Genomic DNA, 71,234 nt, shown 5'->3' with positions numbered 1-71,234 from the left:
AAATAGGAGTGTTCACTGATCATTTATCACACTGTAAACTTGTGATTTGTCCATTTTCCATGAATACATTCTATTACAATATATCTATTTTTTAGATTATTAATAAACATGCTTGGGGGTATTTTGGTGGCTGTGTGATGTAGGGGACATTGACTTGGCGTTACAAAGGCCAGGTTCTAACCTTAATCTGCCTGAGTTAAGATGCTTTGTGACCCTGGACAAGCTCTCAACCCACTCTGGGTTCTAGTTTCCTCCATCCCAAACATGGGAGGGTATGGATTGGATTATATGATTTTTGAAGAAACTCAGCAGAATGCTACAACTGTAGCCAACTTGACTTCTTATGAGAGAGAGGGAGAAAGAGAAAGAGAAGAAAAGAGCATGCCCAGGATTTTATTGGAACTGGAGGTATTTTCCTGTCCTTTTGTTAGAGTGATCATGCGATGATTTGGCTGTACTACTAAACACCCAGTTATTTGACCTTGGTTATAGAGACAGGTGTGTGGTGGACTGGAAAGAACGTGGTGGGCTTTGGGATCATTCAGTCTGGGTTAAAGTTCTGGCAGGGTCCCATCTTAGTTGTGTGTGAGCTTGGGCAAGTTTCTTAACCTCTCCAAGTCTATGTTCTCACAGCAGCTGACTATCACCCGGGTGATGTGAAAATGAAGGATGATGTACCTGGCAAAGCCCTTGATTTGAATCCCTTGCTGGGACCAGACCAAAAAAGGTATTTGATCATCTTGATATTTTGTTGATCCAAATTAAACAAAGCAGGGGTGTCTGGGAGAATCTCAGAGAGTAGACCCCTTCTTTACCTCATCGTGGTAGAGGAGGCTCACCTTACTGAGGGATCTCAGTCCTGACCCTGCCCTTGGGACCCTGGAAGGTATGGACTTTGGAGGGATCACAGAGTTAAAGGGCTGCTCTCTGGCCTGGGAGGGCACAAGTTAGTGCCCTTAGGGCCTGTCTTCACTCTCTGTAGCCCTCCTGGTGCCTTGAAGACCTGCTAACAGCAGGTGCCAGGGAAATCATATTGAGCTGAAGGAGATCCAAACTTTCATGCTGTATTCAGCTCTGGGCCCCGTGATGTTAGAGTCTGGACTCCAAGGTGGGGTTCAGGATGGAAATATAGAAGAATCTTGTCATATGAGGGACAGCTAGAAAAACTGCTGAAGGCAGGGCAGGTAGTTCAGAGAAGATTCCAGAGGTCTGCAGGTCATTGCTTTTTTTTTTTTTTTTGGTACCAAGGATTGAACTCATGGGTCTTGACCACTGAGCCACATCCCCAGCCCTATTTTGTATTTTATTTAGAGACAGGGTCTCACTGAGTTGCTTAGTGCCTCGTCATTGCTGAGGCTGGCTTTGAACTCACGATCCTGCTGTCTTAACCTCCCAAGTTGCTGGGATTACAGGTGTGCATCACAGCGCCCGGCGGGTCACTGCTTTTGTAAATCTGATAGATTCTGGATTTTCTGACCGATTATGTGGATGCTATGGTGCCTCTAACCTTGACTTTCAGAGAATCCAAATGTGTTCACTATAATGATGTTTTCATTACATATATATGTAATGTATATATGTTTATGTGGAAAAAAAATGAAACACATAGGCAAAAGAAGAACACAAAACTCATCATTTCAGCATCTGGAGATTGCTTTTGTTAACATTTGTGTGTGTATCCTTCAGATTCATATTCATGATCACGAGGTATATTTGATCACTTGGGGATTTTTGTTGCAAGCAACTATACTACTTAAGGCATACTTAGTTACTCTATTAGGAAAATCCCAAAATAACAACAACTTTACATAACACAAATTTATTTCTTGCTCACCTAAGTCCCAAACAAGGCTGGGTAGAATGATGTAGAAGTGCTAGGATATGAATGTGTCCCCCAAAATTTCATGTGTTGGAAAATTAATACCCAAATTCATGTGTTTGGCATCTAGAGGTGGGACCTTTGGGAAGTAAACAGAATTAGATGAGGTCATAAAGTTAGCCCCTCCTCACACCAAATGGCAATAGTGGCTTTATAAGAAGAGGAAGAGAGACCTGAGCTGGCACACTGCCATGCAAAACTCTCCACCACACTGTGTGATGCAGCAAGAAGGCTCTTACCAGATACTGGCATCATGTTCTTGGGTTTCCCAATTTCTAGAATTGTGAGCTTAATAAATCTCAGTTCTTCATAAATGAGCCAATTTGTGGTATTCAGTTATAGCAACAAAAAATGGATCAGCAGGCTGCTCTCGTTTACACAATCTTACAGAGAACCAAGCCACAGGTGGCTCTGCCCATTTAATACATAGTTTCCTAAGTTACCAACCAATAGGAAACCAGCAGATAGGGCAAGAGAGAGAGAGAGAGAGAGAGTGGAAGACCACGCAGAAGGACACTGTGGGCCTGAAGTGGGATCCATACTATTATTTCCATTTGCCAGAATTCAGTTACATGGCCATACTTAACAAAAAGACTGTTAGAGGACTCACAAAATTGACAGGAGGCTGGGGTGCCAGGAATAAACGTAGCAACCGCCCCATAGCAACTGGGCCCATCACTGTCACCCCCCGACCCCCATTCCACCTGCCAAAAATTGTCTGAAATTCTTTCTTGGATTCTGGTGTCACTCTTTTGGGATCCAACATTGTAGAAGAGAGCATCTATCTGATTGAGGAAGCCCAATCATGCCCTCAAACAGGAGAGGCTGGGTTTGGCACCTTTACCTCAGCATCCGGAGACAGACTCTTCCTCCTGCTGGGGTCTTCCACCCGCTTCACAGAGAAACAATTTTTCTCCCCCCAGCTTTATTGTAATATAGTTGACAAATCAAACTTGTATTTATTTAAAATGTTCAGCATGATTTGATATAAATTGTAAAGTGGTTATCATAATCAAGCTCATTTACACATCTATCACATCACATTTTTTGTAGTGAGAACACTTAAGATCTGCTCTGTTAGCAAGTTTCAAGTACACAATGCACTATTATTCAATAGTCACCATGCTATGCATTAGATCCAAGAACTTATTCATCTTATAACTGAAACTTTGTACCCTTGACCAACTTCTTTCTGTTCCTGCCCATCCTCCCCAGTCCCAGCAACCACACCGATTTATTCTCTGCTTTTGAGTTCAATGTTTTTAGATTCACATATGAGCAAGATAATGCAGTATTTGTCAATACTGATTAAAAAAAAAAGAGACCATTAGAAGATTGGTGCTAGGTAGTCAAAATAACAAATTTTTATATTATATCACTCTGTTATTGGGCTCAGGACCCTGCCCTTTCTGGCAGTCTTACCCACTCCCAGGCCCCACAATTGAGTGGCCATAGCCATTACAGGATTTGTACAGCAATGGAGAAAAGCCAGAATATCAGATAAGTGGAACTGCCCAAAAGCCTCATGGAAAAGAGCCATGAGGAGTTCAAGCACTTGATGTAGCAAAGTATCACCAAGGTTAAGGCCTCAAATACACAAGGACAACTTGTCCAACTCTCCCCATCGTCAACCTACAACTGATAAAAGCAGCCAGAGGGACAGGAAATATAAGGTCTGCAAATGTAAATTTTACTTTCAGTTCCTCAATTTGGAGATGTTTTGTCTTTAGGGAACCCTAGTCCACAACTGCTAGTCCTTGAGACGCTCCAACTGGCATTTGAAATAAGAAGTACACGAAAAGATGCTCAATGTTGTTGGTTCTCAAGGAAATGCAAATTAAAACCAGGAGACGTGACTATACACTTACCAGAAATGGCTAAAATGAAAAAGACTAATATCACCAGTATTACTAAGGGTACAGAGCAACTGGAACTCATGTACATTGTTGGTAGGAGCATGCAATGATAGAACCATTTTGGAAAATTGTCTAGCAGGTATGAAATAATAAATATACATATTGCTCTCTGCCCAATATGTCCCTTTTGAAAACCCCTGTAATTTCCTGAGCAATAGAGATGCTAAGAGGACCTTTTATTGTAATATTTGGTTTTTGACTCCAGTCCCTGGCACAGAGCTTCTAAATCCCTTGGGATTCCTTGGACAACAGGAGCATCTTTTGTTCTAATAAGGTGACTTTTGGTGGGTTCCTGGATAGCCTCAGAATGGGAATTGGTTGCCAGGGGACAAACTATGTGATTAAAGGGTTAGAACTTTTAGCCCTATCCTCCTGACCTATGGGGAGGGAAGAATCCCCCAATCCCATTGGGTTGAGTTAATCATCATTGGCCAATGATGTAATCAGTCATGCCTACACAATGAAACCTCCATGAGATCCACCCCAAACACAGGGCTCCAATGGGCTCCAGGGTAACCGAAACTGTGAAGGTTCCAGAGAAGGGGGCAGAAGATCTATGCCCCTCCACACATGCCTTACCCTATGCATTTCTTCCATCCAGATGTTCATCTGTTTTCTTTGTAATTTCCCTTATAATAAACCAATAAATTATTTCCCTGCATTCTGTGAGCCACTCTGATAATTAATCAAACACAAGGAAGAGTTATTGCAACCCCAATTTATATCCAGTGGGCTATAAATCTCTTTCTTCCAGGTTACAAACCTGAACTTGCAAAGAACATCTAAGTAAGAGGTAGTCTTGTACTGAGCCCTCAACCAGGCGGCAGATCTGATGCTACCTTTGGGTAGGCAGTGTCAGAACTTCGTTAAATTAGAGAACAAACAGCTGGTGTCTACTGCAGAATTGCTTGCTTGACTCTTGGTGAGAAGAAACTCACACCCAGCAGTTAAACAGACTAATTTATTCTATGACTTATTCTATGACACATTGTGTCCACTCCCAGGTATTTACAGATGAGAAACGAAGCTACATGTTCACACATGAATTATACAAGGAGCTTTATTCATGACAGACTAAAACAGGAAACAATTCAAATCTCCATCATTAGGCTAATGGATAAACAAAATTGTGGTATTCATTTGACATCATACTTATCAAAACGATGAACTACATACAGACACCAGCACAGATAAAGCTCAAAAATATGATGAGCAAAAGCAGCCACACTAAAAGATTAGTACTGTATGTTTCCATTTATTTGGAGTTCAAGAACAAACTCAGTCTGTGTTGGTAAAACTCAGAATATTAAGCAAACTTTCTAGGGTGATATATTTTATATTTTGATCAGGTAATAATCAAATGAGTATACATGTGCATAAAAAGTCATTGAGAAGTTCACTTAAGTTTTGTGTACTTTACTTTTATACTTTAAGTAAATACTATTAAATTTAAAAATTAAAAAAATTCCTATTGGATTATGGTAGTCCCTTTCAAGTAAAAGCACACTTTCCCCAGTTAGTTCCCTGCTTTTGGATGTGCAGGGAGATTTACTCCTTCTTCCTTGATAACAGGGGGCTGGACTTGGACCCAGGGTCCCTGCTGGCCTCCTCTATGGTGGTACAACACACACAAATGCATGCACGCATGAGCACACACCTGTGTACACATTTGTGAGTTGAGGAGTCTGAAGATGAAGTGGGGTGGAAATAAGGAGACAGCTCCACCTAATTCAAGCTTCTGCTCATCCCACAAGCTCTTTTCTTCTTGTTTCTTATTTTTCTCTTCCCTCATGGAATAACAGATTCCTCTTTGGCATCATGCCAGGTAATTTACCATCATCTTCCAAGGCCTTGCCCTTAGAATCTCAAACTCCTCTCTGAACTGTTTATCAACATATTTTCCCAAAGATAGTTTCCATTCTAAGAGCAACTCAAAGCCAGCAATTTAGATACACAGTTTTAGATGCTAATTCACCATCATTATAACAGGACCACTGCGACTCTATTTCTGAACAGATTCCACACTTGCTCTCCCTATCTCCTGGGCTGGCAAATGGCACTGCACTATTCTGACAGGGCAAACAGGCTTCTGAGTGGGACTTGGAGCCAAGAAGGGTGAGCTGGGTTCAGATGATGGGGGAAACTTGCATGCTGAGGGAAGGATTTGGATTTGATTATTCTACTTGGGAATCCATCAAAGATTCTAGAGCAGGTCTGTGACTTAGCAGAATGTAACTTCTGGAGATTCCATAATCTGGAATGCAACTCAATGATTGGAGGGGGATAGGCAGCTCAATGATTGGAGGGGGATAGGCAGAGGATGCTGAGGGATCACTTAAAGCAGAGAACAGGTCTGGGAGACTCCGAGGAATAGCCACAGGCTTTAGTAATAGGGAAGGAGAGAAAGAGGAAAATAAGAGATGCTTTGAAGGATGAGCCCCAGGGTCTGAGGGGGAGGCCAATTCTCCTCTCCTAACCTAGACCAGTCTGTAACTTTCCAGGTGCCATCCTTAACACAGACCATTACTGTTGAGATAGGACTGACCAAGGCTGAAGAAAATTCTGAAGAAACCTTTAAGTGTAGCTTTAATACACACATGCAGAGTGCATCCTTGAACAGTGGCACCATTGAGACAAATGTCTCAGCCAATTTTCCAGCCTTCCATCTTATCTAGCTTTTTTTATTTCTAAATATAATACTTCTAGGCAGATGCATGTACAGAGCTCTTTGTATCAAATAACAGTAGTCATCATTTACTGAATGCTGTGCCAAATGCCGTCTAAAGGCTTTTATTGTTAATATTCAGTATTCCCCACAACCTCATGAGGTTGTAAGAGGGTAGGCACCCTCTTATAGACAAGAAACTGAAGTGGAAAAGTTAGATAACTTATTGAAGCAATCACAGCTAGGAAGTGACAGAGTTAATATCATGTACTCAAGATACTGATGGGCTTATTTTCTGGGAAACAAACAAACACAGTAGGAGACAACCTAACAATGTGATCCCAGCTCAGCTTCTGACCAGTACAAGCCTCAGTGGGTCATCTTTAAAATGTAAGTTCCCTCATGAGTACACTTTTGGGAGCAATGGCTAGTTTACTATCTCAATTATGGGGATGGTTTCATGGGTATTTTTGAATATCAAAACTTTTCAAATGGTATACTTGATGTGCAATTCATTGTGTGTTGATTATACTTTAATAGAGCTGTTTTTAAAATAGCAATTATGTGATGCAATTAAAATATTTGTAATATTATCTACAGCGACTCTATAGTGACTTTGTCTTATGTGATTCCATTACATTGTTCAAGTATGATATTCAAAATTCATGGTCATTTTTGAGTGTATTTCTTTGAAAATTTTGCTTTGCCTCAGAACAAAAAAAAAGTCTCTAAATTAAAACTAAAAGTTACAATGACTCAAGAAATGTTTTATAATCTGGCATTGCTGAAAATATAACACAAAATTTGCAAAGATGCTGTTTATAACAATGTAGTGATTTTTGTTAAAATAAGCCTCCAGTATTCTACATGAATATTCCCAACTCCAAAATACCTCCCTAACCACCCAGAACTCAACAGAATACTATTCCTTTATGGAAACATGGAGTTAGAGCTTTATTTCCACTCATTCTTGCCTTCTGGGTGGGCATCAATGGGCCCCATCTCGACACAGTGCCTCTTGCAGAGTTGGGACTCTAAAGGCATTTGTTTGTGAAACACTGGGAGGGCCTGGATATCCTCCCTCTGGACTCTGGAACCTCAGGAGAGGGGTACCTGACCAGAAAACCTCAGAATTCTATCCATGAAGACCAAATACATGGCACTCTCTCACTTTCATAGTTTTTCCTTCCCAAATAGAAGTCCCTCCAACCTCTGGTGGCAGCAGCTCTGGGTAAAGGTCAACTTTTAGGAGGAATGGGCCTCTCAAAGAATAGGCCCAAACCCACAGAAGCATCACAGGTCACTTGGGTTTCGGCTGTTCGAGCAAGGTTAGTTACAATTGGGCAACTATTTCAATGTTTATTCTTAGAAATTCCCAGGGCTTGAAGTGCTGACAAAATTGGCCCACACCAGGGATCACCCAGGGTGCTCAGACATGGCTAGTCTGCAAGCTCCTCAAGGACAAGTGTGACCTTAATCTAGCACTGTACTGTCAGTGCCCAGCACAGAGCAGGTGCCCAAAAACCACACTGTGGGGAAATCGGTGAATTCTATTGTGTGAGAATTTGCTCTGTGTACCTGGTAAAGATACGTTGTCTTCATTTGTTTTTACAATTACCCTTTGAAACAGGTGTTCATCATTTTACAAAGCAGGGAATGGTGGCTCAGACAGGTGAAGTAATTTGCCTGAGTCATTAAGAGGTTGGTTTTCTCCAAGAAGTCATCTTTCAAGATTTTGAAATAATAGCCTGGATGACCACTGCTGTTTTGGAGGCCAATAAATTATATTCTCTTATTGGAGGAGCCCTGTGTTCTCCCCTCAGAGCATGATCCCCACTGTCCCTGGTCTCTCTGCTGTCCAGGTACTGTCCTCTCTGCTCTTTCTTGCCACTCTGGCACTGCATGGTCTCAGTCCCTCTCCATTCTCCAGGCTCTCCTCTTGCCTCTCTGTTAGCTGTTCTTCCTCTGCCCACTTGCTCTAAGGGCAGGTGTTCCCCAAGGCTTCTCCCTGACACTCTTTCTCCTTCTACCCCCTCTCTCTGGGACATTCTCTCATACTTGTTATGACCAGCTCAGACCTCTCCAGGAGACAACCACCTAGGCCCTGATGATTGTTGCTAGTTAGTCCCTCCCTGAGAATGTAGCTTCTGCTCTCAGACCTTCACTAGCTCCCCAAGGTCAACAAAAGGGGAACAAACTTCTCCCCAAGGTATTCAGGGCTCTGGTATACCTGCCCTCATTTTCCTCCCAATTCAGAATCTTCCTCCATCTGAGCCCTGTGCTCTTTGCCTTTATTCTGCTGTCCCTTCAATATGGCTTCCCTCCCTGCGACCTCTGCTCAAGGTACTTCTACCTTACTGGTCTATAACGTACATGCTCCTCCTCCAAGAAGTCCTTCCTGACACCCTTGCCTACCTAGTGTGCCTTCTCTTTCTTTGGGAGACTCCATGGAAAACCATGCCAGCATTCCTTGGGTGACACCTACTTCTGTGCTTGCTTTGATTCTATCACCCTGAGTCAGAAAGGAAGCCTAGCACTGGGAGTCAGGCAACAAGGCTCATTCTATGCTGTTTAGTGTTACCTATTCATCTAAGAGTTCCCCAGTGTAAAAATGAAGTGATAGGACCGCATCAGCATTTCTCAAATTTCATTTGAGTACCACCATGCTTGCTTTTATTCTTGAACCACAAGTATCATATGCTTATTTATCTTTTTAAAATCTAAATTAAAAGTATACTTTATATTGTTTACTGTGACTGCAAAACAAAGGTCATATGTAATAAAGGTTACAGTAAAAAAAAAACTAAGGTAACCACGAAAATAAACACATAACGGATAAATTTTTGTATAATGTCTCAAATCCTATGTAGAATTCTGGGAAACAATCTAGATCACCAAAGTCTTTGTCAGAGATAAACAAAAGTGGACACTAGTCGAAATGGTAAGGACCAATTTTCATCAGTAATTAGGGAAGAGAGTTCAGCTTGAACTGAGCTCAACTTCTATTTGCACAAAAGCCACTGGGTCTTTTACAGGGAGGATGAGAGAGCTGGGAGAGAGACAAGCAGGGGTTCAGCAGAGTCAGGAAAACGAAAAATTACAAGCCTAGGTTAGTGTAATTAATATTAAGCCAGCTGGATGTGCTAGCTAGCAATGATCAAAGTTAGGATTCTACTGTCCCATGAGACTGGGAGACAGAGGCCTATCCTCAGGTGTTGGCTGGAACAAACAGTAAATTCTTTTGCCAGCCTTGAGTTTTCTCAGGCAGGAACTTTAAGGGGGCAGGGTACTAGGGTCATCTAGAGATGTAGTCTTGAGCTATTAGAAACTATTTTAGTGTTCATAGATGTAGGTTGAGGTCTAGACCAAGAAGGAGGCTTAAAAGAGCCTAACTGGAGTTTGGTCAAGGAGAGAATGTCAGCTTTTAGCTTAGACAAAAGCAAAAAGTAAAAATAAAAAGTACATCAACATGTGTTGAGACTACTTACAAGGTGCTTGATACGGTTGAAGTAGGTACGCTAATATCATCCCCTTTCAACAGGCTGAAGAAACTGACACCCAAAAAGGTTAAGACACCTGCCCAAGGTTACATAGCTAGAAAGAAGAGTAGTGCTGGAAATTCACAATAGCCAAACTATGAAACCAGCCCTGGTGCCTATCAACAGATGAATGGATAAAGAAAATGTGGTCTATATACACCATGGAATTTTATTCAGCCATAAAGACAAATGAAATTTTGTCATTTTCAGGAAAGTAGATGGAACCATTATGTTAAGTGAAATAATCCAAAATTCCGGATGAACAGCTTTGAGTCTTTGTCCAAAAGCAACTGCTCTACAGGGGCATATTTCAGAGGAAAACAATACCATCAACAAGTGAAACAAGTAGTTTAATTTCTTCTGGACATTAAGTCATTTGTCACTCCCATTGTACATATGGAAGAGGGGGGTCAGACCCGCTTCAGCTATAAGACCCCACATGAGGCCAGGGGATTCCAGGGAGGGAAGCAGGGGCCTTCCACTCCCTGATAGTGTTGCACCTGCAGAATTAAGCCAAACTAAGAGGTCAAGGGTCGTATGTTTTCTCTCATGTGTGGAAGCTAGAGAAAGAAAAGATAGGTGTGTGTGTGTGTGTGGGGGGGCTTCTCATGTAAATCAAAGGGAGATCAGAAGAATAGAGGAAAGAGACTAGGAGGTAGAAGGAGGAAAGGGAGGGGGAAATGCAGGGGAGTGACATTGGCCAAAATTATATTTTTATATTATGTGCATGTACAAATATATAAGAACAAATCCCATCATTATAAAAAACTATAATGCACCAATAAAAATTGTGGGGGGGACTGTAATGCTGGGATTTGAACTCTGTCTTGCTGCTCCCAGAGTTCATAGCCCCATTCTCTGCTTCTAGGCTCTGACCACCCTTAAGCCATCCCTTTCTCCCACATGTCCATCCTACTCTGTTTCACAGTACTGAACCTGGACAAGTACATGGGGCTGCACAGTGGTTCTCAGCTCTGGCTACACACTGGAACCACCTGGGGGAGCTTTAAAAATAGGATGCCTGCATCCTGCCCCTACATGCCCTTAAGTAATTAGTCTGGGGTGCAGATTAACATAGACATTTTTAAAGAAGTTTCCAGGTGATCCCTTTGAGCAGCCAGTTTCCCTAGCCTCCACAGCTATCATTCTATACCATCTTTACAAGAGCCTTGTGAGAAAGACAAGAAGTTGACAATAACTATGTCCTGCTCCTGAAGAAACAAACTCAAGAGGCTGAGGCTCCTGAAGGTAATAAGATCAGTATGGAATCCAAAATTCCGGATGAACAGCTTTGAGTCTTTGTCCAAAGGGCAACTGCTCTACAGGGGCATATTTCAAAGGAAAACAACAGAGTCAACAAGTGAAACTAATAGCTTAATTTCTTCTGGACATTAAGTCATTTGTCACTCCCATTGTACACGTGTAAGAGGGGGTAATACCGGGTTCAGCTATAAGACCCCACACGAGGTCAGGGGATTTCAGGGAGGGAAGCAGGGGCCTTCCACTCCCGGATAGTGTTGCACCTGCAGAAACCAAGGCTAGCCAGAGAAGAGAGGGCCTTATTTCTCTCTCTACCCATGATTCCACAGCAGCTCTTCATCATGGCCCCTGGGGCACAGGCTAAGAGCGGCCTAGAGAAGTCGAGGACCTAATACCGCACCCTTCCAGGTCATGTCTCGGGTGGTACAGCACACTGTCAGGGTCCAGCTGCGAGTCTTCCTTGTATACCCAACACTGAGCCCAGTACAAACCACTAACTGCCTTAGTGGTTTGTACACTAACAAGTGAGGAGGGGAGGGGTGGTCTCCCACCGCTGGAAGAAGAGAGGTCACTGCCCACCCTTGGGAGGCTTGGGGGACGTTGCTGCTCACATCTGATGGGCGTCACTGCTCACAGCTGTGGGACGTCACTGGCCAACGTTGGTACTTACGGGACTGATTCCCAGTTGTGGACCGTACAGAGGCCACCTTTCACACCTGGGACCACCTGAGGACCACTGCATATATTTGGAAAGGCTATTTATTCTATCCTTGAAGATGCCACAGGGGGACCCAGCAGCTGCAGGCCCTTGGCAAAGGGGGCGCTACCATGGCAGAGGACCCCTTCCCGCTCCAGCCCCCCGTAAAATGCAACAATCCGAGGCAGTACTCAGGGCGCATCCCAGTCATGACCGAACAGAGGGCGGCCACACCCCTGGGGAGAAGTCGGGTGGGGACCGCAGGGCGAAGCTCTCGCAGTCCAACAGCTCGGCCCAAGGTTTCCGCAGCCGCGGCCCTCCAGACCACGCGATCCTACAGTCCGCCAGCCCCACGGACCCACGAAAGAGCAAGGGGGCGGCCTCGGGCGGCGGGAAGGTCGTCGGAGGGCCGCCTCCACGCCGAAGCCACTTTCAAAGTCCCCCAACATGGCCCGCGGCGGCAGTCAAAACTGGAGTTCCGGGGAGTCCGACAGTGGACCGCCTGAGGAGCAGGCGCCGGAGGAGAGCGAGTGAGCGCGCGGGGCCGGGCGCCGGGGGGGCCGGGCCGCGAACCCGCCGTGTCGCGCAGCTGAGGAGCCCCAGGCGCCGCCGGAACCTCCGCGAAGGTTCTGGGCCTTTGTGGCGTCACTGTCTCTTTGCGGAACCTTCCGCCGGCGCCGAATAAAACCCGCCGCGGAGGAGCCGGCGGCTCGAGTGCGGCGGTACCCGGCGGGGAAGTCGGCCCGGCGCGGGCGCGCGGGAGGGAGCCCCCGGGCGACGGCCGTGACCGTGACCGTGACGCGCAGGCGGGCGGCGGGGGCGCGGGCCAGGGGCCCGGGGGGCGTCCGGGACGCGCTAACCGGCCTCGCCCGCCCCGCCCCGCAGAGACAAGATGGTGAAGGAGACCCAGTATTATGACATCCTGGGGGTGAAGCCCAGCGCCTCCCCAGAGGAGATCAAAAAGGCCTATCGGAAGCTGGCGCTCAAGTACCACCCGGACAAGAACCCGGATGAGGGCGAGAAGGTGCGGGGCGGCGCGAGGGGGCGGCGCGGGGCGCTGGGGTCTTCTGGAATTATTCAACCCTGCAAGACTCTGGGCTGTGAATTATTGAAGGCGGCGGGGAACCCGAGCCGCGTTGGGGAGGCTGTTGCCAGGCGCCGCTCCACCCGCAGCGGGGCCAGGCCGGGGCCAGGCGGGAGGTGGCCCGAGGCCGAGGCGGTGCAGTCAGTGGAGGGCACTTGGCGGAGCCCCTGCTTGCTAGGTTGAGGATGCGGGAGGTCCAGGGGCCGGAGGGATTAGTATCACTCTTGAACCACTGCACAGCTCATTCATTCCTCCATTCCTCCACAAGTGTTTGTGGAGCCCCTATCCACCGTGTTTGCCAGACCTGGGGGAGCCGCTGGGATTGACCCGTGGGGGCCCTGCTCACATGGGATTTGCGCACATTTCTGTAGGAGAGGCAGCCGCAAACCCAGAAAACAGGCACGCATCCCTAGAAGTTGTGTGCTTGCTGGGCACCACCGGCTTTGAAGTATTGCTGTGCTTATATTCCCCACGGATACATAAACCCCAAGGATGAGGTTCTTGATAATGATTGGGTTTGGCCAGTGAGCCTACCTCCTGCCTGTTAGCTGTCAGTCACCTTTTCTGTATTAAGGATGAGAGATCTGTAATTTGTCACATCCACCTAAATGCATATTTCAGGTTTCCTGTGGCACATGACCCACAGTTGACCATAAATACCAACAATATGCTGAAAATGGTGTGCATATTAGAGATCTAAATTAAACTTTTTCATCCTGTTTGCAGAAACGGACATTCTGCTTGTTTTCCTAAAGGAGGATATGATCCACCTGTGTAGATAACTTGAAGGATCAGGCATTGCAAGTAAAGCTTGTTGGCCTTCCCATCTCTCCCTTCACTTCTTGTAATTTTCTTACAAAACTTTGTATGCCCCTGGTGGGTCTTGGGAGTGGGTGTGTTGTAGTAGCTGATAGCAGTGACAGCTGGGCCACTTTTGAAACCACCAATCACCCAACTAGCATTTAGACCTGTGGAAATGACCAAAATACCTGCCTGCATTCCTAATTCCAAGCTGGAGCAAGCTTCTTAAAGAAGGTTGGCTGGGTGGCAACAGTGATAGAATATTTATATTTAGCCACATGTGCCGAATGTGGCTGTCACAAGTTGAAAATGCTTCCCTGTAAGACCATTTGTCTGTTACCCACTTGCGTTCTTGTCTATATTTAGGTGGCTTACTGTAGCTTTTAAAGTCATTGACTTTCTACATGCTGTCGGTGATTCACAGACTTGCTCTCTAATTTCACTGTAGTCTGTTGCTGACAGTCTCCTTTAAGGAGGGCTTCTCGGCTTCTAATTTCATGTTTCAGCCATCTCACTAATAGCAATGTGAGGGAAAGCCTTCTGACCCTGGTTTCAGGTCAAATCTCACAGTGCTCCCAAGAGTAGGTTTATGGTGGTGTGTATGCTGTTTGATATGAGTGTGTTTTTGGTGTTCTGAAGCTTCTTTTTAAAAACTAAAATTAGACTTGCCCTTTACCTGTGTGTAGCTTTCACCCTGAATATACCTGCCCAGGATGATTATTTGCTTTGTTTGAAACTAATATTTATTTATAGCCATGCCCTGAATTAGTGTCACATAAATGAGGCTCTTAGCAGTGAGGTCTAGCAAGGTCCCTCTGGGTTTGGTTTTTTTTTTTTTGGTAGGGGGAGTGTTTTTGATGTGCCCACTGCCAAGAATACTGTCCCTTCCCTACCTTTCATGAAGGGAACAAAACCTTTTCTTTTAGTTCTAAGCTAAGACATCTTCCAGAGGGCTGTCTCTGACTCACAGATTGATGCAGTGGCCCAGTCCTCCTCCTCATATAATGATGATTACTTGTTTGATAACTACCCACTACCTCTAGATGTGCCATGGAGGTGCTATAGTGTTTGTCACCTGGCTGAATGAATAAACAATGTCATGAGAAGAAATGTATTTTAAAATATTCTAAGTTGGAGGAGAGAGATACCTATAAAGGCATAGGTTGGAAAGGAAATTGCAGTGAAGGGAGATTGGGAGGCCAATGGACTTTTGATTAGAACTCAAAAGGGATGGGGAGACTGTGGACACAGTTAATAGAAATTCTGCTGTCAGGTTCCCCAGAAAGGGCTCATTCATTCATTCATTCACCAGCTACCTCTTGTTTTGGTACTACTGTGTGCTGGGTACACTGTGCAGATCTTCTGTTTTTTGGTGCAGTCTATATGTAGCCCTTGTCCACTTTATCGACCACAGGTGAAACCTTTTTATTTTTTTCACCTGTTCTCACTGTATTATTAATGTCTCTTCAAAAATAGATTAAGCCAGTCCTTTTCCACCTTGCTGTGGGCCAACTGAGAAGGCCATTGGGGTGTTGGTCTTTGTTTTTTGCCCTGTTGTCCTGTGTTGCTAAGCATTGGGCAGCCTGTGTTTGTTGTCAGATGCTTTGCTCTGCATGGAGTCTGTACTTGCTTCTCTGTGGCTGATTTTCTGCAAGACAGGGTCGAGAATGGCAAGTCAGCAAAATAGTCCCTTTTAGAGGAGGTGTATTTTTGGCTGTTACCCTGTTGAGATGAGTCTGGTCTTTTAATCAATTTCATTGTAACACTGAGTTTGAGTAATAGATTTTCAAGGTAAAAACTCTAACAGTGCAGAAAGTTTCACAATACAGAGGAAAAGCCACTGAGAAAACACATCCTGATTACCCTTTGAGGGTTTCCAAGAAGATTTTCACAGAGTGATCATACATAGTCATCCTGGTACATGAACTTTTTTCACTCTCTTTCCTCACTTAAAATTTTATCATACGTACTTTTCCAAGTTGCTGTGTCATCTTCAAGGCCATTTTTCCCAAGTTTGTATAGTCATTCCTTTAAGGTTCTGTGGCCAAAGACCATAGTCTGAAAAGTGAGCTGGTCAAAACCCCTAATCTCCCACTGGGAGGAGAGGTCCAGACAGGAGCCAAACTAGACCCTGGAGTGCTAGTGCCCTAAGGGTAGGTGGGAGGGCTCACTGCTGTCAGCTGGAGGCCCCTTCCCATGTGACATCTTGCCTTTGATTCAGTGTCCTAAGCGACAGGGCATTCCTTTCCCATTCTTAGATTCATCTATTAAATCCAAGTATCCAGGTATTTGATGAGAGTTTCTAGTTCCTGTGGAGCATACTTCCATAATCCCTGACCTATACATACAGGCCCAGAAACTCATTAGGGGCAGCCTGGCCTACTTGCTTTCTGATCTTCTGAACCAGGCACCTTATCCCTATGCCTCAGTTGTTTCTTTTCTTTTCTTTTTTTTTCTTTTTAACTAAAGAAAGGGATGATTGTGTATGATACCTATTTCTTTGCAGAAATACCATGAGAATTAACATATCTGTCATGTGTATGATGCTGATGTCTTTTTAATTTTTTCTTTTTAGTTATACATGGACACAGTATCTTTACTTTGTTTATTTTTATGTGGGGCTGATGATTGAACCCAGTGCCCCACATGTGCAAGTGCCTTGCCACTGAGCCACAACCCCAGCCTGATGCTTAATTGTCCATCAGACTTAATTGTCCAGTTTTTGTTTTTTTTTTGTTAGCTATTACTTATTGGCTTTTACGTATTATTTATTAGATCTTGGCCAGGAATCTGTATAATAAGGGATGACCTAGTATTTCTGTCCATTTCTGTACTCTTTTCTTCATGGCACATTCTTCCCCCGGTATGTTTTGTAGGAATTATGTGCTCTCAGACTAAATTGTAGTTTCCAGAGGCCAAGTCTTAACCTCATTTATTAATTTCTGAATTTCCAGAATTGAGCCATTCATTTAATGAATATTTATCAACTGTTGTTCACATAGCAGACATAGTTGCAAGTTGCAGGCTCAGGGATGCAGCTGTGGGCAAAGCTAACAAAAATCCTGGTCCTCATAGCTTGCATTGCAGTGGGGGGTACAGCATAAACAATACATGGTAGAAATGTAATATCATGTAGAAAAATGAAGCAGGGAAGGGGTTGGGAGGACCTAGGGTGGACTTGCAGTTTTAAAGCTGGGTTGTTGGGGAGGTCTCCCTGGGAAAGTAGACTTTGGGTGAAGACTTGAACAAGGTGAATGGGGGAGGTTGTGCTCAGCCAAGGGACCATGGGGGCACATGCTGTGAGTAGTGATAAAGAACAAGGAGGCTGGCAAAGCTGAAGCAGAGTTGAGGGTTGGGGGGTGGGCAGGAGGAGAGAAAGGCAAAGTGTCAGTTTGGGTTTCTAGGTGATAGTAAGGACTGGCTTTAATCCCAGTGACCTGGACCACCTTGGGGAGGTTTGGGAGCCAGATCTCTGATCTTCCAGAGGTGATCTGTTTTTTCCTGGCTCTTGGTACCCAACCTGTGATTGACATAGTTCACTAGCTTGGATAGAAAACAGACTGAAAACTGGGTGCAGTAGCACACACCTGTAATCCCAGTGGCTCGGGAAATGAAGGCAAAGGACTGTGAGTTTCGAGTTAGCTTCAGCAAATTAGGGAGACCATATCTCAAAAGAAAGAAAAAAAAAAAAAAAAAGGAAAGAAAACAGACTGAAAGCTGGGATGAAGAGGTTGCTGTCCAGGCATGAGAAGACAGGCTCAGCCATGGTGGATGATGGTGTTGGGGAGAAGGGATAGAATGTGCATGTTTAAGTATTCTGATTTTATTTTAAAGATGCACAGTGAACACTTGCATATTCTTCGCCTGGCTCAACCAGTTATAAATAAGCTGCCGTGTTTGTTTAATCTCTTTTATTGTTATTACTGTTGGCTAAAACTTTTGCATATGTCATAACCATTCAGCACTAAATACTTCAACATGTTTTTCCTAGGGTCCTTTTCAGTATCTATAGTTTACAATTATCAAATGCAAGAATTACCCCCACTTGTTCCAATAATGTCCTATTTAGTCATTTTTTCCCTTGTGTAAAATCCACTCCAGGAGCACCCACTTTTAATTTTCCTGTCTTAGTTTTGGAGAATTCCCTGGTTCTTACCTTACCAATTGAATTCCAGTGACAAATTTTGGGCAAGAATGCTACACATAGGGTGTCGTGTCTGTCATGGGGTACTAGAGAGACAAATGTGAAGTAGTGTCAATGGGACTTGTGGGGAAGAGCAAGAATCTGGCCTGTGGTTAAGTGCTCACAGATGTCTGTGGTTGAATATCATGTTTGTAAACTAGTTAAGTGATTCCCATGAGCTGAAGGCCATCATAGCACTTGGAGTCCTGGGCTGTGCCTAGTTACAAATGAAGCCCTAGCCAGTCTTGGGTCACCCAGCCAGGTTCCATTTTCTCCTGTCAGGTGCAACCAGAGTGGGAAAGAGACTTTTCCTCCCTCCTGCGTTCTGTCCATATTCCTACAGTGTCCCTGCCACCAGTCCCTTCATAATGTTTGTCCTGTGTGTCCCACTTTACAAAGGCAGTGAATGAAACCAGAGTCCCAACAGAGAATGTTCGGACTTGAACTGAGTTGAGGGGCCCCTGGGGTTGTTTTACATTTTCTGTGGTGCATTTGCTTAATAAAACAACTCAAACCTCTGCTCTCTCTGCCTCTCTTTTAAAATATCTCTCTCTTCTTTTTTTCTTTTAAAGTTTAAACTCATATCCCAGGCCTATGAAGTGCTTTCAGATCCAAAGAAAAGGGATATTTATGACCAGGGCGGAGAACAGGCAATTAAAGAAGGAGGCTCTGGTAGCCCCAGTTTCTCTTCACCCATGGACATCTTTGACATGTTCTTTGGTGGTGGAGGACGGATGGCTAGAGAGAGAAGAGGTAAATGCTTTTAAAGAAATGTAAGCAAAATTTTTAGTTTCCAAACTTGTACATGTTGCTATAATCTGAATGGCTCATGCTTTAAAATAGTGCAATTGTTGTGTTTGGGGATCGTTAACTTTAGTTTATCACTTGTCTAATATGTAGGCTACTTGGATCCCTTATTATATTTAGTACTTATCTGACACTCTTCAAACAACATATGAAGGAGCGAATGGGGTTGTGGATAGAAAAGAAGAGATCAACTAGGCCTGTAATATCAGCTACTGGGGAGACTGAGGCAGGAGGATTACAAATTTGAGGTTGAGGTCAGCCTCAGCAAGATCCTGACTCAAAGTTAAAGGACTTGGGATATAACTTAACAAAGGTGTAGAGTGCCCCTGAGCTCAGTCTCCACTATGAGGTGGTAGGGAGTGTCAAATTCATTTTGCTGTCTCTGCCTCTCTTGTGGGGTCAGACACCAAAGTGCCTGAGAGACATAAATGACCCCTCCTGAGGTTGCTGGTGAAGCCTCTACCAAGAGTGTCTTGTCAATTCCCGCCCACCCACCATCCCTGTCTCTTGGTCCCGCCACCTGAGCCAGACCTGTGGGCCCTCTCATTCTGGTTGTTGGGCTCAATGGTGCTTAGTGTGGACTCATTTTCCCAGTCTGCTCAGGGGGTTTTCTGGGTGCTACTTCACATTTTATGTTTTAAAATCCTTATTAAACAGACTGTCAGCCTTTCTTTTCAGGAAAAAAAAAAAAAAGCAATATAATAATCAGTTAGATCCCCAGGCAGTGAATGAGGGACTTTAAACTGAGTGGACGCAGGCCACAGTTTTGGAGTTCCAAGGTTTGCTCTTGTTTCTCTACATCTCACTTCTTGCCGCCTGTGTGGGCTGTCACCCCAATATCTATAGTCTATGACATCTAGCCCCCTCCCCTTGTCTAGTTCACTGCTGACAGTCTGTTTGGATCTTGGAACCAGATAACTAAGCTTTTGCAATAAGGAATAAAATCAGAAGAAATGAGCTCTGCATTGGCTCCAACAAGTGTGGTTCTGGTCAGTGAGAGGCTCCTGGAAAAATGAAGCTTTATTTGTTCTCACGTTATAATTGACTTTGAGCTTTAAAAAGCTTGGGCGTAAATTCTGTGAACACAGTGTACTGAAAATCACAAAGTGTTTATTAGGAAAAAATCCCTCCCCTGTCCTCTGGGTATGTTGCCTGCTCATATAATCGACAGTGTAGACGTGATTAAAACCTTGGGTTTTTCTTGTCCAGCTCTTTCACGTCTTGAGATGAAAACTTCACGCCCTTAATTAAGTCATCTCTCAAAGTTGACAGCCAATAAACCCGGACACCTTGTCCCAGTGACTGCAAGAACTTTGGCAGCAGGGAGAGTCTGTCTACTGTCTGGCCTCATGAACTAGAAGAACATGAGAGCAGACAGACTCCCACCTGAGGACCAGATGCCCACGGTCCTGAACGAAGAAACAGGATTTAGGCAGAGGAAAGAATTCCAACTTGGCCCCAGTTGACAGAAGGGCTTGGAAAGTAAAGAGCTTGGTGCCCAAGAGAGCAAAAGGTCCAGAGCCTCTGGTTGTCACACATTCATCTATGAGGATAAGGCTTCTTTCGTGGGGAGGACTCAGTCAGCCAGTTTCATGGGTTAACATCGCCTTCTGTTTCTCAATTAGTGATCTCTCCCTATCCTCATATTAGAAAGTCTTTTTGTTGATCTCTATAAATGTTTGAGTAATTAGCTCATAGCCAGACAGGGCGTTATTTCTTATAATTGGCAGAGGGCCAGAAGGGTGGATGCCATGATGGAAGCCTTGAATGGCCCAGACTCAGCTATTAGTGCTAGAGACTTCTTATAATCAGGGGTCATGTGGGTAGATGTTAATACGGTGGTATACTTCATATAATATTACTAACTGTTTTTTTTTCTCCCTTGGTAAGGCAAGAATGTGGTACATCAATTGTCTGTAACTCTTGAAGATTTATATAATGGTGTCACAAAGAAATTGGCCCTCCAGAAAAATGTAATTTGTGAGAAATGTGAAGGTAAAAATTAATTTTTGAATGATTCTCATAGTTCTTATCCCTTGCATCTAGAAATAAGTCAGCTTGTATCATAGTTAAGAGAAAAACTAATTTATCTTCTAAAATGTGAGGGTCAAGCAGAGTTTACAAACAGGTTACCTGAATGTTTTATTGGAGCTGCACATTTATTTAATATGTTGACAATTATTTCAAACATTTTGAAATGAAGACAGCTCACCTAAACTGGGGGTTGGCAGAGTTTCTGTAATGAGTGAGATATCAAATATTTTAGGCTTTGTGGGTCACACAGTCTGTTGTAAATACTCCACTCAATTGCTAGAATACATAAATGAATGGACATGTCTGGGTTCCAGTAAAATTTATTTTATAAAATCCAATAGTCTGGGCATCTTATCTTAGTTAAATGTAAATTAAATTGGGCACCTTAGTTAAATGTAAATGAAATTGACATAAATTTTAAAAATCAGAATTTCCAAGTCAAGTCAAATTTGGTGTCCCCAGACCCATGTTATCACACAAAATATTGGCTGAGCTGGGTAGTCGCTCCCATTGGCAGAGCTTGCATCCTTCGGTCTCTGTAGCCCCGACCTCCTCATCCACTGGTGGGCATGAGTGTTTTTGTACCTAAGAAAACACACATGATGAAGCTAAGGTAATAAATGTGGATCGACACAGCCAAAACCACAGTTGTTTGAGATTAGATATCGTCATCTAGATATTATTACTTGATGCTTGCTAGACTCTTACAGACTCTTCCACATTGCTTTTCATGGTTGTGAAGAGTCAGAATCCCAACCCAGTGTTTATGGGTCACTGCCCTTCTGCTGTGTTGCTGGGAGGGACTGCCGTAAGGGAAGAGCACAGCTCTCACTCTAGTCATTCCTCCACTCCTAGGTATTGGTGGGAAGAAGGGATCAGTGGAGAAATGCCCACTGTGCAAGGGGCGTGGGATGCAAATCCACATCCAGCAGATTGGGCCAGGCATGGTGCAGCAGATCCAGACTGTGTGCATCGAGTGCAAGGGCCAGGGTGAGCGCATCAACCCCAAGGATCGCTGTGAAAGCTGCAGTGGTGCCAAGGTGGTCCGCGAGAAGAAGATTATCGAGGTACACGTGGAGAAAGGTGAGACTGTACAGAACTAGCACTCCATACTGGCTGGAAGTGCTACCTAATGCCAATTATGGGGCACATGGGTTAGGTGTCAGGGATGTGGGATACGCCATGTCACATATTTAAGAGAGATTAAGGTGTGTCAGAATTCCTCCTATTTCCAGGTCATCTTCTCTTGACCCTGCTTGTCATTATTTTATCCCATGAAACTCGCTAAAGTTTTCTTGCTGAAGACAACCTCTTTTTAAGGTTTTTCTGATGTTGTGAAAGTCTTTCTTTCCCAGATGTGTTTAGTTGTCTCTGCATTCCTTTGCAATTTTTTGGAATGTTTCTCCTAATGATTTCTATTGCCCATTAGCCACCAGAGCTTGTGAAGTCTTTGTAGCTGCGTGTTCCTTCTCCCCACACTTTCCTTCTGATGTATCAGATCCACCCAGTACTATGCTATCCCTTGATATTCATTTTACCTCCTGCCATCATTTGAAGGCCAGTTACAGTCCCAACTGTTTTCCAAGTATTCTCTGGTTGTTCTGTGGCTTTCCAATCCAACAAACATATCAGAGATGAGACCCAAAGCCAAAGAATCCAACCCCAGACTCTCAGAGGTGTTGTTAAAGCCTTTTCATTTAAACATGCCTGAACTCTGTGCCTGTGTACCCAAGCATTAGAAAGGGGCAGGCTAGCTCCCTTGTCCCGGTAAGTCCCCAGAGCCATATACTATGTGTAGCATCAGAAAGTTGGGTGATTAACTTATGCTCCAAGTGCAGTCTCATCACAGGGCCTGGGGCTGGGGAGTAGGGAGTGAACCAGACGGAGAGCCTCATTTTTCCCTCTCCCTGCTGCATGTTTGGTCCAGGGCCCTCTTTTCTGGGTAATCCCAGTATCCCATCTTGCCCCATGCCCATGCAAAGTTGGGAGATTTAATGAATAAAGAACCCCCAGAGGACTCTGCACCCCTTCTTCAAAAGCTTTGAGAAAGCATGGTTTTTATGAGAAATGGCTAATCAGAAAGGGGTGATGTTTCATAGGTATGAAAGATGGGCAAAAGATACTATTTCATGGAGAAGGAGATCAGGAGCCTGAGCTGGAGCCTGGTGATGTCATAATTGTGCTTGATCAGAAGGATCATAGTGTCTTTCAGAGACGAGGCCATGACTTGATCATGAAAATGAAAATTCAGCTTTCTGAAGCTCTTTGTGGCTTCAAGAAGACGATAAAAACACTGGATGAGCGAACCCTTGTTATTACATCCAAATCAGGTAATGTTGCCAATGTGTTTCCATTGTGTGTGGGTGGTGTAATAACCCAGCACATGAGCCGAGTTTCACATCTAAGGCTGACTTTTGTTATGAAAGTTGTTGTGACTTTGTTTTCTCTAACTTGAAAGTCATCACTAATTACTAAAAATTTTATGATGAGGGGAAGCCCTCAGAGCTGGAAGAAATCTCAAATAGGAATCTTGGGGGTCTAAAATCTTAGTTGGAATTTGCTACATTTCAAACATTTTTTGTGTAATAAAAAACAAAACTGATGATAGGAGCTCTTTTTCTATCTAGTGGGATTGATGCTGATTGACCCACATGTTCCTCTAGCTTTTATATTGTCAATTACATATGAAGACATTTTAAAGTAGAACTTTCCTGGAAAAAAAAAAAGAAAAAAAAAACAAACCTGCTAATCAGCTTATCCCCAGAGGCTTCCACAGGATCTGCCTGTCCACACACACCCATGGGGAGCTAAAGGAAGCTGCTTGAAGAAGGCACCTGTGGGTGGGAAGTGGTCCTGAGGGCCTGGGCTTGGCCTTCTGGCACCTAAATAGATAGCAGGGTGCTCTGCTTCTGGGAGGGTTGATGTTCACTAAAGATCAGGATGTTCACATGTGCTCCATAGCACCTGCCTACAGGGGCTGAGAGCTAGGGAGAAGCCAGTGCTGCTCTAGTCTGCTCCTGGCCATCATGGCTCTGCCAGTGTCCATCTAAAGGGTAGTGGGGTGGGTTCAGGACTGGATGGGAGGTTCCCAGTTGATAAGCCTGTCCATGGCAGTGGTGGCTGGTGATAAGACTCTGCAGTCCATTGGAGGGGGCACAGTGCACCTTCCTGGCCAACTTTCTGCACCTTTTGTGCCTCTCCCCATTTTTCATTTCTCCTCTCTGAATGCTCTCCTCTTTATGGCCCTGTGCTCTTTTTCTATCCCTTTCCCCTCGTTCATTTTTCTAGTTCCTCCTTTTCTGGGGATAATATGAAATTGAATTATATTTCTAAGCCTTATCAGAGTTTGTGTTTTTTTAAAAAAAAATTTATTTCAAAAACAATTTCAAACTTAGAAAAATCTGTATAAAAATAGTACAAGGCCCACCCGTATATAACTTGCCTGTTAACAGATAAGTTTGATTTGATTTTTCATTTGCTCTCTGTGAGTATATATACATGCATACACTTACTTCATCTGAAAATGGCAGAATGTGCTGCAGCATAATACAAAGTTTGTGTGGAGTTTAAAAATTAAATACTTTCCTTTATAATAGCTCTATTCCATAGCCCTCCCAAGGTGACCCCCCAACTTGAGGAGAAAAATTGAGGATCACAGTTCACACCTGGCCCTAGGCCATTGCTTGTAAACAAAGCCCTGCCTAGCCCCTAATGTTGTCACAGCCCTGATTCCAGGCCTCCTGAGAGCCCAGGCTGGCAGGCAGCATCCCAGTGCAACTTTGGAAGAGCCCATCTTTGGCCAACACTGGACGATGTGAGGTTGCGTCAGCCCACCAGAGCTCCCTGGCACTGGGCCCTGCTGCCTCTCAGCTGACCCCAGCCCAGGGAGTTTGGAGCCAAGCACAGAAGTGAGGCTACTGAGTACAGAACCCTAAAGGGAGGGGAGTGATAAATCCCAAGAAAGCAGTTCCCCTGCTTAGGCATAAGGAGGGGCAGGATATCCAGAAAACTTTCTGCTGGAGATATTGGGGGGTTTTGTTTTTTCTTTGTTCTCATCCTTTGTGCGTGTCCTTTCTTCTTTCCTTTTCTTACTTTGGCTTATTTCTTGTTCCTTCATATCCTCCTCTTAATCTCCCTCCTTTCCTCTGGGATTGAACTGCAGAGGTGCTCGAGTTGGCTTGAGCTTTGCTGAGAATCAGGAGATTGGGCGGGGGTGTGGCTGGTGGGGGGTGCTGGCCTGTGTTCTGTCCCCAGCACCACCAAAAATCTGTAGTGATGGAAAAACTTAGGAGCTACACAAGGGTGTTAGTATTGGAAGGGCCTGACTGTGGTGTCTTCCTTCTCTAACTCTGGTTTCCCTGCTTTCCAGAAAGTGTGGGAATTGGGGCTTGAGACTAGTAAGGAGTGGGACCTGATAGGAACTAAGAGACAAAGCAAGTGTTTCAAAAACACAATCACCAAGAATGCAAAACACCCAGCAGCCTTTCAAAGCTTAAGAGGTCACTGTGCTGCACAGGTAGTGACTGTGGGGGACATGTCTGAGTCAGAGCCCTACCATGAGTGACCTCTAGGATAGAGTCATGGGCACAGTGTATTTTTAAAAACTTGTATGATGTACTGTAAAGATTTCCTCTGGAAGAGATTTTGCTTTTTGAGTAGTCCCCTTCTGTGACCTATTGTTTTCCAAGGGAGGAGGCTGCTTGAATAAATTAGAGTTTGGCTTCCTCTCCACCTCGTCCCTGTTTTTTTCAAACATTTCTTTGTTTTCACTACTGAGATCAAGAGCCCACTTTCAGAGGCCCTTTTGTCCCTCTCCTTTTCCTTGCTTGGGGAGAAATAGCATTTTTAGACCTGTGGGAAAGGCTTAGTGCTGGGTGTGGGATGCTGAGCTTTCGGGATGCCTCTTGAAATCTTGTCTGGAAGAACCAGCAGGTGCATTTGAGACCTTTCCAGCTCACCAGTGAAGAGCAAGTGTTTTGGAACCAGGAGGGGGACAGCAGTGACTAAAGCCACCTTGGGAGTTCCCTCCCCAGGAACCTGGTTGTCACCTGCAGGTGGTGGGGGCTGGTTGGACTTCCTGCTGCAAGCTTTGTTTAAGTCTTGGGAGCACTCATCTGCTCATGGTAGGGATGTCCAGACCACCTGAAGAGGCAGGCGGGCAGGTATCAGCCCCACCTGAGGCACACTGGGGTGTTTTGACTTCTAGTTCCCTTTTTTAACCTCTACCTTAAGATGGAGGCGTCAGGATGTTGCTACCTTGACATACTGCTGGAGCCCAGAATGGCAAGAGTGGGCCAGTCCCATTCCCAAGCCCTTACCCAGTGCCTGACTTGAATGAGGCCTCTTCTTTCACCACCGCTGCACGGCCTCTAGGGCCTGCCCAGCTTTCCCAACAAGAGGCCAATCAATCTAGGCCTCCTCTGTCTCCCTGTTTGATAATTAAACCTTCTCTGTGGCAGGTGAGGTGATAAAGCATGGGGACCTGAAATGTGTGCGCAACGAGGGAATGCCGATCTACAAAGCTCCCCTGGAAAAGGGAACTTTGATCATACAGTTTTTAGTAAGTGCACTTATTTTACCTCATAGTACATAATATTAAATGCCTTACCTGAAAGGGTAAGAAAGCACCACCTGTGTCGCCCCTTACCCTTTACAGGTAGTCTTCCCTGAAAAACAGTGGCTGTCTCAGGAGAAGCTTCCTCAACTGGAAGCTCTGCTCCCTCCCCGGCAGAAGGTGAGGATCACAGAGGACATGGATCAGGTGGAGCTGAAGGAGTTCAATCCCAGTGAGCAGAACTGGCGCCAGCACAGGGAGGCCTATGAGGAGGATGACGATGGGCCCCGGGCCGGAGTACAGTGCCAGACGGCATGATGTGGCGTAACTTGGCACTATGCAGCGTGGCCTGGCCAGAGTAGCACGTGATGAATGTAAAGTTGGCACAATGAAAAATGGCATCGCTTTAATGGCCTCGTGTTTGGGGTGTCCTGTGTATGTGTTCAGCATTCTCCATTGCTGAGTGTCTTTTTGGTTTTTTCTTCTGTTTTTCTTTTTGGTTGTAATTTAAGTTATAGCTTGATTTATATTTAAATGTTTTAAGTGTAAATCACCTCTAGTCTGCATATGGAATCTCTTTATTTACACTTCCAGGACATTGGAGATGCCAGTGACCACAATGACACTTTGTGCTTCTAGTGGCTTTAATATAGTGTGGTTCCACAGTAAAGCACAGCCCAGAGAGCAGCATTCAGCCCCTAGCAAACTCCCAAGGCACGAAGTGGGTGTCCTGGCCTATCTCTATTCTGATTTTTCTCTTTTCCCTCCCTTGTCAGAGTTAGAGGGCATGATCTCAGGGCTGCTAATATGACATTTCTGAATCTAGATTCCAGGTGAACCTCTTAAAGAATAAAAGCACACATGTGGATTGGACTTGGCTCCCATTCCTGGTTCACATGGAGTGGGCTGCACTCCAAAGTTGCAGGGCCCACCTAGTTCCTACTGCTGTGTGCTCTTAAGTGTCTGATCATCTAGGAAATTTTCTGAGCTTTCCAGGCCCTAGTGAGGACGAACCAGTGTTTTAAGTGATGTGCCGATGTAGCTGTTTGCCTGTGACCCCTGCACCTTGTTCTTTGTGGTTTTAATGATTTTCTGTTGACAACTTTTGCAATGTTCTCCCACCAAAGTGCTTACTTGTAAACTAACCCTTCCATGTGCCCAGCAGCCTCAGTGCAGCAGAAGCCAAGGGAGAATGCTGGTCATTTGGCCCTGTGGCACAACACATTCTCCTGTCTGGTGACCCTAGATGACCTGAGGGTCTGGAAAGGCATAGAATGCCTCAGTATTTTCCACCTCATTTCCCAGATTCAGCTCCTTTCCAAAGGATCATTCCTTTCATTGCACAGCCATACTACAAAGGGCTTCCTGCTCAAGTGACATTTGCTGAGAACTGCACTAAGTTCTATTAAGAACTAGTCTGAATGGACTACCACTGTAAATGATAGCCTGTTTAGAGGAACAGTAGTCATTACTTTATTCCTGGCAGGTAAACTACACTTTGAATTGGAGTTACCTCAACTTTTAGCCATTACTATTCATTTCTTTTCTACAAGTCATGAATAAAAATTGCTACCTTCTAAGCTGCTGGGCTCAGATCCACCCTTATTTGGTTATATGGTACTTGAGAGTTTGTCTCAGAGCAGGGACCTCCCCTACGAGGGTCAAAGGCCTGATCAGACCCAAGGCAGGCAGGGCAAGCCAGCTTGGATGGACCAGGCTCCCAAAGAACATTGCTGGCTAATGAGGCATAATTTGTTCAAAGTACAAAAAGAGCCCCCCTATGCCCACTTTGACCATTGGCCAGGACAGACTTAAAATCATTCTTTCAACTAAGCCTGTGTGAAAATCAGTTTATAAATGGACCACGACTCCAGGGTGTTGTTTCTGCGCTGTGACTTCCTAATAAATTATTGCTAGAAAACTACTGTTTAGTTGGTGATGGAGCAAAATTACAATCAGCTCCTCCTTGTTATATAAGTGGAATCTGGAGGGTGTTGCTTAAAATTTTATTCCACCTGTACATTTGTCACTTTAAAATTAAAATTGAGCTGGTATGAGACAAGTGGTTTTTCTTTTTCTTTTTTCTTGAGCACCCAAATGAATGGTGGATTAAGTGCCAGCTTACGTCGTGTTGCTGATTCAAGGAACAAGGTTTTCTACTTCATGGGGCGTATATTTCGGGGGTAAGGGTGAGTACAGATGTAGGGTAGTGATAGCTTTGGTGAAGAGCTAGAGTAATGGAAAAAAGGGAAGAGACCTTTCTGGGGAGCCGACATCTGAGCAGCCCCCAACCAGTGAGGGAGCAGACCTCTGAAGGCCCTGGGGAGGACATGTAGGCAGAGGAAATGGCAAAGACAATATGATTATGGGAGGGTGAGCATGGTAGAGGCAGGAGATCGAGCAGGGGCCCATGAATAAAGAGCACAGGTTTCATTCCGAAAATAGGGAGCAGGGAGGAGTGGAGGAAAAGTGCATGGCTTCACAGGCACATGAAGATATGATCAATAAAAAGTAACAGGCATCAGCATGTTAGCTACTTAAACTTTCCCCATTAACATGCAGAGCAAGTCTCAAGCAGACTGCTGAAGAGAAAAGCCTGGTACTCGGAGGCGAGCCCTGAGGCAGCAACAGAGTTCAGGTATATGGGCACAGTCTGGAGCCTAGGCACTGCAAACACAACAAGAACACAGCCTGTCTTCTGACACCTACTGGCAAGCTATAGACTTCTCTGAAATTAATAGGAAGAAGGGGGGGCGGGGCAAGGGGCATTTTGAATATACCAAACAGAAGGATCCCCAGGTAGGTAAAACCATAGACTGTTCCCATCCAGTCAGACAACCTGTGTCTTTCAGACCCCACTTAACATAGAGCAGCTTCTTTAGGACATCATGTGGGAGCGCACTGCTATGTACCTCTCCACATCAGTGGATCCCCCTGGAAGACAGGCCTGCACTTCTAGGCTGTTAATGCAGTAAGTGCCCGTACCTCTCCAGACACAGGTATTCACTTGCATTTAACAATGCTAGTTCTGCTCACTGTTCTCTGGTGACAAGGTAAATGAAAAAAGAGGTTCACAAACATGGGTGTTTTGCATTAAGAATGCTTTATTTATGTTAAAGTATGAACAATATTTCCAATAAAACAGGAAAATTTTATACTGTATCTACAAAATTTAAGTCTTTGCTATAATATATGCTATATTTCTTTCAAATGTGCCTAAAAAGGAATGTCATGATCAATCTATACATTCTCTTTGCAGCATTAGTCCTGTAGACATTGGGGTTTAAATTGGACAATCATAGATGTGAATTTCCTGGTCATCTCCAACAGACACAATTTTTGAGCCATTTCCATTGTATTTCACTCCCCAGACCTGTAAGTTACAAAAAAAGAAAAAAGAAAGTTCTAATGCTTTTATTCTTTCTGAAGAATGTTAAGGAATGCACATCTTTACTTACTTTCCACTATTCTGAGTCCAGAGAATGAAGCCTTTTCTTTATCTAGGCACCATCATCTGGCTGCAATTTAATTATCATTCCTCTCCCCTCTCCTACATCAGAAAATTTTATTTATAAATACTAACCAAAATAACTTACAGTCCTTTCAATGATTCAGAATCCAGGGATAATCTAATGCCACAAAAATGGAACCCATAGCAACAGACATTTATGTTCTAGAAGTAAAAGGCCCCACAACCTCCCCAAAATTATTGCCTACAGGGAAAACTGTAAACTGCTTCTCACCTACCTCCTGTGCTCCAAACCGCCCTGGGACACTAATTCTCACTTGTTATTAGAGACCCAGGAACTGGACAACATGACCTTGTACACCATTGATTTTATTTACTATGTGTTGAATTAACGGCTTCACACCTCCTCCCCAGACAGAATTGATGTGGCTAGAGTTTCTCTCATCAGGAATAACTTTCTAATGGCAATTCTGGATAGTCAGGCTGTCACCCTAGCCTTGAGTTGGGTGTCTAGCCCTGATTTTAGTGTGGAGACTGGCCACATGATTGCCTCACTCCCACTCCAAACACTTTTCCTCTGCAACAGTACCACACCAACCCACACACACAAGGGAACACAAGGTAGATTTAATCTTTAAGTAAAATGTTCAAATCCAGGACTGGACTATCAAGATTCAATCTACTCAACTTTGGAAACAATTTTAAGTATAAAATTACATGTACAATTATGTTAAGTTGTATTCTAAAAGGAGAAATCTAGAAGGATCATCTAAAACATTCAAAAACATTCAAAGTATATTAAATAAATATATTAAAAACCATCTTTATATTCCTATGAACACATTTTTTTATGCTAACTGGTTCCCCTAGACCCTTCTACTAAGTGGTTGGGACAGCAGCTTTGGCCTCACCTAGGATCTTGTTAGAAATGCAGAGTCTCAGGCCCATGCCAGACCTGCTGAATTAAATCTGTATTTTAAGCAGATGCCTAGAGTATTCATGTGCACAATTAAGATAGAGCAGTGGTTGGGCCCAGTGGTGCATGCTTATAATCCTAGTTACTTGGGTGATTAAGGCAGGAGGATCCAAAGTTTAAGACCAGGCTAGGCAACATAGTGAGACCCTGTCTCTAAAAAAAAAAAAAGTATTGCACTAGAATACCTTTATATATATATTTAGTTTTAGGTGGACACAATATCTTTATTTTATTTTTATGTGGTGCTGAGGATTGAACCCAGTGCCCTACACATGCCAGATGAGAGCACGCTATCACTTGAACCACATTTCCAGCCCCTACCTTTAGCATTTTATATTCACCTTGGCAAAAATAAAGATGGACACTCTTTTTAAAGATTGAAACAAAAAGCACTTTGACTAAAGGAAAACAACTAAGAATTTCCAGTTTCTACTACATAAAAATGAACAAATAAAATCACACCTAGAACAGTTGCAGAAACAACAGATGATGACTATGTTTAAGTAATGGAAGCTCCTGAAGAAGGTCTTTCGTGAGCTAGTTGGTCATGGCCAGGAGATACCCAAAAGAAAACTCCATGCTCGCCACAGGCACTTGCCACTACAATTTCAAAGAAGGTCATGTAGCCAGACTCCTGTATTCTGGTTATGCCGAGGATGCCTCCGCCCCAAACTGACATGACAGGGACATGGCTAGATGGGTGCTAGAACCTAACATTCGCAACTCAGTAAGGTTAGAAAAGAAAACTTTGGCCCAGGGGTCAAACAATACCAGTCATCTAAAGACAAAGGAATTGAGATGCTAATTATACATACCTGATCCTGGTGATCGAAGAAGGTATGAACACAAGTCCTCGTTCCAACATCCCAAACTTTTACGCTTTTGTCAGATGAACTATTTTTAAAAAATGAACATCAGTATTAGCAGTTTCAGACAGGTTTGAAGTTAAAAGGAACTTGACCCAAAATCCCACATTCCTTCACTGACTCATACTCTTCTATTTTCAGAAGCCACCCCCCCTCAATGCAGGACATGGACAGGGTCTCAGCATCACTGGGTGGGTGGCTCTCCTCACAGGGCAGTCCATTCTCTCAAAATTCTGATCTGCCTGGCCTTCCTATCAAGTGCTGTCATCAGGAATCTCAGGCATATCCACCTATTTCTGGATGTGAGGGAGGCCTGTTAAAGCTTCAAAACAAGGGTGTTCTGGATACCTCTGCAAATGCCTTGAAGCTGTACAATCCCTTTAAGCTGCCCACCTCACACTTTTCAACCATCCTGGTCACCCTCAGTGTGAACACCACTGGAGTCTATAAGCACAATATTTTACAAACAATTTTACATATTTTAAGTTACCGTTTGAACACAGATACACCTCAGAGTAGGTGAGACCCTAGATTTACAAGAAAAATCTAAGTTTAATTATTCAATTATTTGTTCCGGCTAAGGACAACTACCTTCATTACTTAAATAAAAACTTTAAAAACTGCAGAAAATAAAGGCAACTTGAAAAACAAGAGGATCATACAGTCTTCAAATTTTATGGCAACCTGTGAAGAAAGACGGTCTTCACCTTCCTACCATTTTAGAAACTGCTAAGAATCATAAATACCTGGAAACAAAGTGAGTGTCATCAGGACAAAATGCGACGTTCAACACCCAGGAAGCATGGCCACTCAGTGTGCCAGCCAAGTTGGCATGTTGTCTGAAATGGGAAAAATTTTTTAAAAAGTGCAGATGTTAATTTTTAGGATATAATCACTGAAGTGGAAAATATATTAATTCTGCTCATTGAATTGGAATGACCACATTACTACATCAAAATTTCCTTTTTTAAGCTGAATGAGGTGGTTCGTGCCTATAATCTCAGTGACTAGGGAGGGTGAAGCAGGAGGAAGGCAAGTGCAAGGTCTGGGATGGTAAAGTACCTCCAGGTTCAGTCCCCAAAACCACACACACACTCAAAATCCCTTTTCAATGAAGTGGCATCATGCACCACTGAGTTAAAAACCACCCTACAGAGGCTCTGCAAGCCAACTCCAAGCTGAGGAAAGAGGTGAGTAAGCTACCATAGGACAGTGGCAGGGCTGGTCCCTTCCTGCCTATACCAAGACCCTTTCCACAAGAGGCCACCCAGGTATCAAGATGTACTCTTTATAACAAATGTGGCTGAGCAGACCATTTTTAACCTAACCAAGAACAAGACAGGTCTAATACTACAGCCATTTTTACTTTTAAAAATGAAACCAAGGGTTGGGGGTATAACTCTGGTAGAATGCTTGCCCGCCATGTGCAAGGCCCTGGGTTCAATCCCAGGACAGGAAAAAAAAAAAACAAAAACAAAAAACAAGTACCAGGCATGCTAGTACATGCCTGTAATTTCAGCAATTTGGGAGGCCAAGGCAGGAAGATCACAAATTTGAAGACAGTCCAGCCAAATTCGCAAGACCCTGTTTTGAAAAAAAGGCCGAGTCGGGGTGGGCTGGGAATGTAGCTCAGTGGTAGACCACTTAACCTAGTGCATGCAAAGCCCAGGTTTCAATCCCCAGTATCAACAAAAAGATGAAAAACATGAAACCAAATCACCTATGTCAGGAGAACAACTCTAAGGCCTGAGGTCAGCAGTTTCACCCTTGGAAAGAGACCTTAGTTGGCTATCAGCAAAAGCAACCTCAGGGCATGCAATGGGACCATAGAGGGTAAAAACTTCTGGGTCAGGCTGTGGTTGTGGCTCAGCGGCAGTGGCAAAGCGCCTGCCTCACATGTGAGGCACTGGGTTCGATCCTCAGCACCACATAAAAATAAAGATATTTAAAAAAAAAAAAAAAAAATCCTACATGATCTGGGCTTCTTTAAAAAAAAAAAAAAAAGAAACCAAAAAAACTTCTGGGTCTTCATTCAGTATCACTGTCTTGGCAAATCACCACCTCAGCCTGGATTCCTCAACAAAATAGGGACATGAGGCTGAGCTACTACCACACCAGTTGTTGGGAGGATCAATACAACAGCAGCACTAAAAGTCATATAGTCAGAAGCTAAAGGAATTGCTATTTATGCTGGCTCTGCTAAGAACCAAGCATAACTTTAGAGAGACCTCTTCTCTGGACACTAGTACCCTCAGTAAGTTCTAATGCTAAAAGCTGTATTCCTATTCAACAACTTTCTTTTTTCTTTTTTTTGCCAGATGTAGGCTAGAAGGAACAGTGTCACTACCCTCAAGTTAAACTCTTGAAAACCTCTCACAGGCCCAATACAGTACATGCCCACAGATAATCAGGGATATGGTGCCTGCAGGTACGATAGATGCTTGCAGTAGATTGCAAAGTCACATTTGGGGAGCAAGGAACCAGAAGCACAGAGGGAGAGCTGATCATAATACCAAGTCACAGTAACAAGGACACACAGTGAACACATTGCAGTATAGGATATATGTCAGTGGGGACTGAGGATGATGGAAGAAAACATCAGTCTCACAGTGTCAGAGCCATGAACTGAAGAGAAAGATTAACTCACTTCTATACTGGCAGTCAAGACGAAAAGTCTCCCACTTAGACCATCAGTGTGATGGTTTATAAACTGCCAGCTCCTTAACTAGGACACCAAAATGTCTGCAGCTGGAGAACTGATGTGCTATAATTTTTGAACTGTCACACTAGACCAGCTAAAGCCCAGGGCTCCTTTGTCTTAACTGCATACTAATCTACTCAAAAGAATTTAAATCTGTGAGCCAAGGGGCTGAAGTTGTAGCTCATTGGTAGAGCACTTGCCTAACACGCACGCATAAGGCACCAGGGTTTGATCCTCAGCACCACATTAAAACAAACAAATAAAACAAAGGTATTGTGTCCATCCACAATAAAAAACTATACTAAAACAAACACACAAACAAACAAACACCTGTGAGCCAAAAAACAAACAAACAAAAACCCTCCTCAAAAAACAAAAAAATCCTGGCTACATGAGAAAAAGTAGCAATCTAATCTTACCAGGTATCCTATGCACATTTTCCTCCATGTAGCCCTTGAGGACATATGTATGCTAAGCTCAAAGACTGGGAAGACCAGGAATCTAATATGACCTGAGCACGTCCCTACTAGGACCAGGAGAGGGAGCAGCACACTCCCAGGAGGCTCCCCCTTAAGCAGACACTGGTGTTAAGTGAGACACCTTTAGTCTTGACATGATAACTTACACATCGTATATCTTGATGTAGCCATCATCTGAAGCAGTGACAAGGAGCTGAGAGTCCGGGGAAAAGGTCAAGGAGCGGATGGGCATAGCGTGGCCTGAAATTCACAAAGGCCCTTGTCAATCTGGTGAAGCAGTGCCGCCTCATACAGCTTCCCACTGACTATGCCCCTTTCATTGACCACTAGTAACCGAACTGGAATTGCCCTGGTGCTTTGATTAGAGAAAGAAAGGTACTGACTGGGCCCTTCCTCCCCAAGTTCTTGAAACATCCACATCTCTAGCCTCTCCCCTGGAGACATTTCTCCTTAGTTTCCTTCTCTGACCAATTGGGCCTCAACATTACACTGCTTTAAAAAACTCCTCGGCCTAAAAATATGGCCAAACATGGAAATATGCATTGCTTCTGATTTTTAAGGTTGAACAAATAACATGTTATTTTCCTACCAAATCTTTTGTTGTAGGGCAAAGGATAAATTGAGGAGATAATATACCCACTTGCTTAAAATTCAAAATAATACAAAAGAACATTTCATAAAATCTCCCTCCTACCCCACCCCATTCTTTGGCTACCCAGTCGTATTCCCCAGAGTCTACCAATGTGAAGAGTGGGCATAATACTTTTATCTACTATCAAATTATCAACAAAAAGAAGTTATCTTCCAATGACAAAGTTCTTTAGAACCCAAAATGTCAGAAACAAGACATTCATATGGCTGGGGTATATCAACACATAAATTAAAAGTAAGCTAATTCATCAAAACAAGCACTTATCACTGTCACAAGAACTAAAATGTCTAGGTTAAAACTATAATGACAAGTCTAAAACTTTGAGTTTTCCAACTGAGTTTTAAATATTTTGTAAATCTAATGCCCATTTGCCATTTAACAGCATCTTTAAAAAATATTTATTTACTTATTTAGTTAGTTAATTAGTTGTAGATGGACACAATACCTTTACTTTATTTATTTATTTTTATGTGGTGCTGAGGATTGAACCCAGAGCCTCGCAGGTGCTAGGAGAGCACTCCACTACTGAGCCATAACCCCAGCCCCATTTAACAGCATTTTAATGAAAGAATAATATTTCCTTTGTGATCTGATAATCCAGTCTGCACAAAATAAGATGATAAGCCATACCTTCCAGCGTATGCAGAAGTTTTCCAGTTGCAATATCAAAAATATTGATGATTCCGTCGATAGCTCCACTAGCCAGATATTTTCCATCAGGACTCTGTTCAGAGTACATACAGAGAAAGGAGCACTGTAAGATTCCATGTTGTTAATCTACCCTTCTGAACACAAGCAAATCTCTTGCTGGCTACATGTCTAACTGGCTGGCAAACCACACCAGCAAGATATAGCTGCCTGACAAGACCAGTGCAGAATCTGTGCCAAGGACGACAAGCTGGAAGAGTGTAAACTTAAAGAACCAGAAAGAGAAAAAAGAGCAATGTTTCCTTACATATGCAATACTAAGAATGAATTTTCCTCTCGTGTCCAAAGAATATTCTTTTTTCCCACTTTCCACACCAAAAATGTTCACTTTTCCCACATGAGTTCCTGTGGCCAGATACTGGGAATCAGGAGAAAAGGCCAAAGTCCAGGCATCCACTGAAGAGAAAAAGGAAGACAAAAAAAAAAAAAAAAAAAAATGAGAAAAGATTTGACTTTAACTTGAAAAACTAAGGGGTGATCAAATGTTTTTAAATTAGAGAAACAGTGTCCTGATTCAGAAAACCATGTGTTTTTTGTTTTTTTTTAGAGGGGGACTTCACCACCAAGTTACATGCCCAGCCCTTTTTATTTTTTACTTTGAGATAGGGTCTAAGATGCTAGGGTTTTTGCTGTGTTGCTAAGGCTGGCCTTGAACTTGTGATCCTCCTGAGTGCTAGGCATGTGCTACTGTGTCCAGCATAAAACTATGTTGTAAAGATGCTAATTCTTGGGGCTGGGATTGTGGCTCAGCGGTAGAGCGCTCGCCTAGCACAGGCGGGACCCGGGTTCAATTCTCAGCACTATGTAAAAATAAAGGCATTGTGTTGTGTCCATCTACACCTAAAAAATAAATATTAAAAAAAAAAAAAAGATGCTAATTCTTTACCAAGTTTAAATTTAGTTTAAGGCTTCTTAAATTTTTAATAAAAATCAATAGGGCAATATCAACAGATGTGGAGAAACCAGAATTCTTATACAATGGTGGGAAGGTAAAATGACAGCCACTTTGAAATCCAGTTTGACAGTTTCGTAACTGAAAACAAACACTTAACATAATACTCAGCATTTCTACTTGTAGGCAGCTACTCAAGAGAAATGAAAGCACATGTCCACACCAAGACTTGTACACTCATGTTCATAGCAGCATTATTCTTAATAGCACAAACTGGAAACAATCCAAATGTCTATCAACTGGTGAATGGATAAACAAAATGTGGTACATCTTTATAATGGAACATGTCTTGGCAATAAAAAGGAACACATCCATGCTACACCATGGATGAACTTCAAAAACTTTATGCTAAAGAAACAGTGAAGATATATAAGAATAACATTCTACTTAAATGAAATTTTTCAAAAAGGTAAAACCATGGAAACAGAAAGCAAATTGGTAGTTACCTAAAGCTGAGGGTAGAGGCATGGACTGACTATAAGTGGACATAAAGGAACTTTTTTGGGCACCAAGGTTCTAAAACTGCACAACTACAGAAATCCACTCTCTGAACTACACATTTAAAGTGGTAAATTTCGTGGTGCAATTACACAGGTGAAATTTTACCTAAATTAAGCTGTGAAAAAATGAAGACATACCAGAATGCAATATGATGAAATATTTACCACAAATTAACAGAGACTGAAGAACCACTAGAGAAATCAATTAGTTTTGAAGTTACACTACACATCTCAGTTAAACCTTAAGAATTCAATCCAAATAATAAATGCTGAAGAGGTGTAGGGAAAAGATACACTTGTACACATTTGGTGGGACTGCAGATTAGTACAACCACTCTGGAAAGCAGTGAGGAGATTCCTCAAAAAACTAGAAATGGCACGGTCATATGACCCAGTTATCCCATTTAATCCAAGAAAAAATCAGTGTGCTATACAGCCACCTGAATGTTTATAGCAGCATAATTCACAATAGCCAAATTATGAAACCAGTCCAGATGCCCATCAACAGAAGAATGGATTAAGAAAATGTGGGATATTACCCAATGGAATTTTACTTAGCCATAAAGAAGAATGAAATTATAGCATTTGCTGATAAATGAATGGAGAACAACACAAGACAGTCTCAGAAAAATCAATTGAATATTTTCTCTGATATGTGGAAGTTACAGCAACAAAGGGAAAGGAGGAGGGGAAGACTGGATATCACAAAGATATAGGGAAGACTGATGGAGAGAGAAAGGGAGATGGAAAGGGAGGAAAGAGTTGAGAAAGGGGAGGAAAAAATGAATGAATTTAACAAAATCATATTATGTGCACATATAAACGTACCACAGGTAATTTCATCTTTATGTATAAGTAGAATGAACCAAACAAAAATAAAAATAAATAAATGAGCAAAAGGAAGATCAGTAGATAGAGGAAGGAGAATGGGGAGGGCAGGGATTAAAATCAAATTCCATACATGTATGATTTTGTCAAAATGAACCCAACCACTATGTAGAACTAAATGCTCTAATTTAAAAAAATAATAATTTGGTTCAAGCATTACTGAGCCACAGCAATGTGGGAGGTCTCCAGACTCATGTGGAGCCTGGATAAGCACAAGTGCTATGTGTTTCCATCTGGACCACTGCTGGCATTTTAGCATTTATTTTTCCAACTACACGGGCATCTCTGCCCTTCAAAGGCAATCCTAAAGAGCTTTGGGAACTGGGTCAAGGCCTACAGGCCAAGAAACAGTCTGGTTTCCACTGCCTGCCTGGGTCACTTTTCCCATCCCAGTCTTACATGGGAACACCCACCCGTGAAGTTGGGTCCCTTCCCAGGAAGAATGCTTATAAAGGAAATGGTTCCTTCTCAAGCCACCTTCCTTACATGTCGGGTGAGGTAAGCTCCCTTACCCTTTACTTAGCTCATAGGCCAGCAAAGGAGGAAAGGCCTCTGTGAGCTTGTCTCTTGGTGGACAAAGGCTTTTAGACCAGATGTGTCGCCACATTCTAGAGTGTTTTTTAAATAAAATTCCTTGAAATTTTCCATATATACATCCAAAGTAATAAAAAATCATTCATTTGACTTGATTACTTATGTTTCATTCAAAAACAAAATTTACTTCAAAAGTACTCAATTAGCCAAGACCTGAAAAAACTTTTATAATCAACCTCTCAAAGAGCTTCCTTCCTGCACCAACTCCCCCCCAACCCCTACCCTTTTGTAGTGTGGTGTTTGGTGTGTGTGTGTGTGTGGTGCTGGGAATCAGACGCAGGGCCTTGCTAGGTGAGTGCTCTGCCACTGTGCCTCATCCCCAACCTAAATAGGCTGCTTTTTACTATGTATTTTTATTCCTAAGTGATAGTGGCATTTAGTCTAAAAAGACTATACTTTCTTTTTCTTTCCACATGTGGAGGCAATCTGATGCAAAAAAAAAAGGCTTGAGAGACCTCTGTGTCATCAAGTCTTTGCCAGCTCCTGTATAACATTAATAGAGTCGAGCTCATTTCAGACTGTTTTCTTATTCCTATTATAATTAGCTGCTTATAGGAAAGACGGCTAATAGAAAATCTAATTTTTGTCTCTCAAAGCTTAATAAAATGATTCTTCTAAACTATTTTTACATTTCCCTATTCACTATTTTGCAATACACAAATCTTACTACCAAATGTCTTCAAAATAGAAGGAACAATTTTTATTCCTCAATCAAACCTTGTATTGAACTTTAATTGATTTATTTGATTTTATTGAACTTTTAATTGATAAAAGATTGAACTTTAATATGTTTAGAATCAATGTTTATTTCAATCAATGTTTATTTCTACCTCCTCACTCAAAGAGTTGCTTTTCTTCACCAGTAGTGGGAATTGTGAATGTCTGATGTTGAGGGGCCTCTGTTCTTCCTCAAGGTCAGTGGCTAGAAAGCTATGGCTTGGTGGAGTACCAAATGCAGGGTCTACCCCTTCAGCTTTGCTTTTTCTACTTCCTCATTATGTTCTTCAGGATAATGAATTTTATCTCTTCTCTTTTTTTGTTCTTTTTGTGGGGGCTCACATTTTTCATGCACATTTTCAAAATAGATATATCCTAAGTGTCCCTTTTCCCTATATTCATTGGACCTAGACTTATCAAAGGAGTTGGTCCTTCAAATGAATTCAGCTGCTTTTTAGTCAACAGCAATACCAGCTTTTGTTACTTGGCCAGATAAATATTTGTTGTTAAATGCCTTGGTATAGTTTTATTCAGATTCCTATTTAAAAAGAAAGCAAACCAAACCCTTTATTCTTTTCAGCATCTTCATAACAGTAACCTTTATTTTTTATTATTATTATTTATTTGGTACTGGGGATTTAACCCAGGGGCACTTTACCATTGAGCTATATCCCCAGACCTTTTGCTTTTTGAGACAGAGTCTCATTAAGTTGTTTAGGGCCTCACTGAGTTGCTGAAGCTGGCCTTGAACTCACAAGCCTGTCTTAGCCTCCCAAGCCACTGAGATTACAGGTGTGTGCCACTGCAATCAGGCTTACAACAGCAATATTTAGAACCTTGCAGCCCTTGGAAAATATTTGTACTGTTTGTCAGGGAGGGCAAGCTGGATACATATGCCATCCTTTTACTTGGAAGCAAGGTAGCACTCATTTCTTCAGCTGCAATATGAACATGGTCACAACCACCATGCAGTGACCGGTGTCATGTCTTGTGGGAAGCACAGGTGCTCACAATGAAAAGGCATCATCTTCTCTTAAGATGCTTCTTATATTCAGTCCAAATAGACTCTGCAGGATGATCTGGGAATCCAAGGTCTCTAAGTAACATTAAGTAGGGTAAGGGCCCACACAAAGACAAGACAACCATCTGGGAAGTCAGAGACTTTGGGTTGCTTTTTCCAAATATATATTCCAGTCCACACACTCTGAAAACTAATTCAGTGGACCCAAAACAGGCACTGGGCATGCAAAGCACCAACAGCAAGAATCAGAGACAAGAAATATTGCTTCTGAAGGAAAACACACTCAGTTTTCAAATCATCTAGTCTTCTTACAAACTCTGGGATCTTCATTCTTTCCGATATAGAAGCAGCCTACAGTGGCTACTTAGCAAACCCACTGGGGAATCATGCCATTGAAACCTAAGCAGTTCTTCTATAAACAACCCACAAAGGGGAGTGCCAGAGACATGGCAAGCTATCTGCACCTCCAGCAGTCACCAGCCACTGAAAGCAGAACAAGCTATGCTGGTGAATGCCAGGCAGACATTTATGAGTTAATAGGAGGCGGAAGCTAAAGGGAATCCTGAAATGTCATAATGCTTATTCCACAGTGATCCAGCCCGCTGAAACCATCTATTATCATCAACTTTGATAATGTTTATCAAGGTTGTTATGCTGTCCCACAGTATTTAAAAATATATATATATATATCGACAAATTTGCTTCTTAAAAAGTTTCATTTCTATCACATACTGGAAACCAGGTACACCATTATATAAACTAATGAGAACACAGCGCTGTGTTTCTAGGCTTCTACAAGGCAGAATATGGCAAATAGAGAAACACCAGACCATCCAAATATGAGTCTAGAATCATAAACCAGCAATTCTGAAACCCAAAACATTCTGAAAACTATGACTTTCTTTCCTTAGTACCAAAATTCATTTGGCAGTAAAGCCTGTTTTTCTCAGTATAAATACTCACATTTAGTTGCAGTGATATTCATGTTTGAGGGCCCTTTCCACCCCACTGAGGGCATTACATAATGTACAGTTCATAACCCATAGCCCTCTCAAATGTGAAAAATTCTGAATTTTAAGTACATCTATCCCTAAAGGATAGGAATAATGAAAAGGGACTGTGGACCTCTGTTATTTCCCCTAAATGTAAAATTCTTACCAGGTCCTGCATCTATGGACTTTATCTGTTTGCCATTTTCCAAGTCCCAGAGACGAATATGAGCATCAAGAGAGCTGGATGCAGCAATGGGCAGGGTGTGGCTGATGTCCACAGACACCACCCCCAGCTGATGTCCCTCCAGGCTCCACTGTAGGTCCAGCCTCTCATCACGCCTTCAGTGGGGACAGAGAAATGGATTTCTTCACACACAAGACACGGTACCTGGCATCTGAAATTCTGGATCCCTGTGACTATGCATTATCAATGGTCAATGAAATACAGAACCACAGAATACCAAATGCAGTCAGGTTTTTAGTTTGGGGTTTTTGTTTGTTTGTTTGTTTGTTTAATAGGGCTTTAGTACCAAATAGGAAAATAAGTAGGAAAAAATAAGCTTATTTTTTCTGTTTTATGGTAGCTGTTTTATGCTACCATGTTGCTATTGCTTTCTTGCCTAGAAAAAAGCTAACACTTCCCTAATTGCAAATTGGGAGCCTAGAAGCAAAAGCTTTACCCCTATGGTTTTTTTCACATTTAATCAGTGCATTTTAATTGTACATAATGGTGGGATTTGCATATTCATACATGCAAGCAATATAACAATATAATTTGTTTTGCCTCTAATTTTCTAAGGCTATATGTTAGGGGAAGAGTACTTACCATTTCCAGACCTTTACCAGGTCATCCAGAGATCCTGTGACCACTGTTTCAGAGTTTTCCTTTTTATTTGTCCCCCAAGCAACTGACCAAATGGCATCATCATGGGCTAGAATAGAAAGTGCTTTGTTTAAAAAGTTTCCATGCATGCAACTTCTAAATTTAATGTGATAAAAGGAGCTATAATACTGTAGTTCTGAGATTATATCCACTTCTATCTGCTTTACTGTTTCATAAGGCACTTTCCCATAAAACTTTTTTTGGAGTTGTAGGGACACATATGAAAACTGGAGGTTCTGAAGGATCACTTGCCCTGAACTACAAGTTTACCAGGTGTGAAGGCAGAACCAGAACAATCCAGGTCTTCAGACTCCAAATTAAACATCCTTTTCATTAGCATGCTGTCCTACATACAGCAACTGGAATGGCTTACAGTTATTTAAATAAGTAAAGACAGTGAGGAACATCCCCACTCCTTAAAAAAGGCCTAAACTTGATATGAGGTACTCCCCCAACTTTCAGTACTGGAGGATTTAACTCGGGGGTGCTTACCGCTAAGCTACATCCCCAGCCATTTTTATTTTTTTTGAGAAAAGGCTCTTGCTAAATTCCTGAGGCTGGCCTGAAACTTGCAATCCTCCTGCTTCAGTCACCCAAATTACTGGGATCACAGGTGTGTGCCACTGTGCCTGGCTTCTGAGATACATATTAATGATCTTCAGAAACTAGTGAGCAGTTCAACTGTAGACATTATAGGTCTAAAAACAAATGAGCTGTCTTTTACCATGAATGTCTCTGTCATGCTTAATAACCCAGTTATTACATTAATCCTTTTATAAATGTTGTCTCACTCACAACAGCCCTATGAAATAAGTACTTTTAAAACCATCCTCACTATAGACACAAGCAATTAGAGGCTTAGAGAAGCCTAGGAGCTCATCCAAAGTTATAAAGCTAAAAAGGGGCACAGCTAAGACTCAAACCCAATCTATTAACCGAAGTTCACCTTAAATCTAAGTCTGTAAGCTGCACACCTAATGGGCCACATTGTTGGGCTTGCAGACAGGGTATGGGTACATAAATGTGACAAGTGCAGATGGAGGCTTTATCCATGTCTGGTAGCAATTCCCCAGGGTCATCTTCCCAAAACATGACTACAAGGGCATTAAACTGAAACAGGTATTTGAGTTACAGAGTCAGGACTTTATAATCCCCCACTTGACCCTCACCAGTTAGCTTGCCACCTGGATGGCATTAGCTCCATACAAAGTGGCTGACTGGCATGCCCAACAAACAACTAATTACCTAAACTAGCTAGGAAGAAAGCTTTTGGCTCAAACTTCAAAATAATTAATATCACCTTCTTTAAGAGAGAGGAGCTTTTATTTGGCATCCCACAAATCCCTGAGCCTTTCCCTAACTCATCTAAGCTATGAGAAAAGAGACATGTGACTAGTTCATGAATAAACATTGTTCCCTTTTCAGGAATAAGACCTGTATGGGAGCTAGGGTCCCAGAATGTACTTATGACCTGCCTCCCACTCCCATTCCCATCGCTGCCACAGCCGCATAGCCCCAACCTTCCCCATACACTCCAGGGACCTTGACAGAAATTCATCTCACTGCTTGAGTCTGCACTTCTAAGTGGAGGACCCTGTATAGAGACCCCAAGGCAAATTCTGAGTTCAGGGTCAGGTTTCAAATCCACCTCTGAAGCTGAGTGGGCACTAACAGAGTTCTGAGTCTCCCGGTAATTCTTTCTCCCACACTGGCAGCTGGGAAGTTCAGAGTTCCATTCTCCTCAAGTGGGAGCGCTTTCCTCAGCCTAGAGTTCTCCAGTCTATCACTAGACTCCTGCTGCTTTTTTAAAAATGTAATTATTCAGCTTTGTTTGTTTCTAAGTATATTTGTTCTTGGCTGCCTCTGTCAATTCCTTTGCATGTGAATATACCTGGAAACTGCATGCCTGGTTGGCATGACAGAATCTTAAACCAGGGAGAAACCATTTTTCACAAATGAATTTGCTTAAACAGGCAGGCTCTCACTGAATTGCTTACCTTGTTCTTGTTTGAAGAGAATACTGTACTAAAAAAGAACAGAGGCCACATTAAATGGATGGTCAGATTTCAGATATCCCGCATTCCCTCCCTATTCCCCCCCACCTCCCGAAAGCAGATGCAGTGACTAGTGCCAGCTACTCCTTCTCCTGTGGCCCTGACCACTTGCAATCTTCCTGATTCTTGCTCATGCAATATTTGTATAGTCATATGAGAAAAAAAATGAGCCCAAAGGAACTGATATTCTTCCCTCCCTTACTGCCACCCCCCAATAACAGGTGACCAATAAATTATGTTTTCATTTTCTGCTCTGATCACCAGGAAGCTCAGTCTGATTTGTAGCTTAATTTTGCAGTTGAATAAGACCATAAAACCTGCGTAACCTGTTACCTTTGTCCATAATCTTAGTTTCTTCTGTTTCATCTTCTGTTTTGATCTGTTTCTATGTATGAAATCGTTTAAGTTTCTTCAATGCCTCTTTAAACTACAGTAAATGCTTAAATAAACCAATTCTGCTCTTACTAGTGCATTTTACTAGTGCTGCCTAATTCTATGGTGACTAGGTGCTCAGGGTCACCCAGCTCTTTAGGAACAGGTCAAGAATTAGATGCTAGTTTCCTGACTACCAACCTATTGGGCTTGAACTTGCTGAGTAGACTAACTGATATTCTTTCCCTCAACATAGGCCTTACCTGGTTGGTCATTTCCTTAACCAGGGATGAAGGGCCAAAGGCCAGACAGCTCTGTGGAAACAACACCAGGGTTTTAGTAAGGTGAAGTAGGGGATCATCAGGACAAAAAGGGTTACAGGAGGTTCCTCTTCACCAAGGCAATAAAGTAACCCTTTGCTATGGAGTTCCTCTGACACCTTTCTTTGGATCCCTGGAGATCCCTTCCTTCTCCCAGGGACTCAACTAACACCTACCCCCATCCTATAGATTCTTTTCCCTAAGTTTAACTGTAGAGGGTGACCAGTCTGTGTCCTTTGCTAACCTTTTGAGAAACAAAACCAAAATAAATTTTAAACTTTATCCAACTCAGCAAGCAAACATGAAGGAGTCCAAAGATAGCAAAGTTCTTACAGTCCAGGCAGGTCTCAATAAAAAATGCCTATAAGAGTCTATAGGCAACTAGCAGCTCGGGAAGCTAAGGCAGGAGGATCACAAGTTCAAAGCCAGCCTCAGCAACTTAATAAGGTCCTAAACCTCAGTGAGACCATGTCTCTAAATCAAATACAAAAAAGGGGGGGAGGGGAGCTGGGGATGTGCCTCAATGATTAAGTGTCCCTGAGTTCAATCCCCTCTGCCAAAAAAAAAAAAAAAAGCCTATAGGCATTTAAGTATGAACAGAGATGAAGGGAAATATGTGTCTCCTCAAACTCATCCAACTCTTCAAGGACTTAGCTTAGCTAAACACAGACCTAACTTACTTTAAGTAAATTTAATTTCACAGGGTACTTTAAGGGTTCTTAATATCTTTGTGCACTAAAGATCCCCTAGCAGTCTTGTAAAGCCTATATACTGCTTCTCTGGATGTTTTTAAATACATGAAAAAACAAAGAACTAGAATTAATGTGGGGGTAAGCTCAGTAGAGCACTTGCATAGCATGCTTAAGGCCCTGAGTCTAAATGGCACTTCAGAAAATGAAAAATGAAAGGAAAACAAATATGGTGCATATTCAATATTCACAGCAGTTATGTTCTAAAAAGTCACTGCAAACAATAAATTAGCTAACAGTAAACTACTGCTCCTTAAGAAACACAAGGGTTACCTTTCTGGAAGCCTCTGGACACATCTTTGTTAACTGATCAACATGTAACTATGTTTTTAATGTGTAGTTCTGTTTAAAGGCACCTTATTGAATATATATTAGAATTCATTAATCTTGACCTCATGCCCAAACAAAGCTTATTTAACAAACATTATTTTTACATTAAACACATCACAACCTTTTTGCACTTAGGAACTTGGTCATTTCAGTACAATGCTCCAGGCTACTTTAGATATGGGATCACCACCACCAACAACAACAAAAACCACAAAAATGTGAAAAGTATGGCACCAAAGACTGCAAAAAGGACACTTGTTTACAGCATGAAGCTGAAACAAAAAGGCAAAGTGTCAGTTGAGACCTGTCCATCAGATGACTCAAATTTTTTACCACCTTGCACAATGTCCTCCGAAGACTACGAAAGCCTTGCAAGGATTTCCTTTAGGGTTACAAATAAATTTTAGCAAGCAGACAAATTCACAAGTACAGAACCCAGGCATGACAGCATGTTGAAATATAATTTAATAAAAATAAAAAACTAAATATAAGATAGCATAACATATATGCTTTTTTATTAACACATTACATAACGAGATCTAGCAGCAAGTCTAATAACTACCATAATTTCAAAGTGTGATGAACTTTAGCAATAGCTTGATAAGAAAGTATATGTAATTTCTATTCACAAAAAAGGTCACACTGAGAATACTATGGTTTGTTGCCTACATCTGTAATGGAAGAAAATGCCAAATTTCAGTCAGAGGTTAAGGAATGAAGTGCGCAATTTTTCTTCTCAAATTCATGGCCCCCTCAATTTTATCCACAGACAGCTTAAGAGACCACACAGCTAAAATATAAAGTTCAGTTTACTTGCTTTAAATTTGAAAACCCAAAAAAGGCTACCAAAGGCTTTCCAAGAATAACCACCAAAAAAAAAAAAAAAAAAGTGATTTAAAAATAATCCCTGCCAACAGAGATCTTAATCAGGTGGGCAGCGTTTTATTCAATTGTGACCCAAGGAAAGGCTCTTGCTGGGTAGAAAGAAAGAACCCAAATAAATCTTGCTAAAACAAAAAGCATGCAACCTCTGCTTGAGCACCAGCCCTAGGCCCAGTGAAACACAAGCTTGTTGTCTTCCCTGCTGTCCAAGCCTCACATGAAACAAAAGAGAAACATTAACAAGAGAGGTAGGAAGTCTTGCAGAAAGCCAACTTCCAAAAAGCCAGCCTGGCCAAGATAAGGTGTGATTCTGTCAATGAATGTACATTTGAGGATATAATATGAATCAGGTCCCTGTTTTAAGTTCTACACAAGGGATCATCTCACTGAACCCTCATAAACCCATTTAGTGGGCATTCTTATTATCAGCTCTATTTTCCTGATAAGAAAAGTGAGGTTTACAGAGGTTAAGGAAGTTTTCCTACACCAAAAGGCAGAATCAAGCTATACAGAAGAAGCTACCAAGATACAACACTTTTTTTTTTTTAACTCCAGTATCTTATCTCATGACAGATCATTTCAGGGTTGGAGATTGCGGTTTTTGCCACGATCTCTTCAGGAAAGTTTCCCCTAATTTTCCCATGCGGATATTCATTGCTCCAAAAGCATTACTCGTGCCTCTATTAAGGCATTCAGGCACGTCAATTATCCACCATACAATACGATATGTAAAGAATAAATCCAGCCTCTGCTTGTAGCTGTCCAATCCCTAAGAGCGTGGCCCAATACTACAAAACTTCAATTAAGACAGTTCTTCCACCTACGGAAAAATTACTTCCTCCTCAGAGAAGCTGGTCCTAATGTCAGGGCTGCACAGAACATTCTCAGGATGCAAGATGAGGCCACTTGAGGGCCTTCTCTCTCCCCTTGATCCCCATACACCGCAGGTTACCGGGGTAAATGGAGCCACGGGAGCCATCCACAGGTCCCACTCCGTGGAGCATCCCTGAACAAACCAGCTTAGAGGCAGCCTCTTGCCGGCTCTCGCTCACCGGTCCTACGGTTCCAGCTGTCTCTGGCCCCAACAGCCACCAGCCCCCACAGCCTCGAGGACCAACTCACCGGCAGCTCGGCTCCGCTGCACGTTTGACGTCAGGCTTGGCGTGACCGCGGCGCACCGAGATGAGCTAATGAAGGGGAGGAGCGGGGCATCTTGCCGACCCCGCCCCAGGGCTCGCGTGCACACCGCAGCGCCCTCTGCAGTCGCGGGGCGGCGCCTCTGGGGGAACGCGGAAGAGGGTGGGCGGGGAGAGAAGCCAAGACCCGCAGTTCACCAGAGCCGTGGAGGCTGGGAAGCTGCTCCTAGGAGCGTAGGTTCTTAGTTTCTGGCAATTTCCTGATCCGTTCTAGGGTTCTGTTTTTCGAACTGCAAGTCACAACTTATTAATGGGTCAGATATCAATTTACTAGATCGAGACTAGCATTTTTGTTTTTAAATTTTGTTTTGCATACCAGGGATAGAACCCAGGGCCTCACACACGCTAGGCAAGTGCTCCGCTGTTATTGGCAGGGTGTCCAGTTGGTATCCAGGTCCTTGGTGTCCCGAACATAGAATTAAACAAGATACACAAGTAACAGGCAAAGTACAGATTTTATTGAAGGCGAAAGTGGAAGAACAGAGGTAGAATAGAGCTTGCCGGGCAAGAGAGAGAGAGGCTCAAGGCCTGATGTCTGGAAATTAGTGTTTCATATGCCGAGCTGTGACTGGAAGACTTACCCCATCTGCCCCCATTGGTTTCCTTATGATACCTGATTAGAATATTTGTCCAACTTTCCCCCATTGGTTACTTTAAACTACCGAACCTGTAGCGGGGGTTGTCAGGAGTTGTCCTAAACAGAGACATGGTTCCTCTCAGAGGCATCCTTCTTATACCCTGCCCAAACCATCTTGGTGTCCTGAATTCCAACTTAACACTACCTCTGAGCTACAGCCTCAGCCCTGTGGCCAGCATTTTTAAACAATGACATGGAAGGGAGGAGACCCGTTCCCCATCCTGAAGAAGCTGCCCCGCGGCTCCTGCTTGCTGGTCTCTGCCCTGAGTGGGAAGGAAAAGATGTTTTGGGGGAGTGGAAAGTCTGGGGAAGTCCCTGAAGGGTCCCTGTTTCAGCTAGTCAGGGGACAGAGTACAGCTTCACTTGTTTAAAAATGATTTAGAAAAAAAAATAAGGTCTCAGGCTGGGGTTGTGGCTCAGTGGTAGAGCATTTGCCTAGCACAGTGTGAGGCACTGGGTTCGATTCTCAGTACCACATTAAAAAAATAAATAGTCATTGTGTCCATCAACAATTTAAAAAAAAAAGTAAGGTCTCAGTAAATGCATACCTTTAAGAATCTCTCTCTATATAATTCTTTACAGGACCCAGTTTATTAGGACCATCTTGAGGTCAATGATGATTTCAGAAAACTGTTTAGAGCACTTACAACTAAATAAAGTTTATCTTATTTTTAGGAGATTTTCTTTGCTTTTTTTCTTGTTCATTTGTTTGTTCATATTCAGGAATTTACTAAATATACTCTAAAATCTTCTAGGGCACATTCTCTGGTCCTCAGTAATTCTCTGGGTGACAACTCTGTCCATGGAAACTTCATCCAGCCCCAGAGCATCACTGGCATATCAATGGCTTACAAAATGAGTTAAGATGAGCAGTCTGAATTGTCTAAATTCTTATGTGGTGCCTCCTAAAAGACATCCTTATAACCATTTTGAATGTATCTGACCAGAGGATACTTGCTCCTGAATCTAAGGAAGAATGTACAAATTACATTGTGAGGACAGGGAGTTCACCTTCAAACTAGAGGTAATTCCCCTTACATTGATCTAATGGCTGAATGAACTCTTGTGTTTTCAGACACATTCCAGGGAGCTAAATACACACACTCATCCTGCAATGGCTGGGCCCAGCACAGAAAGAACTTAAGTCCTCCAAAGTAATAGCTTTTAGCAGTTAGTAATCCACTGCCTTCCTGTGTAACTGGTTGCCTTAATTTTGGCCAGTCTAATCTGCCTGTTATTTTTGTTGGTGAAATGTTTGGGTTCCTCTGGGTTTTGTAAATAGATTAATTATTATGTGACCTCTCCCAAGCCAAAATAATTGGGCTATTCTTAAGTTTTAGATTTTGAATATAAAGAAGCAATTTTGAAAGATTTGCACTTCAAGAATGGTGAAATTTTGGCTTCCAATAGTACAACTAAATTTTAATGTGTATGATTTAGATTTGTGTGTTTTTACTTTTCTGCATATTAATTGTAAATACTCCACTTCCAGATTATTCCAAATGCATTCTGATCATTTTTATGACTCATGACTTTTATCTATTATTCATATACCATGATGTTCCCCTTTGGTGTACTTGCTTTCAAATTGGCTATGATTAATTTCCAAATGAATCAAGTTGTTTTGGATAAAAATTAAGTTAATCATCTTAAAAAACAAACTAAACCAAATTGAGAAAAATAAAAGTTGTAAAGTTGTTAAGAGTGCATCATGTATCATAATTTTGTGTCATGTTTTGTAAAAACTGTTTCATTTATACAGGTCTTGGGTCACAAAGGAAAATCTGCTTCTGGCTAAAAGGTTTAAAAATGATTGCCATAAAGGCTATTTAGAGCTATACGGATGTAGCTCAGTTGTAGAACACTTGCCTAGTATGTGCAAGTGCAAGGCCCTGGGTTCTATCCCCAAAATACCAAACAAAAACAAAAACAAAAGGCTTTTTAAAGATTTCCTAGATGGGGGCTGGGGCTGGGGCTCAGCAGTAGTACCTGGCATGTGTGAGGCACTGGGTTCGGTTCTCAGCACTACATAAAAATAAGTAGAAAAATAATAAAGGTCTATCAACAACTAAAAAAATATTTTAAAATATTTTTCTAAGTGTATAATTTTATAATTTTGATAAGAACTCCAAATCTTCCTTTAAAACAGTTATGTAAGCATCTACTTTCACCCATATGCCCCCAGAGCACCAAGCACCTGGAGTCACTGGCAGGCTTTTAGCACTGGGACCATGAAGCAGGGATAATTGGCCTTTTTTGAGCCATAGATGTCTTTTGTATAAATCCTGTCTCAGAATAATGTTTTTAAGTGCATAAAAACAAAACTCATAGGATTACAAAGGAAAACAGTTATATCAAAAATTATCAAAGCTGGGCAAGGTGGTGTACACCTATAATCCTAGCAGCTCAGGAGGCTGAGGCAGAAGGATCATGAGTTCAAAGCCAGCCTCAGCAAAAGCAAGGCACTAAGCAACTCAGTGAGACCCTGTCTCTAAATAAAATACAAAATAGGGCTGGGGATGTGGCTTAGTGGTCGAGGGCCCTGAGTTCAATCCCCGATACCCCCCCACAAAAAAGTTATCAAAATATTTGTGAAATTGTAATATATGTACTTTTAAGTTAATGTAGCAGATTTAAAACCTGTAATTTCAAAGTAGCAATGAGAATAAACAATATTTTGAATTTTCTTTTTTAAATTTTTTTTTAGATGTTGATGAACCTTTATTTTTTTCCTTTATTTATATTCAGTGCTGAGAATAGAACCCAGTGCCTCACACGTGCTAGGCAAGCGCTCTACTACTGAGCCACAACCCCAGCCCACAATATTTTGAATTTTCTATAACAACTGTAATATAATAGGAAAATATCTGTGATTTGTATTAGTGATAAAGTCAGTTATTGCTAATACTCCTGGGTTTATTGCATATATTCATAATTAGAGAAAATATTGAATTCCAGTTAGGAGTTAAGGAAAATAAAGAAATAATTATTTTCCTGTCAGAGTTGACAGGTACTTTTAATTCTGGTATCAGTTCTAAAATAAAAGTTCTGTTACTATTAACATTTTGGAGATGTCCCTGTGAGGTTATGTAATTTACCCATCCAAGATGGGTAACTCCCATTGGTCCTGATTTCTGCTCAGCACAGGCGGAGGGAGGGGAGCTCCCTGGGTGACATCTGCCCTGTATGGTGCTCTCAAGGTCTTCTAACATGAACTTTCTGTGATCCTCTTTAGGGGCCCCTTCATCTTTCTGAAGTTGATCCCAGGTGCTCTCCCTGACTCCCACAGATGACACCCTACTCTCCTTCCTGTCTTCTCCCTCCCTTTCTGCAGACTTCAGTATCTCCCGTGGTGTCTCTCTCCTGTGGATGCCACTCTGTCCCCTGTGTCTCCCTTTTCTTTGACCTAGTAGCACCTTGTTCTCTCATGCATGCCCACACAGACCAAACCCAGGCCCTTTTTATTGTTTCCAGGTTGGGCACATAGGGCTAAACAGCTTAAGCTCTAAAGCCACAATGCCTGGGTTCAATCTTGGATGGGTAACTTAATTCATCCACAGGTAACCTCACAGGGACATCCCTAAAATGGGGATAACAGTGTAACTTCCTTTTCAGAGCTGATATGAGGATTAAAAGAGTTAGCATATGTAAGATGCTTAGAATAGTGCCTGGCACAAAGAAAACACTCAAATGCCAGCTTATTGCTCTTAACAGTTGTTAGCGTAGGAAGCTACAAACATTCAGCCCAGCTTTAGGGAGAACCCTGAAAGCCCCAAGTTCTCTTTCCCTCACCAGCTTGCTGGACATTTTAGTGTAAGTGCTTCTCTGAAGCTTATAGCTCAAGCAATGATGCACTCTGGGTATTTCACAAGGACCTTTCTAGAAAATTATGTCCCTCCAAAAGCAGTGACTCACATACTGATTTAAATATTATCATCCATTTTTACATGTGTATATTATTTTTAAATCATATATATGAACTATTCTACTAATATATTTAGGTACATTATAAAACAAATACAAAAATGGAACTTTTGAGATTAAAATATATATAATCAGAAGGCCTGATATTATCTTCCCACACCCCAGTGAGTGATCTTGCTCACCACCTGGGATGCAGAAAACATACTTTGGAGACCCTAATGTCTCCAAATTTTTGTTTTGGTTGGAAAACTTAGCAGAGCTGCCATGGTGAATGAATGGACTGAACTTTGTACACTGGGAAACACAATGACACAGAATACTGGTGCTAATACTGTGGGATGGAGATTAACTGTTATTTTATACAGAAGAGTAAACTGACCTTACGGAAGGCCAACGGTTACTGAACCAGAAAGACAGAGTGAGAATGGAAACCCAAGCTGCATTTGCAGATGGCTATTTCTCTTTTCATTTCTAATTCCACAGTGTTAGGGGAGGGGATGGTGGGGAACAGGAGGTTCCAGCAAGGGAAGGGGTGACTGAGGGTGAGGGCAGTATTGTTATAGGGCCAGAGGTAGCAGCAGTCTTAGTTCAAAACCACAGGGACACATGGCTCCTTTATGTAGCTGGTCCAGGGAGACTGAACCAGAGAACCTCCTGGGACTGGCCTTTTACCTTGTAGCCTGGGTCTCTGGGCAGCAGCAGCAGGCTTGTATCTGAAGGGAAACTGGCTACAGACGCAGAGCCATCAGCCAGGGGCTTTGCCACCACTGTCCAGAGGGTGGCAGTCACTGCCTGTGCATGTCCCCCTGGCCTGTGCCTGCTGAAGGAATGGGAGTACCTGCTCTCCTGGCCTTTCTAGACCCTCAGAAGCAGTGAATGTCCCCTGTGGAGTCATTGTGGAACCATAAGCAAGGGTCTCATAGTCCTAACACTATAGCTTTAACTCCTGGTTGTTTTCTAAGTGTGGTTCGCAGACCAGCAGAATCAGCATCATCTGAAAATTTATTCAAAATACAAAACTTTCAGACTCTATCCCAAAACTACCCAACAAGAAAAGCTAAGAGTGGGTCCAACAATCTGAGTTTAACATTCCTCTGAATCGATGGTGCAGGCTGATGTGTGAGGATGACCACTGTCCCACTAAATGAGGAGGAGGAAGCCAGGTATCTCCAGGGTGAGCTCAGGTTGCTAAGCTCGGGTGATGGTGCCCATAAAGCCTGGAGTGAGAAGATAGTGAACCCCACATCCCCTGAATTGTGGAGATTCACACCTGTGATTCCTGCAGATCCTGGCAGTGAGGTCCCCCAAAGAAGTTATGGAGAAGGTAAGGACAGAGAATAGAGAGCTCTTGGAGGGGCAGCTGAAGCCCCCCATGCCTAGCACACACCTGACTAAAGGGCTGCCACTCATGGGCATGGCAAGGGGACTGATGTTCTTAGTACTCAGCAATAGGTCAGGGTGAGGTTCAGTTATTTGATTCACCAGCTGCTGGCCAGAGGTTGGCAGTCACTTTCTGCCCATGGCTACTTTGCTATTGTTCACCAAACAGGCCTATGCGAGGCTAAACTGGGAATATCAATGGAATCAGATGGAATCCCTGCCCCCAACAAGTTCACAGTGACTCTATCTCACCAGGACTGAAGCCACCTTCAACAAGAATGGACTTTCTAGTTAGAAAAGCCCTCATCCATCTGATTCTCCCCCTGTCAGAGGTCTAAGAATTATGTATTCTCATTGTTGTAGAAAAGGTGGCCTAAAGACTGCACATGGTTAATCCCAAGCACCTAATAAAACTGTGGCAGAACGGAAACTAGAACCCAGGCCTCTTGAGTCCCCACGCAGCTTGCCTTTCTGCTCCTGAGCATTCAGTGAGCGTGACCCAAAGAGGTACCATGGGTGGTGATCAGGGTCTGGACCCTTCTCCATAGCCTTCAGTGGCTACACCCTTCAAATATGGGCAGCAGCCAGGAACCAAAGTACAGCTAGAGGAACCAGGCCCCGTTCTGGGGATTTGGGGGCACTGGGCAAGCCTAACGGTGTACGACATTCTGCTGTAACTGGGCCCACACCAGAACATTCTGAACCTTGTTGGCATTTACCTTTTTCCTTAGGAAGCAGCAAAGTCAGGCTGCAAAAACAGGCTACCAAAAAAATTGAGAGTAGGAAAGTGGCCAAGGAGGCCAGAGTGATGGGCCTGCCAGCCCCAAACGGTGGCAGGAATGGCAGTGGTGGGTAAGGGTGGGTTGAGGTGCTACAGCCTACAATTAATGAAGTAGGAGAGGTTGGTGGGTCAGTCTGATGAAGAAGCCTGCCTCTTCCTGATCCCTCTCTGAGCCTCAGCTTCTACATGCATGGTGAGCATCTCAAAGAAGCAGAGGGAAGAGGAACAGGGATTCCTATAGTGTGCTGGTAAATGTTTAATAAAAGGCTCTTGAGGGGTGGGGGTACAAAACCTGGTTTGCCAATAGCATTTGCCAATTTCCTTGGTATAAATACAGCTCCGGTGGGTGATTCAAGCAACTAATACCTGATGGTGCTGACTGATGTGTGTGGCTTTTGTAAGCTGCCTGCACGAGCTCCAGCACACCTGAGTAGTCTTGACATTGCTGACAGTGTCACCCTGACCCAGAGTTCAAGGGCACACATACTCTGCTGCATCCACTATGGAGCCTGCCAGCAGGTGGTGTCCTCATGGAGAGCTTGGTGCAGTGATAACAGAGTTGGAGTTGAGAGAACTGAAAATGTAGAGACTCTTAACTTACAAAGTTAGGGGTAGTCAGAGGGCTAAGGGTAGCACAGGGCCTGCACTCCAGAAGCTGGGGGCAAAACAAGCTCTGGGAAGAGAATTCTCTGTTTTGAGGCTCCCGGTGGAACCTGGAAGCCCCTTCCGGTAGCAGCATATGTAGAGACTCCTGCCAGGAAGAACAGGTGCCAAAGCCAAGCTAGAAAGGCTGGGAAAGCTCCAGGGACCCTGTATTGAATGGATTTCTGAAGGACAAAGGGAATTCAAGAAGCCAAAGGTGGCTTTAGAACAGCCTCACTGCAAAGCTCCCCCACCCCCAACTCGGGGAGCTGGCGACCAAGCTTGTGTCCTTTACTCCTTAACTGCTGCTGTGCTAACATGGAGAGCAGAAGAATTGGAGCCTGTGGAGACCTTGCTGTGCAGTGATACCCAAAGTGCCTAGGAGGCTATGTGGCATAGCAGCACAACACTTAGAACCTCACACTGGGAGCCATTATTATGATGGTCCTGTTGTTATCGTTCCCACTGTGTGCCAGGCACGAAGCTGGGCATATCACCTACGCTGCCTCATTAAGCTATCCCTGGCTTTGAGAAGGAGTCTCTAGCCTGCCTCTTCCTGATCCCTCTCTGAACCTCAGCTTCTCAACTGTCTGATCATGAGGCCATTGGCTCTGGATTCCCTTCCAGCTTTTCTCTGATGTGCCTCAGCTGTTCCAACTGGCAATGTTTTTCCACTGACTTGTTACCTTGGCTGTGAGCTGCCTGTGTCACCGGCAAGTAGTGTATAGGATGCTTTTTGTGCCTTTGGGTCCTCTCTGCTTTAGTCAGGCCATTACCCTGGGATCTATTCTACACAGTTTTCCACCAGCTCTGCCCAAATGTAAACTGAGGGCACCCCACTATCACCACCACCACCAATCTGTACCTCTAACTTCCCGGCCTAGGAACCAGTCCACATTCACCCAAAGGATAGGGGATTTATTGCCAGTGGGGCAGCCTTGAACAATGGTGGATCTACCCAATGAGCAAGTGTTTCACCTTTTGTCTCCTTGAGACACCTGACACAAGACTGTACAGCACTGGTGGCCACCTCAACAATGTATCCTTGATTTGGCTTGCTCTTCTTCTTTTCCCCTATCCCTCACTCCTACTTCCTGGGATCATGTCCCTAAATAAGCTCCCTTGCTTGGATCTTGGTCATGGGCTCTGTTTTGGAGGAAGTCCAGGCTAAGAGAGTTTCCAAGTGACTATGACTGTAAATAATCTACTCTTGATAAAGTGGGCCGATTAATTCTAATTAAGTTCCAGCTCTTTTGTATTTGAAGATGATTTCTTGAGTGGTGGGAAGGCTTGGTGGGATGGGAACACTCTGAAGGGCCTTTTTCTACCCTAAGGAGGAGTATTGGCAGGCCTGGAACCAGGGTATCTGTATGGAGGCTGGGAGATCAGTGAGGAGCCTCTGCTGGTGGGGTGTCTGTGGAAACTCAGCACTTTGGTGTAGGAAGTTGGTTGCTATTGAAGATGTTCTTGTTACTGAGCCAGGTCAGTTTTGCCACCATGCAGCATGCCAGTCATTGAAAGACGAGTTTTTCAAAACAAAATTTATTCACAAGGTGGCCAAGTGTGGAATCAAAAGAGCAAGTCTCAGATCCACCTCCCTGAGGATAGGGTTTGGGGATATATATGGGCTGAGGCGTGGGGATAGGTGATTAGAGGATAGTAAGTAATCTGTGGTCTGCATGTGTAATCAAATTTCATCAGCTGTTACCATATTTTTATAGTTCTAAAACAGGTGATTTTTAAACTTAAACTAAAAGCAAATAAAAGAGGTTAAGTCCAGAAAAGCAAGTAACTAAAAGCAGGTGAAGAAGCAGGTTGAGGCCAGAGGGTTTACTCAGGTTTTCCCTTGCTTTCACCCTGAGCCTGCAGAGCTGAGTTATCCTGAACAAAGCTGGATGCAAACTGACCCAGGTCCTCATTGACTTCCAATTCCAGCTCCCTGCAGAATCAACAGGAGCAAGGAATCAAGTAAAAGAGGCCCTCAGACTGCAGACATCTTCTCTGAACACTCATTCTTGACTGAGGTCTCTCACAAAGGCAGTATTTGGGATGAAGTGAGGAAGTTGTACCTCAGGGAATGGCCAAAACCTAATAACATCTCAGCCTGCAGAGACCTGGGAGGTGGGGGTGGGAAGCTCACTGGCAGACCTCTGCAGGGCGATGCTGGTTTGGAGGGGACACATATGGGCTCTGATCTCAAGCCAGGCCAGAACCTAGTGACTGGCCACAGAGAAGTGCCTGGACCCACAGGGAGAAGGCTCTTTTTCATAGGCAAAACTGTACTCCTCAGGGCAGGGGCTGCCTTAAAGGTGTAAACCTCCTGTCCAGGGTGGCTATATAAGCTGCAGTTGAATGGCCAAATGTAGGACTGGCTGATGAGACTCCAGGCCCCAGGGTGGACTTCCAGCCACTTCTCACCACCACCCTGCTATCATTTCAAGATCATTCCTCATTGCCAAGCTGTTTTCAGGGGTGCTGTAAAAGTTGGCAGGAGTCTTAGAACCACAGCAGGCTCTAAGTACTGAACTCCTTCAACTTCCAATGTTCACCCAGCCCACAATAGGCTCTCCCCCATCACCTCTCCCTCTCAGCAACCAGATCTTGGGCGATTCTGCTATGCACAGCAAGCAAGATCAGGCAAGGTCCTCATGGGATTCAAAGGCTGTGATCTGGAGTGAAGCCCTCCCTACACACCTCACAATCTGGTTTCCTCAAGCACTGCCCTCCCATGCCCCCACACTTATGGGTCTCCAAATCCAGATGGTCATTCAGTGCATCCTTCTCTGAAGCCCCAGCCCTCAGTGTCTTAGCCTCCAGAGACTCCTTTTGAAAGGAGGAAGGAGACAGCATCAGGAGTGGATGCACTTAGTTGATTGCCCAGCAGGGCCTCAGGGTGCTGAAGAGCTGTACCTAAAGGAGGTGACCTAGCCCTGTGACATGGCTCCAGGACATGTAAGTAGTAAAGCATCCAGGGGCACGGGGAGCAGGGCCAAAGAAGGCTGTTTTGGGTCTAAGGGGTTAAAATTCCCATGATAACAGGCTGAGGCTGCTTGGGAGGACTACCGTATAAAGAGTCAAGAAGTCCTGGCTGTGGGAAAGGGATAGAGGGTCTTCAGCAAGGTCTGCTAGGAGGTGGGCTGGACAGCTAAGAATGATGAAGCCACACCCTTTTCTGCATTGTTCCTCTCCAGCCTGATGGATAATGGCATCCTACTCTGTAACCCACCTTGACCTACCCTCTCTGAAATTCTGGAATTCTCTTCTTCCCTGCTCTCTGGTCCCTTCTATCCTTATTCCTAAGCCAGGAGTGCCCAGAGCTGCCAGATTGGTTGATGGGGACCCCAGAGCAGGAACCTCCATCCCCAGAGGCCTGACCCAAAGAGCTATCATTTTCTGGGAAGACAGAATTGTGCAGAACAAAGTTGGGTTCTAAATTGGCCTCAGCCCCACCCCCTATTTGTTTTGTGTATCACATCACAGCTCCCCTGGGATCCGGTGTCCTTGATCACACATACTTGGGACACCCTGTGTGGCCAGGGTCTCAGCCCAGAAGGGCACTGAAGTCTGGCCTGGCAGGGCACAATTCTGTCTTCCCAGATAATGATGGCTCCTTGGGCCAGGTCTCTGGGGATGGGAGTTCCTGCTCTGGGGTACCTTGTCAATTAATTTGGCAGCTCAGTGTCCAGGGGCAAGTGGTCTTTGAGAGGCATAATGTATCCACGTCAGAAATGAGTTATGGGATTCGCCACGGGGCTGTGATCATTCTTCTCCCCTCCACTCCACCTCCCCTTGAGGCCTGCTTTGTCATCCGGTCCCAGTGTTTGCATGCATCATTGCCCGGCCACCCCCTGGTCAGCGAGTGGCCACGGGGGACTCATTGGAGGCACATTATCAGCCACTGGTTGTAAGCAATGATGGAGGGGCAGGCCCATCTGCACACACATTAGGCCTTTTGTCTCTGGCCTCAGTGGGGAAGATGAATGAGGCCTGTCGCTAGGCCTCTGCTGCCTGGGGGACATAAGGGGCCTGGAACAGACCTTGGGCTGGGTGTTTGTGGGGTAGAAAGCAGCCTGTGCCTGCCTCTGCAGACAGAGCAAACAGGCCTAACTAGAGACAGCTGAGAGGAGGCAATAGTGAGGAGGAATCCGAAAAAGCCATGTGAGTCAGGTGGGGTTTCTGCTTGACCTATGCCAGTGGCCCCTCCACCCACGTTAAATCTGGTGCTTGGTCTTGTGGGGTCCATTTGCATCCATAAATACAGGCTGATGGTTCCCAGACTAGCAGATTCAAACATCTCACTCTTTGGTAAGGAACCAAGGCGTGAGAAAGCCAGGGACATCCCCAAGATCCCTTCCAGACTTAGTAGCAGGGCCAGGATGAGAATTGATATGGAAAACTCCCACAGACACCCCTACCCCCATTTAGCACAGATCCAGTTAAACATATCTCTGATGACTCTAAGACAAGGTGCAGGTTCCTGAGGGCAGGAAAGGTCAAATGGGGCTCTGACCCATTCTGGATGTGTGAGAGGCTATCTTATTTCAGAGCATCAGGCAGAGTCAGGGGCACATTACAGATGTGAAGTGGAGGACCCAAATTTGGAGAAGCTGCTCCCAGGTGGCCCCTGGTAAGCTTCCTCAACACCAGTAACACATTATTCTCCAGCTCATCAACCTTCTGTGGCTCCCCATGGCCACAGCACACAATCCTAATTCCTTGGCCTGGCATCTGGAGCCTTCTATGATCTGCCTCTGTGCACTCCCCACCCCACCCCATTTGTAGAAGGTAGTGCAGTCTAAATGTCACTGGCCCTGGGAAGTCTTCCTCAGGACTCTCGCTTATGCTGTTCCTAGTGCTACCATACTGGTAATTGTACTCTGCTTGTTTTGTTTTGTTTTTTTTTTAAAGATAGCCCTTTTATTAAAAAATATATGTTTAGTCATAAATGTATCTTTATTTTTTAAATTTATTTATATGTGGTGCTGAGAATCAAACCCAGTGCCTCACACATGCTTAGCAAGTGCACTACCACCCAAGCCTTCTGCCTGATTTTAAAGATCCTCATTTTCAGGTCTCTTCTCTGATGAATTGTATGTTATGTGCCTTACCTAGGGCCCCCAGTCCTGACACGTAGCCCAGCGGAGTAACTCGGTGAGGGAGGGAGGGAGAAGGAAGGAAGGAAGGAAGGAAGGAAGGAAGGAAGGAAGGAAGGAAGGAAGGAAGGAAGGGCCTACAGGCTCTACTCTTTGGGAAAACATTTTGGACATAGTTGCCAAGAGCCCTCCCATGGCCCCTCCCCAGCAACCACACTCCTAAGGCAGTTCCTTAAGGAAATAATCCAAAAACAGGAGGGGAAAAAACTTCAGAAACATAGATGCTTATTGTAGTGTTTCTAATCATGTTAAGAAACTGGGAAATCCTAAATGTCTAAAAAAGGAGACTATGTTAAGCAAATGTGTATACATCCCTATGATGGGATTGTCCACACTGAAGGCCCTGAAGCTGATAGGGAAGGGAAGGAGGAGACATGTAATTTTGGAATGTTTGACCATTTTATAAGTGCATTAGGTTTGAAGAGCCATTTCTACATATAAATGGATGATACTTTTCTGAACTGTCAATTCTGTTCTATTGATCTCTTTGTTTACTCTAAACCAATTCCTGGTTTGTTTAGTTTTTGTTTGTTTGTTTTGTGTGTGTTGTTGTTGTTGTTTGTTTTTATGGTGCTAGGGATTGAACTGGGGCCTTATGTCTGCTAGGCGAGTGTTCTACCAATGAGCTACATCCCCAACCACAATTTCTATGGCTTTAAAATACTAAAACATTATGATAATTTTTATATCTGATGAGATAATTTCCTCTCTTTATCCTTTTCATAATTGCCTTAGTCAATCCCATATATTTATTTGCCAATAAAAATTTTAGTGCCAATCTGCCAAATATGAAAAAAAATCTTGTTACATTTTGATTGGGCTTGAATTGAATTTATAGAGTATTTGGGGGGAGGGAATGAAAAGTTTTACAATAGTGACTCATCCCAATGTATTATTTTTGAAAATTAATTTTAAAAAAGTAGAGTGAATATCATATAGCCGCATGGAAACTGCTTATGCTATAAAACTAAGGGGAAAAAATGTGGTTCATAATTGTGTTACCATGTGATTACCCCAGAACAGATGTAGAGGAGAAAACTAGAAGGAAATATAAACATGCAAACACTGGATTTTTTTCTTTGTTCCATTTTCCTAATTTTTCTACAAATTACTTTTACTTAAAAAAAAAATACTCATTTTGGACTGGGGATATAGCTCAGTTGGTAGAGTGCTTGCCTCTCATGCACAAGATCCTCGGTTCAAACCCCAGCACCACACACACACACACACACACACACACACACACACACACTACACTCATTTTTAAGAAGAGGGACATTAAAGAGGGACATATCCTAAAAGGGAGACCAGCATGAGGAAATAACTCAAATATGTCCCATCAAGAAAGGTTGGGGAACAGGAAACTCAGTGTGGAGGCAACACAGGCCACTCAACTTCTCTTTGACAATTTCTGTATGGGAGCTGTGGGCCCAGGCCACAGGACCCCAAAGGCAGAGTAAGCAGGGCAAGATGGCTGAGGAAGGGCTCCCCCACAGGCCGTGCCCTGCCCTCAGTGGCTCCAGCTGCACTGGATATGCGTGAAAGTGCACATGTGATCAGAGGGTCTCCCCTAGGTGCCCAAGTCTAGTCCAGCCTGGGAATCTGTGGCTTTTAGACTCCAGACACTGGCCTGAGAAACTGCCTTGTGTCCACATGACATATGACCAGGGAGTAGAACTTGCTCATTAGGGGTATCTAGTGAGCACTGCTGAGGGCTGGTGTGGGCTGGGGAGCACATGTAAACTCAGAAAACAAGACAAAGCCCCATCCAGATGGCAGAACCAGATGTCTGGGTAGTAGGAAACAGCTCATTCACTACTGATCTCTTCTGCTGCCCTCCAGAATGTTGGCAATGCCTTAATTCGGTTTCCAAGGACTCTTCATCAAAGACATACAAAAACTCATGGCCTAGGATGTTAAGCTGCCCGGTCAGGCTAGCCCAGCTTGTTTTGTTTTGTTTTATTGTTGTTGTTGTTGTTGGTGGTGGTGGTAATGGGGATTGAACCCAGGGATGCTCTACCACTGAATTATATCCTCCATCATTTAAAAAAAAAAATGTTTTTTTTGAGTCAGGGTCTCTCTAAGTTGCAGAAGCTGGCCTGAACTTGTGATCCTCCTGCCTCAGCCTCCTGAGTTGCACCTACCTGAGCCTGAAGACCTCAGCAAGGGAGTGAAGCAGCCCACATCAAACCCACCCCACAGCATGCCGTGGTTGAAACAATAAAGAAATTTCCCAAACAGATGTTTCCTGCCCCCCCCCGCCCCCCCAACTCCCCTGCCCCCACCCATTACCCTCTCCTGGAGGGTAATGCCTCCTCCAGGAGAGCTGTGTCAGCTGTCAGGGGCAATGGATGTGTCAGTGCAGAGAGACAAGATGGATGGCTAATGGTTAATGAGTTAGGGACTCTGACCCCCCTCATGGGCTGGGGGCGGGTGGCTCTAATGACCACTAGGCCTGATCTCCCTGAAGACAGGCAGCCAAACCACTGCTATCCTTCATTTGTGCCCCGCCCCCCGCCCCCGAAATGACTTTGGCAGGGAAACCTCCACTCCCATTGGAAAACCCTCTCTTCCCATCTCTGAGGCCTCCATGCCAGGTAGGCACAGAGGCATCAGAGCTTCATCAGGAAGGAGCCAAAGGCAGGAGCAATAATAGTAGCATTTCAAAGCAGGCAGAGGGCAGGAGACAGGTAAAGGCCTCCTCAGTCTGGGTATGAGGACACCTGGGCACAGAAGAACCTTCCATTTGGGTAAAGGAGGGAATACCAGCTGCTTCCCCACCGAACTTCCTTGCATCTTATTTTTGCTCCTCTCCATCATGGGAAAGTAGGACACACAGGATGATCAAAGACCTCATACACAGTCCCTTCTCTACCCCCAGGGGAGCCTGATAAACTGGTCAGATCCCAGGAACTCCCAGGACCCCTGACTGATTAGCCATATTGATTGGGACCAGGCTCAAGATGTACCATGCTTTCTGCCTCCATCTCTCCCTTCCCCTCCCTAGTCCCCATCCTCTCTATCTGCCAGAGCCCCTTATCTCCTAATCCTGAGGAGTAGGCAGACAAAGGCCTGGGGGGAGAGGGAAGAACAAAGCTTACACCAGCTGCTCTGTGTCACTCCCACTGACTTCACCCATGCCCACTCTGTGCCATGCCCTTGGCTGGGCTCTGAACACAGAGATAAGCCAGACTTGGTACCTGACCAGGTGCTGCTCTGAGACTGGGGGGAAGATAGGTGTATAAATACCTACAGTGAACACTGTGGGGGTGGTACGGCAGGGATCTGGGATGGAGGGCAGGGGTGTGGTCCTGGAGGATCAGAGAAGTTTCCAGAGTTGGGGTCATGTGAGCTGAATTTTGAATTGTGAGGAGGGAGTTTTGTCAGGCAGAGGGGAGAGCAGAACAAAGCAAGAAGAATGAACAAAGGCTTGCGGTTTTCAGGGGTTGTCCATGCAGGGAAGAGACAAGGTGGAAAGCAGCAACCCAGCAACCCAGATCATGAAGGCCTTTGACACCCGGGAGAGGGCTCGATTCTGAAGCTGGGGGCACTACAGCCAGGACTTTAGGCAGGGGAGGCCACAGTCAAGTGTCTGAGCTGCGTAACTTGGAGACTGGGAGACCCCAGTAGAGGTCCATTCCCAGCAGTGTCCCTAGGTCCTGTTCATGTATGTAAGATCAGCCCTGCCTGGGTTGTAAGGGAGGCACCAAGCAGCTGGAGAGTCTTCCAGGTAGGTCTCCAAGACTGAGGATGTTCTCAGACAGCCCAATAGCCTTTTGTCACAACTGTAGGTGCAGCACCCCAGGAGAACCCACTGATATTCCCAGCCTACTGCATCTTGGGGAGGAATGCTCTCCCTTGTTTCCCTACAGTGACAAAAAGCAAATGCAGAATCAAGATGAAAGAATAAAATAATGCATTTCCAAATTCTACTGCAGAAAAAGTCCCAAGGTGAAAGGCAGCAGACCCACCCTCAGTCCCAGCTCTGACTGCTTCGGGGCAAGTTCCTTTCCCTCTCAGGGCCTGTTTCCCCACTGTACAATGAGAGAATTCAGCCTTCCCGGCTCTGTGCTCCATTTCTTCAGTGGGTGTAGAACTTTATGGTTCCCCAGCATCTGGATGTGGATCTAACAGAATAAGTGTTATGGTGTCCACAATGCAGATGCTTAAAGTGAGGCCAGATGACCCAAGCACACTGGTGGCAGGGCCTGGATGAGAACGTGGGGCTCCTGCTCCCCAGTCCAAAGCCGTTCCTTCAGAGCCTTGGCATGTGTCTCCTCACTGTAATTGTCCAGTTTTCTCATGTATATTTGTTTCAGAGGTGTATGTGTGGTTGGGGGAGGTGCTTCTTCCCTTGGGGACATTCCCTACTCCCTGTGAACAACTGGCGTGAGTTAGGTGTCTGTCCTGGGGGGTCCCCCTCAAAGGTCCATTAACTAACTGCTGGATCTGTGCTCCAAAGACAAGGTGGAACTGTGGCCTCTGATTTCTGCCTGGGTACTGTAGAAGGGAAGGTGGGCTGTCTCCAGGTCCAAAGCCACCTGGAATGATGCTGAATCCTGGAAGGGCGACGTGAGAGGAGGCTATTTGCCCACGAGCTGCTGGCTGGCGGAAGGGGGCGGGGAGCCCTCAACTGAGATAACAATATGGACCATGAATCATATTTACAAACACTCCAGCGAGCAGGAGAGGGACGTTAATTAAATATTCACATCCTGCAGAGCCTTGGGGAGCTGTGAAGATGAGGACATGATCGCAGCCCAGCAGGAAGCGCGGTGCCTCCGAAATGTGGGGCAGTCATTGGTCTCCATCAGCAGCCCGGCAGGTCTTATTATGATGATTAATTTTTGAGTTATCAACCCTAATACAATCATCATCATAGGCCAGAAAAACCCTCTTCATCACTCACAGCCCAGGCTGGGGGCAGCCTCAGTCAGGAAGAAGGGGGGCACTGAGCTTATGCTGGGGGTCAAGGAGTAGCAAGCCCCTGTGTCCCCAGCCTCTAATGCTCCAAGGCCTTCCTGAGCTGGGGCCATTTGTTCTGATGACCTGGCTTGGTGGAGGCCTGAGGCTTGGGGCCCCTCAGGTGGGGCTCTCAGGGCTCAGTCAGCTGCCTCATTGATCGGCAGATGAGAATGGATTCCCCTGGACATCTGGGAAGGCTGAGGCAGCTGTCCAGCTCACCACCCCCAGGAGGAGCAGGCTCAGCGTTCTGCAGGAGCCCAGGGGCTTCTATAGACTACACGTCCCACATCCGTCAATCTCGATTAAGGAGGGCTGCAGGGAGCTTGGGGCTCCTCCAGCTACGGCAGCATTGTCCTGGAGATGCCTGGCTGAGAGATGAGGGGAAAGGAGGTGGGCATTACGCTCATCTGAAAAGCCATTAATCCTGCAATGGTGATTGAGCACCCGTGACGAGCCGGCATTGTGCTGCGCCCGCACGTGCCACATAAGGGGCGGTAAGAAGTGATTGATCAGGGATGAATGAGTGTCTCTTTCTTTATGGACTTTCAAAGGCACCATTTGGCATCCTGAGTAGGGCGATCGATGAGAGGCAGCTGACCCCCCTGTGGCCACCTCCAGGCAGCAGGTGGATGGGCAGTTGTGGTCAAAGCCCACGTGGGGGACACTTGGAGGGCCTCCCTGTCACGTGCTTTGCACTGTTAGCAAGGATCAGGGTTATCCAACATTGCAGGCCCTTGCTAGTGCGGGGCTGTTGGCCATCAATTTACCTTCTCTTTTTGCACTGAAAGGGAAGCTGGAACAGTTTTCTGATAAATTATAGCCACCCATTCCCCAGGCTTGCAGCCAGGAGGATCCCAGCACTTATATAAATCAGACTAATGAAAGCTGAAGTTGTCATTTTTGAGAGCAGGCATTCATTTAGGAAGCCTTTATGGAGTGCCCACTAGGTATCCTTGCCTGCATTGAGTGCTGGGGATGTAAAGACAAATCAGACGCAGTCTCAACCTGCAAAAGGCCCACAGGTGAGTGAGGTAGGTAGATATACACACCAGGCATGCTCCCACAAAAGGGAGCAAAGAGGTGGCCTGGAGGAAGGAGTCCAGACTCTGGACCAGCTGTGTGGTTTTGGCCAGTGCCTCAGCCTCTCTGGGCTTTAGTCCTACAACTGAAAAGCTGCAATGAGGACACCTACCTCACTGGATGGTTGTAAAAATTTAATGGCAACACAGCCCAATGACTAGCACCTGAAGGGTTCAATAAATGAAGTGGTCCCTTTCTCTCTGGCTTTCTGTCACCTGTGGTGATAAGCCACCTAAGGCTATGGAGGCAGGGAGATGGAAGTGCTCCATTCTGCATAGGGGTGGGGGTGAATTTTCACAAAGCAGATATTGAAGAATTCAAGGATAGGGGTTAGGGGGATAGTGGGGGTGGAGGGGAAAGACAAAAAGACTGAGAAAGAACTCTTGAAGGATGGAGGGTATTGGGAGGGAAGAGCTGGGAAGTGAGGAGAAGCCCCAGGTCTGAGATGAATGGAGACAGGGTCATACGAGGAGTTTTGGAGCTTGCACCAACTACACAGAGGATGGATTTGGACTGTGAATAGTCTATTGTAATGACTCTGGATGGGGACCAGGCTTGAGGGTGGAGAGGGCCTGGATTCAGAAAGAGGTATCAACGGGAACCAGGCTGAGGCTGAGGACTGCCAGCTTGACCACAGCAAGGACACACAGTGAGCCAGAAAGGGCCACCCAGAGAAGCCCTGGGTCTGCTCTGAAGAATACAGAGAGGTTGCCATGCTGTGCAGAGGCACACACAGATCATTCCAGAGCACGCAGACTCAAACACACAGAGACCGAGACACACCTGTGTATGTAGACACGCAGAGTACCCTTGCGCTGTCAGATACACACACAAGAGAAGCACGGGACAGATGTACAAGTCTGACACACAGAGACATTCTCCGAGTAACCACATGCAGAGCACTCACCCACAACTTGCAGACATGCACAAGAAAATACAGAGGAAGGGTGTATGTAGTGAGTCAAAGAGCATTATACCCAGATAGTCACCCTACGCTGGAAGTAGGGCAACCAGCTAGTCCAGGTTGCCCTACTTTCTCATTTACCACCGCAAGCCCCACGTCCTGGGAACTCCCCCTCAGTCCCTGGCAAACTGTGACCTTTGGTCACCCTAACTCAGAGTCCACAGAGCACTAACAGGCCTCTGCACACACAAAGGCATAGACACATGTGGGAGACACACCAAGTCCCACACACGGAGCAGACAGAAGCAAGGCACTCCCTGTGCACCCCACCCCGGAGACCAAGCTCACAAACACACACACCTAGGGATACAAATACATGCATGCGCGCGCACACACACACATCTATGGAGCAAAATACCAACCTCAAGCCGAGCCATTCAAACAAAGGTCAGGCAGATCTGAGGAAGAACAGCAGCAGCCTATTGAATCAGCGGGTTAATGGCTGCAGTCTTGGTTTAGACGTTTAAAATACTTGGGGTGCCAGGCGCAGTAGCCCATGTCTGTAATTCCAGTGGCCTGGGAGGATGAGGCAAGAGGATAGAGAGTTCAAGCCAGCCTCAAAAACTTAACGAGGCCCTAAGCAGCTCAGCGAGACCTTGTCTCTAAATAAAACATTAAAAAGGGCTGGGGATGTGGCTCAGTGGTTAAGCATCCCTGGCTCCAATTCCTGGTACCAAAAAAAAAAAAACAAAAAACTTCAGGGCAGTGGAGAGATAGGAGTGAGCAGACATTGGCAGGGCCATAGGACACACTGGTTGGAGTTCCACAGCCAGGATGTCCTAGAAAGGGCAGCATCTCCAGCCCCCCTCTGTTGACTAATGTAAGTGACCACAGCCAAGTCCATTGCAGAGCACCCCCTCCACACCTCACTCCCATGAAGACAGGACCACCTTCATCCTCACTGGGCAGTGGAGGAGCTACATGAACAAGAGCATGAGAGGCACCTTGGCATCACGCAGGGCACATAGGACAGTAGTATGCTCAATACAGTAGAGCTACTGTGACACACGTCTGGAGTCCCTTTTCTGTAACTCCAAAATGCTATTCTGAAAATGAAACCTTTCCTCCCATTAGGAGACAAAACCACACCAGAACTAACATGAAGCCATTTATTCTTTATCTAGTTTCATTCTTTTTTCTCACATTTATTTATTGGTGTATTATACCTGTACATAATGGTGGGATTTGTTAATACAATATAGGCATTTCTCTTAACAGTATACAGAGCAGGAACATCTGTCTAATATAGGTACTGCCCTTAATAGTATATTTTCACACACATTATTTCATGTTAGTCGTGAAAGTTAATCAGACCATGATTCAATATCTTTGGGCATTGGCTTCAATTTCCAAGTCCCTCCCAGCACTCCAATGCCACAATCCAAGGACTAGAACCATTGTTAACTCAGCCAATCAGGACTCCGACCTTGCCTTTAATTTGTCAGGGATCACTTGCACAGGTCCCTCTATAGACAGCCTGAGTTGTGGTGGGTGGAGGGGTTCCACCTGGACCCACCAGCTCTAGTTTTCTCTTTGCTAATAAAGTTTTCTGATGGGAAGGGGAGTTAGTATAAATACCAACAATAGACCAGCAGAGGCTGTGCATTATAAATACTTGGGAGGCTTTTCTAAATTGTATTGTCCAAGCCACACTTTAGAGTAAATACATCAGGGTCTATGGGGGTGGCACCTAGCAGCTATCGATAGTCACTTGGCATCCCCAAGTGATTTCATTGTGCAGCCAAATTTATGAACCAGTGCTTCTCAAACTTAAATATGATACAGGTCACCTGAGGGGCTTGCTAAAATGCAGATTTTGATTCAGCAGGTTGGGCTGGAACTAGGGGTTCTGTTGACAAGTTCCCAGTTCTTCCGGGTCTATCCCAGCACAGTCATTCCTTCCAGCTCCTAAACCTCTTAGATCACTCTTCAGTCACTGTACCTGCTAAAAGACAATTATTAGGGCTTGCTTACTGCTCTGCCTTCTCCCTGGCCCTCTACCCCACAGAATTGGAAAACAGTCTTACTTATCAACTCTCAGGAAGCTTGGATCCTGGATTGAGACAATCATGGATTTGAATCTTGCTCTGCCTATTACTCCTCTGTGACCTTGAGCTAGTCATTTTACCTCCAACCCTTAGTTTCTAAATCTATAAAATGGATACAGTATTTGAGGATTATAAAGACTGGAGCATGGTAGACATAAAAAAAAAGGTTGGTGAATAAGTGAAATAAAAGAAGAAAACAGAACTCTCATTCGAGCTGGTGGACAAGCCAGGAATAAGTTGAACATAGAGTCTAATGCCATAACTATACAATCCTTTGTTTTCACACTTATTCATTTTTACTTTTTATTTTCCAGTACTGGGGAATCAAACCCAGGGCCTTGCACATGCTAGGCAAGCACTCTACCACTAAGCTACCTCCCCAGTCTTTTTAAAAAATTATTTTGTTTATTTATTTATTTATTTATTCTTTTTTTCAATTGAATCCAGGGGGTACTTTACCATTGAGCTACATCCCAAGCCCTTTTTAATTTTATTTTTTATTTTGAGACAATGTCTCACTAAGTTGAAGAGTGCCTCACTAAATTGCTGAGGCTGACTTTGAACTTGTGATCATCCCTCCTCAGTTTCCTGGTCACTAGGATTACAGGCATGTGCCACTATATCCAGCCAAATATTATTTTGTTTTGAGATAGGGTATGGCTTAATTGCCTAGGCTGGCCTCAAACTTTTGATCCTCCTGCCTCAGTCTCCCCAGTAGTTGAGATTACAGGCATGGGCCATCATGACTGGCTTCCTTTTACCTTTTCAAAGAGATGTAGTTGGTATTTTCACTCCCATTTTAGAGGAGAAAACTGAGGTTCACAGTGATTATGACTTGCTTCAAGATGTAAGGTCACTCAGTGGTGACCCAGGACTAAAGCCCAGCTGGTCAGAAAACAGGTCTGCCCCATCCCTTTCTCCTGGCTCCAAAAGTCTCCCA

The 71,234-nt window shown here is 44.1% G+C and overlaps 2 protein-coding genes and 1 long non-coding RNA gene across 5 annotated transcripts; 1 reads left to right on the top strand and 2 right to left on the bottom strand.

Moving 5' to 3' along the window:
* The first annotated feature begins 12,209 nt into the window (after window positions 1–12,209).
* On the top strand, window positions 12,210–28,481 carry Dnaja4 (DnaJ heat shock protein family (Hsp40) member A4). The gene is made up of 8 exons (XM_027923494.3): window positions 12,210–12,486; window positions 12,842–12,980; window positions 18,597–18,777; window positions 20,722–20,826; window positions 21,721–21,948; window positions 22,965–23,195; window positions 26,325–26,425; window positions 26,522–28,481. The coding sequence occupies exons 1-8, from the start codon at window positions 12,404–12,406 to the stop codon at window positions 26,735–26,737; spliced, it is 1,284 nt and encodes a 427-aa protein (XP_027779295.1). The 5' UTR covers window positions 12,210–12,403; the 3' UTR covers window positions 26,738–28,481.
* Window positions 21,170–23,862, bottom strand: LOC117794922 (uncharacterized). Its single transcript, XR_004618800.1, has 2 exons — window positions 23,608–23,862; window positions 21,170–21,450 (listed from the first exon to the last, which is right to left on the bottom strand). It is a non-coding gene; the product is annotated as an uncharacterized lncRNA (long non-coding RNA).
* A 1,022-nt stretch (window positions 28,482–29,503) lies between the features above and the next one.
* Window positions 29,504–48,697, bottom strand: Skic8 (SKI8 subunit of superkiller complex). 3 transcript variants are annotated; one of them, XM_027923503.2, is made up of 11 exons: window positions 48,647–48,697; window positions 45,507–45,557; window positions 44,815–44,842; window positions 42,761–42,866; window positions 42,101–42,273; window positions 36,518–36,666; window positions 36,193–36,286; window positions 35,057–35,150; window positions 32,477–32,569; window positions 31,680–31,758; window positions 29,504–29,792 (listed from the first exon to the last, which is right to left on the bottom strand). In XM_027923503.2, exons 2-11 carry the CDS (start codon window positions 45,516–45,518, stop codon window positions 29,703–29,705), a joined length of 918 nt encoding a protein of 305 aa, XP_027779304.1. In that variant the 5' UTR covers window positions 45,519–45,557; window positions 48,647–48,697; the 3' UTR covers window positions 29,504–29,702. The 3 variants fall into 3 exon arrangements, with proteins under 3 accessions (XP_027779304.1, XP_027779302.1, XP_027779308.1); XM_027923501.2 differs by having other exon boundaries at window positions 48,577–48,664; XM_027923507.3 differs by lacking the exon at window positions 48,647–48,697 and adding an exon at window positions 48,349–48,482.
* Between the last annotated feature and the right edge of the window lie 22,537 nt (window positions 48,698–71,234).

The sequence above is a fragment of the Marmota flaviventris genome, chromosome 2 (genome assembly GCF_047511675.1).
Source record: "Marmota flaviventris isolate mMarFla1 chromosome 2, mMarFla1.hap1, whole genome shotgun sequence".
NCBI classification, from domain to species: Eukaryota; Metazoa; Chordata; class Mammalia; order Rodentia; family Sciuridae; genus Marmota; species Marmota flaviventris.
This window is presented reverse-complemented; position numbering and strand designations above follow the sequence as displayed.

What these genes read in the sequence shown, in the direction of transcription:
- Skic8 (XM_027923503.2), bottom strand. An exon ending in ACTTCTGCATACGCTGGAAG is followed by an intron (nt 35,151 to 36,192) that starts GTATGGCTTATC and finishes TGTGAATTTCAG; the next exon opens with GCCACGCTATGCCCATCCGC. An exon ending in TACATCAAGATATACGATGT is followed by an intron (nt 32,570 to 35,056) that starts GTAAGTTATCAT and finishes TTCCCATTTCAG; the next exon opens with ACAACATGCCAACTTGGCTG.
- Dnaja4 (XM_027923494.3), top strand. Translation starts at nt 12,404, where the DNA reads ATGGCCCGCGGCGGCAGTCAAAACTGGAGTTCCGGGGAGTCCGACAGT. An exon ending in ACCCGGATGAGGGCGAGAAG is followed by an intron (nt 12,981 to 18,596) that starts GTGCGGGGCGGC and finishes TTTCTTTTAAAG; the next exon opens with TTTAAACTCATATCCCAGGC. An exon ending in CGAGGTACACGTGGAGAAAG is followed by an intron (nt 21,949 to 22,964) that starts GTGAGACTGTAC and finishes GATGTTTCATAG; the next exon opens with GTATGAAAGATGGGCAAAAG.